Below are 72089 nucleotides of genomic sequence, written 5' to 3'. Positions count from 1 at the left end.
GCCATGTTTTCCCGCATTAGAACAGTGACAAAATTTGAAATTGTGGGTTGTTCTTGGGTGATTGAAATGTTCTTTTAGTTCCTCTGTTTTGGGTAAAGGTAAAGGAAGTCACTTTCTGCTCTCAGTCTGAATGGCTTCACCAAGAGAAGTACTTCCTCCACATCTACCTGAATGGATCCCTATTTATTTAAAAGAGATCGATTAGGTCAAACTTTAACATTTTGAGTTAAGGGGAGTACAATCTAAAATTACGAAGTTGGTCCCGTAATGTAACACTATTACAATACCATGGGCCTCCAGAGATGCAATTTCAACTGCTGAGGACTAGCAAGATATTTTTGTACATATTTCAGATTTTTAGCTGCTTACCTTTAATTTAGTGGTTGCAAGGAGTGAGGAGAGAAATGGACCAGGTCTTACACAAATGGGTCCATGCATCCATCCACTCCACTACCATCCCATCCCACCCCATCCCCCAACTTTGTGCTAGGTCCAAGGCTGCACTAATCTTCAGCAGGTGCATGGTCTCTAAATTCATGCTGGCTCTGTTGTCTTAATCATTTCATGAAGTACAACAGGGCATAAGCAACACCACATCTGATTCCCTGCATGCTCTGTAATTCTGCAACAAAGTGCACAGATGCGGAATTCCAGAGCACACTGAGGCACGGACTGCTATCCAACTCATTAGAGAAAAAAAATGGGCTCGGAGCTGAGAAACTGCAAGCTGGCTATGTGTGGGCTTTTTATACTTGAAGAAAATGTATTATCTACATCTGTCATTACATTTACAGATATAACTCAATTCTTATCTAGGATAATGTGACAAGGTACAAACCAAATTTTATCCAAAAGTACATTTCATTCTCCTATTGCTGAAGGCTACATATTTTGCATAACAAAGATAAAAATAATGTTATTATCATGTTGAGAATTCACTGAAAAAGAGTTGGGAGATAGTGTTGAATAAATATCACAAAAGTTTGTATCTATTCTAAGCACTTTATAATCAAGATGGATTGAAATGAATTAAACAGTATCTTGGTTCATTCCAAATGTCAAAATTCTTCTGTATTTTCAACTATACACCATGAGATAAACTGTCAAGCAGGTTAACTCTCAGCAGACAGATTGATCCAATCACCACTGAATATGTTTTGTCTCTTTAGATTGAGAACAATGCAAAGAAGATTAAAACTTTCCATGCATTGGTGTACAATAGATATAGATTGTGCTATTTTGAGGTAGAGCCTTACTTTTGCAAATTAAGTGAGTTAACTTTAACACTGAATAGACATCAGATTGCAAAGGGAAATGTTTACTAATTCATCCACTTTAACGTTCATAAAGAACATGCATTTTTAATAATGAAAGAACATTATATTCTGGGAAATGCAATAAACATTAAATAAGTTGATTGGATCCACCTCAGTATTCTCCAGAAAGCAATTAATTAAAAGTATTATCTGAAAAATATCCTCAAATCTCAGACTTTTCAATTCATCAGAGACCTTTTAACAGCTATATTTGTTTTCTTTCCATCAAATTACATTATCTGAGCTTTCATTCAGAAAATAATACTTTAAAAATACCTGAAAACAGTCATAAATTAAGTGCAAGCTGTCCTGAATGCAAAATCTGTATTGCACTTTTTAGATCAAATATTATCTTCTATCAATATCAATTTGCACAAAAGAAGACAAGCAGAGAGTCTGGAGAGTCAATTCGTAGGTGGATAAAAAGGGGAAAAAACTCATCAATAATAAACTCTTTCTCAATCTCAGCTCTCCATCTGATGCCCGACCTCAATATAATTAAACTTAGTCTGGGACTCTGCTATTGCATGATAGATAAAGCACTACCTGATTAAATTCAAGAAGTTTACAATCCAATTTTTCTTCTTCCAGTGAAATGAATTCCATTGTCCGAAAGAGTGATGAAAGCGAGTAAACAATGTTTCAAGAGGAATTGGGTATATAATGGAAAAATAACCTATTTGCAGATCTATGGGGAAAGACCAAGTATTGGGACCATTAAAAGATTCAACACTTTCATGATGGACTAAATAATCTCCTCAATGCTGTTAAATTTTGTGATTTTATTTTAATGTTGACTGACAGCAGCAGCTAAGGCACTTATTGAATAGCAAATGCTGGAAGGAAGAATTCTGAGAGACAGCAGCAGGTTCATGCTCAAAAAACAAGGGAAAACTTCCTCCGCAATCTTGGTAATCTACCGGAGTGCTGTAATGCCATGAAAAGCCCCCTGAACATTGGGATCCACAGCCATAAAAGCAGCAGACTGAGCCTACACGGAACCAAGGTAACAAGACAGCAGTCTGATCTTCTACTGCAGCATTTTGGGAGTGGGTGGCTTCTGCTTGTGCTGCAATGGAAGCTGCCACATCAGTCATCAAATACTGCATCATGACTGGGTCCACATAGCAGCCACCAAAGTCGGTCACCGTTTTCATTTTGGAAGGTGTGAACTACAATGCTCTGCAGCAAGATAGCACCAGCATCCTCTTGTGGAGCCTTCCTGGAAGGGTCCATAACCTTTCAACCATTTTGAAAAGTATAGCTGACAGCCCTCTTCTGTAACATACTCTTTGAAGACCTCATCCTAATCCTTGGGATCTCACCCTCTATAAAAATGGCACCTGTTCTATTTTTCTGCCTGGTCCTGGTACGAATGATGTCTCACCATGTGAAGATTCTGCTCTCCATGCGACCCTTTAAGTCATGCAGTATCAGTGTTTGAAAATTGAGAAAACCAAAGACTCTGGAAATGTGAAAGAAAGACAGAGAGTGCTGCATACATTCAACAGGTCAGGCAACATCTATAGAAAGTAAAACAGAGTTAATGTTTCAGATCAAAGACCACTCATATTTCCAGCATTTTTTGTCTTTAGTGTCAGTGTCTGAGTTGGCAGCTGAAATCTAATGCCAATATTTCTTCATCATCGGTGTCTTCTTGTTGGTTCTGCACTGCCTGAAGGAGTTAATGTCAGATTTCACTTCTTCTGTATCCAAAATAAAAGGGTACCAATATGGCTGTCTTGCTAGAACGGGTGGTTAAATGTTGCATGCACTAACTATTTGGAGCTTGTAAAACACAAGGGAGTGTGTGTTGAAGGGAAGATGGGATATTGAGAGAGTATTAGGTCTGAGTTTAGGACTCCGTCTCCACAGTTCCCTGGAGTCAGAAGTTCCAGAAATTCATAAACGCTCGTAAAGTCACCCACAATTATTGCAATGTCTTTCTTACAGATCTCTTTATTTCTTGATTTATACTCTGTCCTATATTTTAGCCATTGTTAGGGGTCCTATAGACTATTCCAACTGGTGACCCCTTCCCCTTGCCACTGCTTATTTCCACCCAAACTGATTCTACATCTTGACTTTCAAGCTGAGATCACTTCTCATTCCTCAAGAGGCTGAAGAAATTTGGCATGTCGCCTTTGATACTCACCAATTTTTATCGATGCACCACAGAAAGTATCCTATCTGGATGCATCATGGCTTGGTCTGGCAAGTGCTCTGCCCATGATTGCAAGAAACTGCAGAGAGTTGTGGACACAGCTCAGCACATCATGGAAACCAACCTTTCTTCCATGGACTCTGTCTACGCTTCTCGCTGCCTCAGTAAAGCAGCCAACATAATCAAGGTCCCAACTTACCCGGGACGTTCTCTCTTCCTCCCCCTCCCATCGGTCAGAAGATACAAAACCCTGAAAGCACGTACCAATAGGCTCAAGGACAACTTCTATCCCGTGATTATAAGACTATTGAATGGTCCTTATTATGATAAGATGGACCCTTGACCTCATAATCTACCTTGCATTATGGCCTTGCATCTTATTGTCTGCCTTCACTGCACTTTCTCCGTAACTGTAACACTTTATTCTGCATTCTGTTATTGTTTCCCCTTGTACTGCCTCAATGCACTGTGTATTGAAACGTTCTGTATGGATGGCATGCAAAACAAAGTTTTTCCATTGTGTCTCGGTACATGTGATAATAATAAACTGATTTAACTTAATTTACTGTACTGACCATATCCTTTGGTAACACAGCTTCTCCACCTCCTCTTCCTTTCTATCTTTCCAAAATGGCTGAGAAAATGTGGTAATAATGCATGCAATTAATCTTTGCAAATAACATCTATTTTATCCGTCAATTGATTTAGAAGCAGAAATAATTGGTTTGTGTTAAGAAACAGACTATGTCTCTTGAGGATGCTACAGGACAACAGCACTAGCTGAAATATCCTAGAAGTTGACAACATTTGGTGAAGCATCCAAGAGGTGACAGTATTTGCTAGCACATTCCTTTGGGTGTCAATGCTGGCTAAGAATCATAGCAGGTGACAGCATTAGCTTAAGGACCTTTGAGGTAACATCACTAATTGATGCATTCCTGAATGTCTCAATGCTAGCTGAAGAATTTTGGAGATTGACACCTTTTACTGAAAGATCCTAGAAGATGATGGCACTAACTGAAGAGTCTAGGATGATGAAATTACTAGCTTAGCTGATAAATAGTGTTATCTTGAAAGGTAGTGTGAAGGTAGTGTTAAATTTATAAGGTTGATGAAGAAGTGCTTGCTAAAGAGTCCTAGAGGGTTATAAGACAAAACAGTGTAGATGCTGGCAATCTAAAATAAAGACATCAAATGCTGGAAATATTCGACAGAGAAACTGTTGGCATTTCATGTTGATGACCCATTTTCAGAGCTGGAGGAGTTAGAGATAAACAGGTTTTAAAATGCCCACATTAAGCAGGGAGGGGAGGAAAGAACTGGGGAATTTAGGTGATAGGATGGATGGCAGAAGAATAAAGAGAGTGATAGTGCAAGACACAAGAGGGTAGTAATGAGATGTAGGGGAATAAAGGATCATTCTGGATAAAATGTGAGAAAGGGAGTAGAATCATTACCTGAAATGACCAGAGCAAAATTTGGTATGAATGCTGCAGTAACAATGCTGGAAATGCTGATTATCCAAAAGTATTGAACTCACTGTTGAGTCCAGAAGGCTGCTGAATGCCCTGCTAGAAGATGAGGTGCTGATTCACAAACTCACATTAAGCTTCATTGGAACAGTGTAGAAGGCCCATTACAGACAGATGAAGGTGGGAATGAGACGGCTGATTAAAGTGACAGACAACTGGAAGCTCAGGGTTATAACGATGGACTAAAAAGTGTGTTCTGCAAAGTTATCACCCATTCTGCCTTTAGCCTCCCAATATTGTGAGCAATGAGTACTATATATCAAACTGAAAGACTATGCAAGTCAAAGCTACACCTAGAAAGAGTATTTGGGGCACTGCATGCTGCAAATGGAAGAGGTAAAAAGGCAAGTATCTGGCTGTGGTTGCATGGGAAGGTGCAGTAGAATGAGGGGTGGATATTGATAGAGATGGAAGAGTGGACCAAAGTATAAAAGAGGGAAAAGTCTCTTTGGAATAATTAAAGGGGAAGACAATAATGTTGTTGCGTTGCTTTGGAGTCATCAGAAACTGCAGAGAATGATTTGTTGAACGTAGAGGCTGATGGGATAAGATGAGGATGAGGAAGCCTACACTGGTTCTGGAAGGGAACAGAAGTGCAGGGACTGGAACAGATAAGGTTGAAGGTGGTCAAGGAGAATCCACAGTTGAGTGAAAAGGAAGATAAATTGGGAACGCACATATGGAAGATGGTATCATCAGAACAGGTGCCACAAGACTGAGAAGCCCAAAGAATAAAATGGAACCCTTGCAGTAAGCAGGATGGAAGGACATGTAATCAAAGTAACTGTGTGTGTCAGTGAGCTTGCAGTGGATACTGATCATCAGCCTAACCTGGTGGGTTACAGCATTAGTTAAATGACTTTACAAGGTCTCAGTATTAGCTGGAGGATCCTAGAGAGTTAAAACATTCGCTGGAGGATCATACAGTGTAACAGGATGAGCTGAATGAATTATATTTATTTTGAGGAAGAAATATTCTCTTCAACATGAGTTGGTATCTTCCATATGATTCCACATGGACTTGCTTAAAGAAAAGCAAGCTAATTAAATATTTCATTATTTAAGTATTTCTATTTGGAATAAAAAGCACCAATAATAGAAAACATCTACGTAGGCCTTATTTCACAATCGAAATGAAACTAACCGAGTTCAGTTTATCAAGGCTTCTTTGCACCTCCCATTCTCACAAAGTTTACCTCTTAGATGGACAATGACTGTAACATCAGAATGCTGAGACGCAAGAAATTCTGCAGATGCTGGAATCTGGAGCAATAGATGAAAAGTGCTGGAGGAACTCAACAGGTCAGGCAGCATCCATGGAGGGAACTAAACAGTCGACGTTTCGGGCTGAGACCCTTCATCAGGACTGGGAAGGAAGGAGAAAAACACCTCCGGTTCACACACAGTCCTGGATTTGAAAATATATCATCCATAATCGGTGGGAAATTCTGGATCTCCTTATCTAATAAAGCTCCCATTAAGTTTATGAAGAAATAAAAATAAATCACAGTGATATTCCATGGAAAAACTATTTTTATTTTGTGTTATCTTATCAGACAACAGGGTACTTGTAATGTTCTGCAGCTCAACACTGGGATTTGATCTGAGGAGCATCGAACTTCCAGAACTCAATCTTAATGTCCATTATTTTTCATGGGCTACAGCTTCCAAAATAGTGTTCTGTATTCATTTATGTAAGAATGCTAAAATAGTATGCCTAACAACCATTTACACTACACGTACTTCTTGCTTCTCATGAGCTATGTCTGTAATTATCAGATATTCGTCCATCCTCCAGAACATCCAACTTCAGACCTTACCTAGATTATTAAATTGCACAATGATTCACTAAACCATCACTTACATGTGTTGCAAGACAGCCCTTGAATGCACCAAGGCACATGAACTGTCTTATTCTTTTAAAACTCCTAAGACATTTAAGTGTGCTTCACTGTAATGGCCTCTCAACCACTGAAGGTTGTATGAAGAGACATCTTAAGAATGGGAGAAGTGGGTTTTCTTGATATTCAGCATCCAAACTGATTCTAGTCTTTGATATTGAAGTAGAATTGAGAAACTTGGCTGACAAAGTATAAAAGCATCATGACAGCTCTTAGCATGTTGTAAATACACTAAAAGAAGTTGTGTCTGTCATTTCAAATAAAAAAATTAAATTGGTTTATTATTCACAGGTAACAAGGTACAGTGGAAAACTTTGTTTTGCATGCCATCCATAGAGATCATTTCATCACATCAGTGCATTGAGATAGTACAAGGTAAAACAAAACAGAATGCAGAATAAAGTGTTACAGTTACCGAGTAAGTGCAGTGCAGGTAGACAATAAGGTGCAAGGCCATACGAGGTAGATTGTGAGGTCAAGAATTCATTTTATTGTACTAGGAGACCATTCAATAGTCTTATAACAGCAGGATAGAAGCTGCCCTTGAGCCTGGTGTTACATGCTTTCAGTCTTTTGTATCTTCTGCCTGATGAGAAGGGGGAGGAGAGAGAATGTCTGGGGTGGGTGGGGTCTTTGATTATGTTTGCTGCTTTAGCAAGGCAGGGAATGGAACCCCTAACAGCTTGAATAAATATGAGAGCATGCACTTGGGAAACACAATCCAGCAAAATCCAGCAATTCTTAAACATGTGATGACTAGCCCTTCCCTCTATTATCTGAATGGGAGCAAAATCAATTGATATAATTTGAAGTTTTCTGGCAAGGAGGCAATTGTTGCCTTGTCTTACAAATGAGCACACAGCTATTTGAATCATTTGGCATAAGTACCTCATGAGTTCCTCAAAGAAATGGGCCTCAGTAGGTGAAGTAAATAATGTAGTTATCAGATTACATTCCATGGTTAGGGAGAAGCACTGAGGGGCGAACATTTCAAGCAAAGAAAGTCCACAGTCATTCAGTGATGAGAAATCTCTCATGATGTTTTGATATCACTTTATTAGAAATCATTTTATACATTGCATCAATATCAGGGTACACAATGGGGTACAACTGATGAACCATCAGCTATAGAAGTATTACGTTTGACTCAGCTCACAACAACTGGAATGAATACTATATTGTCAAGTACCTCTGCAATCATTTTTAACAAATTCTCTCAACTTTTCCAGTCATTTTCAAAACATGCATGGATAAGAACAGTAAAATAATAATTAACTTCATATTGGACGTCAGATGCAATTAGTTCCCAGATAACATTGCAGCTACGGCGTCAGTCAAGTTATTTTAGAATGCTGTGGTCTCTTGCAATGAGGCTATATTCCTCCAATATCTAGCAGTAACCAAGATTTTTTGCTCAATCACAGTGACCTGATATGCATGACATTAACAACCTTTTTAGGTGAGATAGCTGCCACACTAGTGTGATTTACCTCTGCATACTAATAGTTGTTATTCGCCCTAAATGAGGAAGGACTTCAGTAATCCTATTGTCTTGAGGATGATTTCTAATAAAGCAAAATCAATTAATACATTAATTGATATACATAATGTTTATCATAAGGTTTTACACTCTGGTATATTTCCTACTTTGCAGCCTGGTGGCTGGGTTTTCATGTATTGGTATTGGTTTATTATTGTCACTTGTACCAAGGTACAGTGAAAAACCTGTCTTGCATACCGTTCGTGCAGATCAATTCATTACACAGTGCAGATACATTGAGTTAGTACAGAGTGCATTGAGGTAGTACAGGTAAAAACAATAACAGAGTACAGACTGAAGTGTCACAGCTACAGGGAAGTGCATTGCAGGTAGACAATAAGGTGCAAGGTCATAACAAGGTAGATTGTGAGGTCAAGAGTCCATCTCATCGTATAAGGGAACTGTTCGACAGTCTTATCACAGTGGGATAGAAGCTGTCCTTGAGCCTGGTGGTATGTGCCCTCAGGCTCCTGTATCTTCTGCCTGATGGAAGAGGAAAGAAGAGAGAATGACCCGGGTGGGTGGGGTCTTTGATTATGCTGGCTGGTTCAGCAAGGCATTGAGAGGTATAGACAGAGTCCATGGAGGGGAGGCTGGTTTCCGTGAAATGCAGAGCTGTGTCCACAACTCTCTGCAGTTTCTTGCAGTCCTGGGCAGAGCAGTTGCCGTACCAAGCCATGGTACATCCAGATAGGATGCTTTCTATGGTGCATCGGTAAAAGTTGGTGAGTGTCAAAGGGGACATGTCAAATTTCTTTAGCCTCCTGAGGAAGTAGAGACACTGGTGAGCTTTCTTGGCTCTACATGGCATTGTTCTCTGAATGGCTGCAGTCTGGCTGCTACCTTTCACTTGGAGTCCACGTGTCCTTGATAACTCATGAGAAGATCTTTGGGTCAAGGCATTGTACAGCACAGAAATGGATCCATGCCGACCATAATGCCCATCGACATTAATCCCATTTTCCTGCATTAGGTCTGTATCTCTCTAATCTTTTCCAATTCAAGTACCTATCCAGATGTCTTTTCAACGATACGATTGTATCTGCCTCTACCATCTGCTCTGGGAGCTCATTCCAGATAATTAGCATCTCCTGTGTGAAAAGCTGGGTCAGCTTCTGACTGTTGACCAGGTGCATTTGAAGAAGCAGCTGAAATGGCTGAAAAAACAAGTTGCTGGAGGAACTCAGCAGGCCAGGCAGCATCCATGGAGAAAAACAGACAGTCAATGTTTCAGGTCAGGACCCTTCTTCAGGACTGAAGATAGGAAAAGGGGAAGCCCAATATGTAGGGGGGAGAAACAGAGCTGTGATAGGTGGACAAAAGAGGGAAGGTGGGGTGGGCACAGGGTGGTGATAGGTAGTTGCAGGTAAGAGATAGTGATGGGCAGGTGTGGGGGAGGAGGGGAGAGCAGATCCACCAAGGCCTTGCTCTCCAAGATATGCCCGGGACTGTTATTCTTTGTTGTTCTCCGCCAAATCCGTGCTCTCAATGGATGATTCTTCACCTTCCTCACTGCCGTCAAAGACCGCAAGATCACCCGCTTCCAGACCGCCGCTACCACACAGTCTTCCGGCTCCCCCTCCCCCACTCACTCTGAGTCGGAGGTCCCCATTGCCGCACGGTCCTCCAGCCCCCCTCCCCCGCCTGCTACCCCTGGTGGATCTGCTCTCAACTCCTCCCCCTCACCTGCCTATCACTATCTCTTACCTGCATCTACCTATCACCACCATGTGCCCACCCTGCCTCCCCTCTTTTGTCCACCTATCACTGCTCTGTTCCCCCCCCCCCCACTATATATTGGGCTTCCCCTTTTCCTATCTCAGTCCTGAAGAAGGGTCCTGACCCAAAACGCTGACCGTCTACGCTTCTCCACAGATGCTGCCTGGCCTGCTGAGTTCCTCCAGTATCTTGTTGTTTTTTCACCTAGATCTAGCATCTGCAGTCCTTTGTTTCTCCAGCTGGAATGGCTGGCTGTGGGGCATTGGCGAGCATTTTGTTTGAGAGCTTGTGGTGATAGATGAATTGGTGCTCTTATGAAGAGGGATTCAACACCAATATCCTTATCCTACACACCAGCTAACCTCTCAAGGCACTGGATGGACAATGGTACAACAATGTGCTGGTCCTCAGACTGCTAAACTACTTGCCTTTCTTCAGAAAAGGCCAGGATAAGTATTGTAGGAGCAGAACAAGCAGGGATAAGAACTGTGAAATTGCAATGAACCTATGGATGACTCATTTGACAGAATCTAAATGACAAATGACTAAGTGCCATTGTTATCACTCTTTGGAGTCAACTCCCTGCACGAACCAAGCAGGATTCTCTACAATATGAAGAGGTGGGTGTAGACACATGTTGGTGTCCTGCAGAAGAGAGACCAGTTCCTCCACCTCTGTACAAGTAATCACTACCTTACCTCTCAGTTTGTGCAGAACAGTGAGCTGCTCATGTCGAGCAGCCTGTTGCTCCTGTAGAAACATGAGCTGCTCGTGGGTAGCATCCGGGTGTCCACTGAGCGCAGTAGTCCACTCACAGATGGCATCTCGCTATTACCTGATCTGGTAGGTCTTGCTCAATGGAATTGTTTTCAATCTGCAACACAGATTTCCCTGTGGCCTCCACAGGGGAGCTTGTGATCTCCTGGCTCTGCGCACACTACTGCAGGATGAACTCCTGCATTCAGTCAGGCAGACCTGGCAAAGCTCAAATGTACATATCCACATCAGCCTATCCATCAAAGCACCCCATTGTAGCCCTCACTTCATTTCTCTAGGGTAGTAGGGACGAGTGCCCGCCACTTCAGCAAGCCTCCACACCAGATTCTTCAAGCCAGGTTGTAACCCACTGGTGGCAGGTGCATTTTAGAGTCATAGTCATCGTGTTGTACAGCACAGAAACAGGCCCTTCAGCCCACCGTATTGATGCTGACCATCATGCCTATCTATGCTAATCCCACTTGCCTGCATTAATTGCATTTGCCTCTGTGCATTGTTCATATAAGTACCAGTCCAGATGCTGTTACTGTTCCTGCCTCCACCACCCCCTCTGACTGCTCATTCCAGATATCAACTACCCTTTGTGTGAAAACTTCACCCCTCAGATCCCCTTTAGACCTCCTCCCTTTCATCTTAAATCTCTATGCTCTAGTTTTAGACAGCCCTACCATAAGAAACAGACTCTGGCTATGTACCCTGTCTATGCCTTTCATAATTTTGTATGCCTCTGTCACGTCACCTTTCAGCCTCCTTTGCTCCAGGGAAAACAAACCCAGCCTATTCAATCTCTCCTTAGAACTCAAATCCTCCAACCCAGGCAACGTCTTGTGAATCTTTTCTGCAGCCTCTCTAAATAGTGTGGTGACCAGAACTACACACATTGATTCCTTTAAGCTATCTGACTCATCGCGCATGGCTCCAGATTCTGAGGTGGGACAATGTGGTGTCAAGGGAAATGATCCACTGTGGCCTTTTTTATCATTATCACCCCCCCTCCCTTTCCTTTTGCTCCTCCGTGGTTAAGGGGGCATGGTGAGGGGTCTTCCCTTCACAATGTGCAGAAGATAGCTGCGCTTGTAAACTGTGTCTAAAACACTTCTATGGTGATGCAGCAGCACAAATGGTAATAAGGATGTCGACTATAGATCAAATTGTGGAGGGATACAGTAATCAAAAGAAGCATTGTTTGTTTGCCTACTTGGTAGAGATAATGCAGCCTCTGCTAATGAGGAGGTTTGGGCCCCTGTGACACTAAGTACATGAGGGTTCCCTTCTCATGTTAGTGGTCTCCATCCATTTTTCACTGGCTGAGAGTAACTGGAGGAGCAAAGTAAACCTTTTCATTATCCCATCTCTCAAAGCTTGACCTCTTGTGTGGGGAGGGAGGAGCTGGAGTGCCAATGGTAGGGTGAGGATGGCAACTTGGTCGGGGAGTTTGGGGTACTTTGAGGTTATGGATGTACTAACAGTTTGTGTGTTGTGAGAGCATGCAATGCGAGAGTTTATGATGAGAGTGTGTGTTTGTGTGTGCCTAGATAAGTGTGTCTGTATATGAAAGTAACGTTTTTTATAGTGTGCAGCTCACCCTGACATATCATGTGAGATCATGACATTTCTTCCAACATTGCTCCGTGGTGAAAAGGTTCTCAGTTTTGGAAAATATAATTCTACCCATATTTGACTTGGTCTTCTCCTTCCCCTTAGCATACAAGACCTCCCACTTGGCATGCTTTTCATGAACCAAAATTTCTACGTCCTTTTCAGTATACGGTGGAGTTGTCTCCCAACTCCATGCAGTGTCTCTCCTCCATGGCAGTGATAACATGTGCTGCTGCTGTCTGGCTGCCCTGGGCAGTGTGCCTTTAAGAGCTGACACCCTTCTGGGATTGCTGCACAGCCATAAAGCTTGGTTGCACCTGGTCATCTCAGGAACCATCTTTCTCTGTGGGCGTAAACCAACACAATGCTGTTTCAAACGCCTTTTTGACCAAACTCAAAATTTTTCGAGGAGAATTTGACACAAGTTCCATTTGCAGCAACATTTTAGCGCACCAAAGACAGGTCAAGCCAGATTTCCGGTCACAATTTTTTAAAAACTTGCTATGAATCCAATGAGATGGACATCACATTACAGGAAGGATGTGGAGGCTTTGGAGAGGCACAGAAGAGGTTCACTAGGATGTTGCCTGGATTAGAGAGTATTAGCTACAAGGAGAGGTTGGACAAATTTGTATTTTTTTCTCTGGAGCATCAGAGGCTGAGGGTGACCTAATAGAAGTATATAAAATTATGAGAGGCATAGATAGGGTAGATAGTCACAGTCATTTTCCCAGGTGAAAGTTTAAAGGTGATCTATGTGGTAATTTTTTTTAAAAACACAGAGAGTGGTAGGTGCCTGGAATGTGCTGCCAGGGGAGGTGGTGGAAGCAGATACAATAGCAACGGTTAAGAGGTATTTAGACAGATACAAGAACAGGCAGGGAATTGAGGGATGTGGACATCCTTCTCAACACCCTTGAGGTGCAAAGGGGCAAGTGCATCTACTCCTTTGAACTAGACCAAGTAAGTTAAAGTCACAATCTCTGTTTCCAAAAAATTGATGGGCAGATGGTATTAATAGACTTCAGAAGCAGATGTCCTAATTTCATTGCTTGCATGCAGCTGCAAGAATCTGACAAATATTATTTGGCAGCAGACAGAATTCTTTCATTACTTTTTCTCCAATGGAACTCCAGTGTAAATTGGCTGTGCCAGAAATTTTTGGCCCTTCAAACAATCTGTTTTTGGATCTGTACCATCCCCAATCAATGAAACTTCAGGAGCAGCATATGCATGGCAGAAGGCTGGAATAGATAGTTCATTTAGCCAGAGAGGTGGAAACAATATTCAGTTGGAATGTTCTCAACTGCAAAATAATTCAATAAAGAATTTACATTATTTTCCTTTTATGCCACAAATACATTTCAGGCAAATCTTCAGTAACAAAAATGTTTAATTAGATCTGCAAATCCAGAAGCAAATGATGAATAAGCTTGATATAGAAATGTTTGATTATTGCAGCTGTCGAGATTGAGCATTACATATTATGGGCAGCTACAGCTTAACAGCAATTGTCCTTTACAGCTGAATGCTTAGATTTTGAGTTGCTCAGCCATCCTTGAGGTCAGAAAGAGTTGTTCCACTGTGCTAAATATTAACAGCAATCCAACATTTTATAAATATCTTGAGAAGAGTAAAGAACTTCATTAGCAAAAGCAAAATGCAACTCACAAGGTGACAAGGTAATCTTTTTCTTTCTGTTTTACAACCGACATAAAATTATCATTTGGTCAGATTCACAATTGTAACAAGGGAGCAGCAAAATTTTGTGAATGGACTTTGGGCTGGTCTCATTCCTTTCAGCTTACATAGTTTTGATTCTGATAAAGGTTCCAGTGCAGTCTGGGGGCACTGGTTACTTATCATTCTCTGGACTTTGGTATCATTGGCAGGACTGCCATTTATTGGCCAGCTGTAATTTCCCTTAACAAGAATATGGTGAATCCATGCAGTCTTTGTGGTGAAGGAGTTCTCAACATTGGTAGTGTAGCAGTTAATGTAACGCTATTACAGCGGAAGTGACCTGGCTTCAATTCCAGCCACGGTCTGTGAGGAGTTTGTACGTTCTCCCCGTGTCTGCATGGGTTTCCTCCGGGTGCTCCAGTTTCCTCCCACATTCCAAAGACGTACAGGTTAGGAAGTTGTGCGACACTTGCGGGCTGCCCCCAGAACATTCTACGCAAGATGCATTTCACTGTGTGTTTCAACGTATATGTGACTAGTAAAGAAATCTTATCTTACCTTATGAAGAAATGGCAAAGTATGTTCAAGTCAGGATGGTGGATGATTCTGAGGGATAATCAAAAGTGATAGCGTTCGTATGCACCTTCTGCCTTCGTCTTTCCCATTAGTGGGAGTTTTGGGTTAAACCTTGTCAATTTGCTGTAGCTTACCCTCATTTCCTCTGGTAAAGAGACTGGATGCTTAAGCTAGTGGATGGGATGCCAGTCTAGTGCCCTGGATAGTGTTGAGCTAGTTGAATGCTTCTTGACTTGCCATCTTTTCAGGCAGATAGAGAATATTCCATTGCATTCCTGATTTCTGTCTTGTAGGCACTGGAGAGGAGGTGGCAAGTTAGGAGCAGAAGCACTTGGGGAGTCAGTAGGTAACCACATAATGTCTAACCTCAACCCTCTCACAGTCACAGTACTTTTGTTGTTTGTTTCTAAGTTCTCAAAGGCCAATGGACTCCACCACGACTCCTTTCATCTGTATCCCATGTAGATTTGGTGCTTATTGAATATTCTTGTTCTTACAATGATACTCAAGGGATTAGAATTTCCTTGGCTAAGAAAAACAGTTTCCACAGCAACAGCAGCAAATGTCACAGCCAAGAAATAGGTAAGGCGTCATCAATACTCCCCTTCACTGATCCCTCCCATCCTGCTTTTCAATCAATAGCAATATCCATATCGGCATTCTTGATCCCTTCAGATGACCATGTGAGGGTGTCCATGGGGTAGGAAAGGTGGGCGATGAAGGCTAGTTTATGTGGGAGGATCAGTGATACTTTGTGAAGGGTGATAATGATTACCTGAGTTCTTATCACTGTTGTAGTCTTTAACAAAAAAACTATGATTCCTTCTTAATCATCACAATTATTTTCCTCTTCACTATCCTCTTGAGGAAGAGGCAGATAATAGGTAAAAATAGATGTGCAAAATGCAGAGATGACAAAATATAGATTGATTTGATTTCAGTAACATCGTGATTCATCAAAGTTTTGTGGCAATTGCAGATACTGCTTTGCATCTATTCTCCTGCACTTGCTGTGAGCCCGCTGAGGTCAGCATCACTGATGCATCGTGTCTCTCCTGCCCCTAGGATACAGTGAGCTCCCTTACCTTACTCCCTAGCATTGGTTCTTTATCTGGCAGTTTTAAACAACTGGCATCCACGATGACATTGGTGAATCCAACTGGCATTGGTGAATCCCTTCAGTGATTCTCCACTCCTGTGAGGCCAGAGTTACAAGCAGGATGTGATGTGTATTTTACCAAGTAGCATTATAGATAGTTAAGGCAGCTTTATGGGCTTGCATTGTCAAAGGAGAAATGTGTTTAGCACCAATGCTTCAAAGAACATTGCAGATGTATTTTCCATTACATTGAAGGAACCATGTGAGCAATGTCCCAGAAGATTCTTCAGGCAGCAGACGAAGCTCTGCATCTGACATGTAAAACTGAAGCACTATTTATTGGAATGTTATAGTCTCTGAATTTCTAGGATACTGGAAATTCTATGCCAAGGACAATATCTGATCAATAACTTTTGTGGTTAGGTTCATATTCTACTGTTTGTGTCTTGTTTAATTTTAAAATAAATATGTTAACATTTCTTAAAATGTCTTCAGAAATTTACCATTACATAACATACCAAAGCTACCATGCAATTAAATTTCAACTATTAATTTTATCAATGACACAGTTGTACATAAGTGCTGGTTTGTAGAGTCAATGGGGACCCCTCTAAGTACAATTAACAAAGTACTAGTAATAGCAGCAAATGCTGGTGAAATACTGCTTCAAACATAGAATTGATGGTCTTCAAAGAAAAGGGAGAAACAGAAATCATTGCTTAACTTTTTAATCTTATGATGAGTGATAAGGACTAAAATTGTCAAGATCAGATGAATATTGCTTTAGGTAAAAAGGAGTAGAGTCTATGTAGTTAGTGTAAGTCTTTTTAAAACTGAGTAAGGTTAGAGTGGCCAGGAGCCAAGGCAGAGGCAAGTCATCTGACTTCTTGCAGCGTAAGACTCAGTAGATTTTAATTTCCAGAGTTCATCCTCATAATCAAGAGTCATCTTAGACACAAAGCTAGTGAGAAGAATTCAGTGATTGGTGGGTGGGAATGGTACTTCAGGTGGTAGGGGGCCAACACCAAAAACTCCAATTAAACATCTCTGTTCCAATTCTAAAGAAACCACGGGGCTTGGTATTGAGAGGGAGGGTAGCCTGAAGGGGAAGTTTATGGTTTTCCCTGCAGGGACCTGCAAAGCATTCCTGTTCCACAACAAAATATTCAAAACAATTAAAGTTATGTTTCTTGCTGGATCTTTTCTAAGCCATAGCTCCCAGTGGCCTGAGTTAAGATTGCAATCAGAACATACAGTAGAATTAAACTACTGACCATGTAGGCATGCTTAACATTGCAGTCCACAGAACTGAGGCACTATTATAATAAGTTAGTTACAGCGTTAATACTTTGGGTTAAAATCTCTTCTTCAACTGAAACAATTTGATGCTTCCCACAGGTAAATGGGAGCTTGAGGGTTGGTCTCAAAAACAAAATGTGAAGAAATAATAGAGTGGCATGGTGGTGCAGCAGTTAGCACTTAGCAGTTTGAACCTGACCTTGAAAGCCATCTATCTGGAGTTTGCATGCTCCCTCCACGACTATATGGGTTGCCACCAGTTTCCCTGGGATCCTCCCAAATCCCAAAAACTTAATTGGCTGCTATAAACTACCTTTTAGTCTAGGTAAATAGCAAGATAAACAAAGGGGAGTTAATAGGCATGCAAGAGAGAATAAATTACAGGTGTGCAGGGAAATAAGGAGAGGGCAAATGGGACTGCTTCCCTGGGAGCTGGTATACACCCAATGGGTCAATCTGCCTCCTGTGTCATGCTAAGTAAGTTCAGAGGCCTACAGATAATCTCATGTGCTATTTTAACCGGTAGCATAGTGGTTAGCATAATGCTTTACAGCGCCAGCGACCCGGGTTCAAATCCAACCACTGTCTATAAGGAGTTTGTACATTCTCCCCATGTCTGTGTGGGTTTCCTCCGGGTGCTCCGGTTTCCTCCCACAATCCAAAGACGTACAGGTTAGGAAGTTATGGGTGTGCTATATTGGCGCCAGAAGCGTGGCGACACTTGCGGGCTGCCCCCCAAATCACTACGCAAAAGATATATTTCACTGTGTGTTTCGATGTACATGTGACTAATAAAGAGATCTTATCTTATCTTAACTGCCCTGTAACCAATTGCTGAGGTGGGATTGACAAACGGAGGGTGAAGGAAGAGGCACGGGGATTATTAGCAGGTGTTAAAATATCCACCCCAGTGAATTTCCCTCTGATTAAATGGAATCCAGCACTGCAGCCTGTTTTTGAAGAGCATGTCTAACACACAGCACCAGATAGCTCAAAAATACAAGTAATCTGACAGCCATGCTTAATACAGATAGAAGCATTCATAAAACACTTGAGCAATGATCATAGAACTACAGAAAATAAGTACAAAATTGGCAAACCTCCACTAAAGAAGATTTGTTTCTCACTTCATGATAAACCCATTTGGATAGGTTCACATAAAAAAATTATTTGCAGTGTGTTGATTAAATGCATCAAAAATGGGTCATGGAACTAGAGAGAATTACAGTACAGAAAGAGGTTTTTTGGCCCAATGTTTCTGTGCCAGCTCCTTGCTAGAATAACCTGAAACTAATGCTATGGTCTTGCTCTCATTCCATGCTCCAAGGCATTCCTATATAAGATTCCCTTAGTGACAATTTTCAATTGAAGTCTTTCACCACCAACTCCCCAAGCAAGGAAAAGATCTCAATTTATTCACATCTCATTTTATTGTATCTCTTCATAATTAAAAATCAATTCTCTTAGCATTCTCTTTTCCAAGAAGAGGAGTAGGTCAGAGAGACATCAATTTGCCCTCCCAAATTCCTGTCAGATGTTTCAAAGCCATCCCCAGAATCAACCCAAATGACAAAAAGGTTACAAAAAATATTTCCTCTAAATCACTATTGATCAAGCCTAGCTTTGATCTGCCTTTATGCAGCTGTATAAAACTTCGGTACAGCAATATGTATATTCATATTCATTCATGGGATGTGAGCTTTGCAGGCTGACCCAACATTTAATGCCTTTGAGAGGGTGGTGCTGAGCTGCCTTCTTGAACTGCTGCAGTCCTTGCAGTGTGGGTGCATCCACAATGTTGTTAGGGAGAGAGTTTCAAGATCTTGATCCAGCGACAGTGTAAGGATGGTGTGTGGCTTGGAGGACAACTTCCAGGTGGTGGTATTCTTATGTTTTTGCTGCCTTGTCCTTCTAGCTGGTAGAAATCATGGGTTTGGAAGGTGCTGACTAAAAAGTCCATATGAAATTTAGTTTAGGCCGCATTTGGAGTATTTTGTGCAGTTCTGGTCACCACATTACAGGAAGGATATGGAAGCACTGGCAAGGGTGCAGAAGAGATTCACCAGGATGTTACCTGGATTAGAGAGCATTAGCTAGAAGGAGAGGTTGGATAAACTTGGATTGTTCTCTCTGGAGTGTCAGAGGCTGAGGGGAGACCAGACAGGAGTTTATAAAGTTATGATAAGCATAGGTCGGGTAGATAGTCAGTCTTTTTCCTAGGGTGGAAATGTCAAATACTAAAGGGCATAGCTTTAAGGTGAGAGTGGAAAAGCTTAAAGGAGGAGTGCAAGGGAAGATTTTCTTCCTCCAACAGAGAGCGGTAGGTACCTGAAACATGCTGTTAGGGGGTAGCAGTGGAAGTAGACATGATAGTGGTGTTTAAGACACATTTAGATTTTCCTTTTTATTTGTGTCTTTCTTTGGTGTAGGACTCCCTTAGCGCTTCAACCACACTGGTCTGAAAAAACAACAGTTCTTACTTTCCCTCAGAACAGTGAGATTTCCCTTGAACCTTAAAAACAGACAGTGCTGGAAATACTCAACAGATCAGGCTGCATCTGTGGGAAGATAAATGGAGCCAATATTTCAAGATATTTTAGAGGCTGAAAGGTGTCTGACCTGAAATATTGACTCTCTCTCTCTCTTCCCACAGATACCGCCTAATCTGTCCAATTTAAAGGCCAATGCCCAAATTGCATCCTGGTGAAAGGTCATCGTTAACTCTGTTTTTCTCTCCCCAGATGCTGCCTGCTGAATACCTCCAGTGATTTTTGTTGTTAATAGAACATAGAACATTACAGCACAGTACAGGCCCTTTGGCCAACAATGTTGTACCGACATTTTATCCTACTCTAAGATTTATCTAACCCTTCCCTCCTATATAGTCCTCCATTTCTCTGGCATTCATGTGTCTATTTCAGATTTCCTGCAGCTGCTGTATTTTGCTGTTAAATCAACTTCATTTTTTGTCCGCAGTGAGATTTTTGATCTCCTGTAGTGTAGCGGTTAGCGTAACACTATTACAGCACCAGCGATTGGGGTTCAATTCCTGACGCTGTCTGTAAGGAGTTTGTACGTTCTCCCCGTGTCTGCATGGGTTTCCTCCCAGTGCTCCGGTTTCCTCCCACATTCCAAAAGACGTACAGGTTAGGAGTTGTGGGCATGCTATGTTGGCGCTGGAAGAGTGGAGACACTTGTGGGCTGTCCACCAGCACATTCTCAGTAACGCAAAAAGATGCATTTCATTGTGTGCTTCAATGTACATGTGAGTAATAAATAAATATCTTATCAAAGCCAACTCGTAGGTGTGCTTTCAGGGCTTTGCCCATGGAGGTCTGGATCACAGCCATCTTCATGTCTCTAGCCTCAGGACCATTCCAGGCTGCTGCTGCTGACATCTGCCACTCCTCACAATTTGCTGCTCACTACTGCACCCAAACCCTATCCTTCCATACACAGGAGCAGAAATTCATAGACACCATTCATGTCCTTACAGACATCTCCCTGCCCATCTCCTGCTGGGAATGCTTGGCTGCAGCCCTGAAAGTTTCCACCACGTCCATTCACAAAGAACATGCCACCACGGGCATTGTTCTTCACCATCCTGTTCAGGCCCTTCAGCTCCCTGAAAGTGCTCTGAAACTTCCATCCATCACTGCAGCATTCCTTTCATTCAACAGCAACATTCCTCTGTTGTTGGAAGAGTGTTACTTGTACTTTTGTTTGAGAGCTGGCTACAAAGATCACTCCAGTGAAGGCTGCTAAAAGCACTTGTATTAGGGTGATGGAAACCACCACAATGAAACCAGCACTGTGGTGTTACACAGAGAAACTTAACATTGTTGTTCTGTGAACAGGATACTCTTTATCTATTGGCATTAGGGTGACCCATACTGCTCATTAACTGTCATTAGTAAAGCAATTTCTTGCTCACAATTTCTTGCTCTGCTCAAAAGGGAGGCACATTTTGTATGGCTGATTTGATAGGGCAAATGTGAAAGCAACTAAAGCACACTAACTTGTCCTGGTGGCAATAGCGACTGACTGGATGTTTCAACTTTTGTCAGGACCACCTTGTTCATTTCAATAGGCTTCCTACAGAAAGAAAATGGGCATAGGGAACTTGCCTTAAATGCAATTGGATGACAACTGATAATTTATCTCGGCAACAGCTTATGAAGAGCTCTTACTCACTATTAAGGTAAAGAGTATTTTTTAGATGGCTAATGTTCTGCTTCCAGTAGAAAAACGCATACTAGAAATGTATAATCTTTCAAGAACCATGTGAAACAAAGTGACTAGGAGCTGAGGAAAAACACTAATCCAATTATTGATAAGTTTTCAGATGTACTGTTTCATAGTCACTCTTGTTTACATGACACATAGTAGGGTATAAATAATTTAGACACCAGAGCTGAGTGTTTGAAAAACAAATGACTAATGATTTCATTGGTATCTTTTTTCTATTATTGTGTTTAAGGCTCAGGCACAGAAACATAGAAAAATAGGAACAGGAGTAGCTCAGTCCATCCTTCAAGTCTGCTTTGCTCTTCAGTATGATCCTGGTTGATCCTCTATCTCAATACCATATTCCCATTCTCTTCCCATAACCCCAGAAGCCTTTTGTGTATAGAAATCTGTTTATCTCCTTCTGAAACATATTCAATGGTTTGGCCTCCACAGCCTTCTGTGGTGGAGGATTCGACAAATTCACCAGCCTCTATCTGGAAAAAAAATTCTCATCATCTCTGACCTAAATGTCTTAGCCCAAATTCCGAGACTGTAAACCCTGGTTTTAGACCCCTAGACAACCAGAAGAAGTATCCTCCTGCATTCACCCTGCCAAACCCTATCAGAGTTGTATATGTTTCAATGAGATCTCCCCTCATTTTTCCAAAGTCTAATGGCTAAGGCCTAGTTGACATAAACTCTCCTCAACAGTCCCACCACCCCAGGAATCAGTATGTTGAACCTGGCATGAATAATTGCTACTGAGTGAAGCACAGAAGAGCAAAACAATAGTGGTGTGCTTATCCATTTGGAACTTAACACCTTCAGATGAGAGGAAAATAGCATGTAATCCACACACATGATAAACTTGTACATTTTCAATCACAGAAGTTTTGTATCTCCCTCTTGTGGTGGGAAATGGTTTTTTATGCACATCTACAGGTTTTCAGGGATCTTATTGTGAATTTAAAATTTCTGTTTGGAGAAAATAGGGCAATAGGAATGTGACATTAATATGGCTACTTACAAGCTGGTGGGATTCTGCAATACAAGAGTCTAACGTCCTTTGGTTACATCTTTATTGTGTAGCACGCATTCATTTACTGTATAAGGCACTAAAGCCTCAGAAAACTAACTAATCTTTACTAGAAGAACATTTGCACAATTGCTCTGGTGGAGATGTTGCACTTAGGATTGAAAGGTTGAACTGTGTGAGATGTGTTCCATGGCATTTTATGCCAAATACCAAGACAAGGACCGTACTGGAGAGAACTTCACAACATCACCCTGGGTTATAATTTGGTCACTTTATTTGTAATTCACTTCTGGCAGCACATTGCAAGGTACATGCCTATGCTATGAACTATTATAGGAAACTGGAATATTTTTCTACTGAAGAAAAATGGAAAATTATAGGAAGATTTCTGTCCTTCGTATGATTGTAAAATGCTGGTTCTTAAATAGACCAGTGCTTTCATCCATAAGAGCTACTTAGCCTAATCCCACAGACTCCCCATGGTTTTAAAAATTCTTTTCAAAGCAGCCAATTATCCTTTAAATTAATTTCTGAATTCCATTTCAACAACAGTATATGGCAATGAATAATGCTTTTTAACTAACTTCTGTGTGAAGTTTTTTTGACCTCTATTAAAACATTAAATTTGTGCCTTCTCGCTGCCTTGCTGCTCCTCAATGAAAGTAATCAATCAGTATTTAACTTCACAGCCTGCACTTCTAAAATTACAAGCCTTTATCCTTAATAATATTCCTAACTCCATGCTGCATCTGTTCTATTGTTTCTACACTCCTCCCAAAAGAGATCCCAAATCTGTACTTCAACTGTGTCTAATTTGGGACATTAACATTCATATCTCTGAATTCCATTCACAAAGATGACCTTTGGCTACCATTAAGAATTTTGGGTTTGCTCAGAAGTTCTCTTGTGTTTATCAGACTAACCTTTCCCATAAACAGATCCATGTATTGCACCACTTTCAATTCACATCCACTGCTTAAGCACCTAGATCTTCAGTAATGTGAGTGGGGCCAGCAGGGCTATGGGAATGCAAGTAGTGCAAATTGGCATTGTGATCCTCAAACATATCCATTTACTTCTTGTCGTTCAATAAGTAGAACTGAGGCAGGCATGGTAGTGGCAGGCACGGTAGTGTAGCGGTTAGCGTAACGCTTTACAGCGCCAGCGGCCCGGGTTCAAATCCGGCCACTGTCTGTAAGGAGTTTGTACGTTCTCCCCGTGTCTGTGTGGGTTTCCTCCGGGTGCTCTGGTTTCCTCCCACATTCCAAAATCATACAGGTTAGGAAGTTGTGGGCATGCTATGTTGGCGCCGGAAGCATGGCGACACTTGCAGACTGCCCCCAGAACACTACGCAAAAAGATGTATTTCACTGTGTTTCGATGTACATGTGACTATTAAAAATATTTTATCTTATAATCTGGGTGAAGCAATGTCACTGTAAATTTAAGGAGCTGGTGAGCTGTTTATTTTGCAGGAAACACACAACAGAGGTTCTATACTTCTTAAACGTTATCTGCATTGATCATCGATTTTACATTTGTGTTCCCAGCACCCACAGAATGTCGGAGGATTTAGGCTTTGACCCCCAATTTTGTGTCATTAACAGCACCTGTGACATAAGAAGAAATACAGAGGCTGTCGAGATATATTTAGATTGCAGCTACCTTTAAAAGTCATGTGTGACCTGCATTGGAACTGGTGGTAGTATTCAGCCTTATGATCTTATTCTTGTTCCCAAATATTTATCAAGCTTCTTCTAAAAGAGTTAATAAACAAGGGATCAAATTGTTTTTCCAGTTGCGTGTGTTCTACACATCACTTTTATATCTGAAATAAAACCTTTTCATGAAATCCACTTTGCACGTTCATTTTGGATCTACATCCTCTAGCCCTGGGCAGAATACCCAAAGGCAAATAATAAGTTTATGCAGATACAGTCTACTTCTCTCAGCATTTCAAGGATCCGATTCATATTTCATATTAGCCTAATGAAAAGAAGTTCAGGAATCTAAACATCATGCTCTCTATCTCCACCCTTAGTTACAGCTACTAGCCTGAGAAAGAAAGCTGCAATCTAAATAAATTCTCTGTATTTCCTCTGTATCACAGTTGCTGTTCATGACACAAAATTGTGGACCAAGTCCCAATTCCTCCAGCATTCTGTGGTACTGGGAACAAGGCTGAAATAGAGTCATAGAGTCATAAGGCACAGAAACAAGCCCTTCTACACAATTCATCCATGCTGACCAAGATGTATACCTGAGCTAGTCCCTTTTGCCTGTGTTTTGCCAATATCCCTCTCAGCCTCTTCATTCCAAGTACCTGTCCAAATTTCTTTTAAACATTGTAATTGTCCCCACCTCTACTGCTTCCGCTGCATAATCAATGCAAATGCATGATCAATACAGATAATATTTAAGAAGTATAGAATCTCTGTTGTGTGTTTCCTGCAAAATAGACAGCTCACCATCAGCTTAAACTTACAGTGACACTACTTCACCTAAATTGTCAGCTCTATTTATTGATTACCCTACAAAAGCAAATGTAACGTTTTTAGTGTTCAGTTCTCAATCAGTCATATGGGTGAGTGCAGTATCAGAACCATACCCAGTTTATGAAATAGAAGGCTATTCTGCCTATCACAGTCAGAAAGAGCTACTAATCCCACCCAATCCCACCATTTTTATGTATTTTTTTTATTTGTAATTTTATATTTACCTACTAGCCTTCTGCTAAAGATGGACACCTGGGAATCTATGACCATTAATGCTGGTCTCGCGTAAGAACTGTAGACAAGGATGTTGAAATACTCAGTGAACTACAAAGTGGTAGGAGGGCATTGTTGCCTGGGAACAGTGAGAAAGAATTGAATATTTTATGCAGAACATTCCTTCAAAGATAAATTGGGAAGGGAGTGGAGGCGTTAGGGTAGGATGTATATGGTTCATTGCAGGATCATTTCAGAAAAAGGCATGGAAGACTTGAAGACACATATTAATAAGTGCTGTTCCAACAGTCTTAGTGAAGTAAAAGGAAGCTTGAGCTACATAATGTTTGCCAGATATCAAGAATTTGCTTATACAGCATTGGGAAAAAATAATTTCAACAATAATTTTCCCTTCACTTTCTTGTTATCTAATTTCCTGTGCTTGATTCCCCCCCACCCCCCACCCCTCCATTCTTCATCTACCTGTTACCTATCTGTAGAATTGTTTACAGAAACTTTTGGTTTGTAAACTGACTACATTTGCCTCTAACTGAACTAACTGACTACTCGTCTGAAATAAAGTTCTAGATGAGTCATAACATGGTTCGGTTTTAGTAGGATTGATGCCACCTTGATCAATTTTATCCTTTTCCTTGACTTTCAGTTTGATTTATCAAGGCTGAATCTATTGATGCATCACTTTAGTATTCTGCTCAGTTTTAAACCAAGATTCATAACATACTTCCAGTCCATCACCAAGTTTACTTTTTTCAGCCCCAGGCTTATGTCCTGCCCTCATTTATAATTCATCTCCTCTGCTGCTGAACTTAAATTTGCTTCAGTCACACTGAGGATAAATTTCATCCATGCTTTCTTTGGCTGTTTTCCCAGATCAGCTTATCCAGAACACTGCACGATAGTCCAGAAATCCATCACCTCTGTCCTTGCCAAGCTTCATTGACTCCCTGTGTTCAAATAGGTTTGAGTTCAAGTCTCTTTGACTTCAAGCCTGTTCATGCCTTGATCCGTCCATTCAATGCATTCTGACCCGGCTCTCTATTCCAGGTTGCACCCTTCGTTCTCCTTACTCTGATGATAGGTTAGATAGTCAATATTTTTCCCAGGGTAGAAATGTCAAATACTAGGGGACATGCATTTAAGGCGAGAGGGTGAAAGTTTAAATATATAAAATTTAAAATAATATATACACAATATTGTATATTATATAACTATATATGTAATATTGTATATAATTCTATACAGTACACACACATATACACAGAATTGTAGTGTCTGGAATGCACTACCGGGGTGGTAGTGGAAACGACAGTGGTGTTTAAGAGATATTTAGACAGGCAGAGGTAATGGAGGGATAAGGATTGTGCAGACAGATGGGAGTAGTTTAATTTGTCACCATGGCCCAAAGGGCCTGTTCCTGTGCTGTACTGTTCTATGTTCTATATTTCTGTTCTGGGGATTATTTCTATTTGCCTAATTCCCAATTCACAAGGACAAATGGATGGTAGGCAGCATTAAAAAAAAGAGAAAATTTCAGCCCATATGCTGCCCAACTTGAAATTGGTAACTAGTGTTACCAGCCAGTCCCTCTCTACAAATCTCCTGCCCACAATCCACCCCCACTAATCCAAGTAGTCAAACATCTTAACTCAGTATTCAAAGTGAAGTTCTACAACCATCATTTCTGAGGAACAGAACATGCAGTACACGTATTTGTCCAGAGATAGGACGAGGAGTGAGCTGAGCAGTGATTGGAAAGGGAATGATCCATTAAAAAAAATCTTCCAGGCCAAAATTGATCCTTCCCTACTGCTACACACTGCCCCAGGAAATGCTTCTTCTTTCTTCATGCATCTATTTCCAGCTCAGCTCTGTAGGGGAGCCACTGGATTTCCACTTTGCTCTAGCATCTACAGTGGCCAATATAGTATGAGCTAAGGAGAAATTTTCCTGTGAAGGTGGTCCTTTACCCATATTCTGCCCTGAAAACTCTTACCCTCAAATAATGTCAGTGTCTTCTCCCATTAATTAGTCAATGATGTTTTTATCCCCTTATAAATACATTGAAGTTTAGAGATCAGGGTTAATCAGTCCAATGTCAATGCCAACTTTTAGCCAGAATTATTCAAAACTAATCCTACAGCCCTGCTGTTTTCCCATCAGTCAAGGTCATCTTTTGCTTCAAGTATTTAGCTAATTAACAGTTAAACCCTGCCTCAAAATTCCACGTGACAAAACACTCCTTGCCACATACAAGGAATTTCTCCTCTGATTTGTAAGAAGCAATTTTAAACTGATGACGTCATGCCAAATTCGCACTTGCACCCAATCCATATATCTAAGACCAAAGGCACGAGCACAGAAATGTTGCCACAACCTCATTATGGTGTCATGGCTTCAACAGGAAGCCCTCAAGATGCCCCACTATGAAAGGTTGTGACTTCAGCCACCTATGCTCCATACACTGGATTCTCTCCCTAAAATCTCCTACCTCTTCACCCTATATTGCTCTTCTGAGATCGCCCCCTAAAATCTTTACATTTGATCAGGCTTTTGGTCACCACAAAATCTCATTCTTTCAGCTGGCAATCATTGTTTATCCCAACAACACCATTAATGGAAATCAAAAAACTGCAGATGCTGGAAATCTGAAATATAAACAGAAAATCCTGGAAATACTCAACAAGTCAGGCAGTATCTGTGGGAAGAGGAAATTAGACCCTTTATTTTCTTTTTCTTTCTCGGAGTTTTAGGTCCGAGACCATTTATCAGGACAGTGATATTGGGCCGCTCTTTAATTACATAAATCACACATCTACAATCAAATCCCACCTTCTCCTTACTTTGGAGTCAGTAGCCATCATCCTCTGTGAACTTTGCTTCCTCGTTATAAGGAGCCATTTTAAAATGTCTTTTAACAACTGTCTGATTTTAAAGAGAATCGCTGAACTGTGCCCCATTTATGTTTCATTCCACCTGACCCTCACAAAATATGTTTCTTTGATGAGATGCCAGTTGCTGGTGGCTGTTGCAGAATTATTTAAGTTATTTCTCCTGGTGATTTCTGACAACTTTGAACTTTATTTATACAGCACAGTAACAGGCCCTTCTGGCCCAACGAGCCCGTGCCACCCAATTACACCCATGTTAACCTACTGACCCGTACGTCTTTGGAACATGGGAGGAAATCAGAGCACCCAGAGGAAACCCATGCAGTCACAGGGAGAACGTACAAGCTCCTAACAGACAATGGTGGGAATTGAACCCCAATTGCTGGTGCTGTATTAATGTTATACTAACCGCTATGCTACCATGCTGCCCCACGTCAGTGTCAGAGCCCTCTGGCTAACAGTTTCTGCCAGGCTACAAGTCTGACAGTGGGTGTGATCACTGAAATTTCAGTGATAGGAAATCTAAATCTGATGATGTGCAATTTGAATCATAAGCACTGAAATTAGTCCTGCACTGATCGCTCAAGTGCTACATGTGCTGCATCGAGTGCAATCTAATGTGTGGAGTTGGAGTCATGTCAGAACAATAGAAATGCATGAGAGTTTGATATGCGCTGGAAGTATGCAGAGTTGTGATGTCAGTTTTGGTGAGTTGGTGGTTCAACATCAGCACCGCCAAACTGATGATGGTCCAGTTAACGTCAGATTGCAGAAGGTGAATCTTTACACTAACCTAAACATGTTGCTGCCAGACACAGGAGTTTTAGCAACAGTTCCTTTGGGTGTTGTATAGGGAAAGGATCTACAGATTTAGGATACCATTAGATGATGTTTTCAATGATCTTGACAACGTATGAAGTCATTGAACTTTATACAGTATTGCAGCCATGTCCTTAGTGTCCGACTTGTCAGGTTGATCTCATTTGCTGATTTCCCCCTTCACTCCCCCACCCCCCCCCCCCCCCACTACCTGTTGATTATGGACCTGGAGGACCTTCTGACCCCAGTGGAGGGAAAAGCTTCTCCCCTCCCCTACCACCCCCACCCCCTCCAGTTCATCTATCAAGGTGCCGAAAGCCATTTCAGAAAATCATGCTGTATGTTCTCACTTGTATTCTGCAATCTCTTCCTAGAAGGGGTTGAGAAGTTTCTACAATGCCTTCAGTCACATGAAGGCTCCACTTTAAGAGGTGCAGCTTTGCTTTAAACAGCACTAGCTGCTCACAAAGTATGGTCCTGTCATTAAATATTAAGGCAAAAAACAGGACAATTAACAATGACAACCATGGTACCAGAGTTGCAGCATAATATTTATGAGCTTGCCACGCCAAAGCAAATGGGTGCAGTTAATTATGCATCACAATCCCAATGCCACTTCGATGTCACTGTTCAGTTTAGCACCCGCAGAAATAAAGAATTTCATAATATAGAAGACTATTAAAACGTTACCGGTTCCATCCAATTAAGTCCAGCATCCCAGCATTGACCTCACCGCCTGCAAATTAATCTTCTTCAAGACACAGTCAATTGCAGTTTCAAACTCCTATGGAATCTGATTGCTTATTTTAATGCCTGCATATCAAGCTTCTTCGTTTATTCATACGGCAGATGGTTACATGTCCTGCATCAAAGGATAACAGTGGGAATGAGCAATAACATACAACAGCAATAAGTAAATTCAGTAACCTGAGAGGAAGGGAGACAGATCTTTCAATAAGCATAATACTCATCTAAAAAGAAGAACCTTACTGAAGGCAAGTTGGCTATACCAAGCATGAGGAAATATAACCAAGTGAAAAATCATGGTACAACAGCAGTAACCTATTTTAATTTCTACAAAAATTTAGCGATTCTTTTCAATTACCTCAGTTGCCATAGGACAGAGTTACACTGATGGATATAAATTACAAATGCTTACTTAGCAGCTTTATCTAAAATCTTTATCCCTGCTATATCAACCAAGGCATTAACCCATTTATACTAAAGGAGGATAATGTCCTCTAAAGTGACAGAGACTGGAATAAGTTAAGCATGTTATTCCAGAAATACATTTCAAGGCCAACTTGGCCAGGTTCTAATGCTGCAAGGCCAATTTTGTAAAATAAGCCTTAGATCTGCTAGCAAGGGATGTTATATTAGTAAATTTCCATTTACAATATCTGAACTAACTATAAAACTAGAAAAGGGTTTGGATGCTAAGCAAATAAATTATGTCAAAAGCAATCAGTTTGCAGTTTCATAGATGTGAGAGCTTTTCAAACGAGTCCTGTGATCGAATGCCAGTTCAATATTTAAACAAAAACAGAAAATGATGGAAACACTCAGCAGGTCAGGTAGTGCCTGTGGAAAGAGAAATTAAGTTAAAGATCCAGGTCCAAAACCCTTTGTCAGAACTGGAGAAGAGAGAAAACGTTAATTTTTAGTTAAAGAGAAGGTGAGTGGGTGTGGGGGGGTGGGGGTAAAACCATAAAATAATCTCTCTGATAGGGTGACACCAAATGAATAAATGTTGTAGTTAGAGTAGCAGTTAGGATCAGATTATTCTTCATCGTCTGTGTAATGTTTTGCTAATAGCAAGCCTGTGGGATGTGTCCAGCAGGTCAAAATACACTAATATTAAAACCAAAACTGAGCAAAAATGATGACAGGCAGAAATGACCAGGTCTGATAAGGACAGAGAGAAAGAGGCTTAATGTTGGGGAATTCAATATTGAGTTTACAAGGCTGCAACATGCCCAAACTATGATACAGTAAGCTGTTCTTCCTCAAACTTGTGTTGTGCTTCATTGTAACAGTGCAGGAGGACACAGTCAGAAAGGTTAGAGTGGGAGTAGGATAGTGAATTAAAGTGGCAGGCATCAGGAAGTTCAGGATCACTCCTGTGGACGGAATACAAATGTTCAGCAAAACAAATCACCCAATCTACATTTGGCGTCTTCAGTGTTGAGGAGAGCATGTTGTGAACACTAACTGCACTCCACTAGATTGAAAGAAGTGGAACTGAATCGCTGCTTCACCTGGAAAGATTGTTTGGGTCCTTAGATAGTGGTTTGCACCTGAAATATGGTTCTGATATAAAACTCCCCAAAATAATGTCGACAACAGGGCAATGCCCAATATTTATCTCCAGCCTTATTAGTCTGAAATATAACAGTTCATGTTTAGTCCCATGAATTACGCAGAACAACCAAGAGAACTTGGCCTACTCCTGCTCCTTTTTCCTTTTGTTCCTGTGTATTATAACGCACTATATAATGGGAATTCATATTGTTTGATTCAATGTGGCATTCATGAAAAGACAGCATGTAGCAGAGTTGCAACATTATTCATCAAGACAGACCTGCCAAGTGCATTTTGAAAAATTCTAAACTCTTTCTTCAGTCAGGTGAATATGACACAGTTGAGAACTTAGTACATGGAACAGCTTTGTAATAAGTATTAATTAGAAATACAAGCCATGAATATGATCATCCATTAGAGATGATATGACAGTATTAGATTGATTCTATGAAAAGACTGTAGAGAACATAATCAGACCAGTGTACTTAAAGTTGGTAGCACTTGTCCAACAAGAACAAGAGCAAAACAAATTGGAAGAAAAATTCATTTTTGACTATTAGCACTAAGTTTGTGTGAGATTCCTTTCAATTGATATATTAACCTGGTGCAATTATAAATGTGAGCATTTTGAAAATGGAAGCATTTAAGATATTGTAGTATCAGGAGTAGGCAATATAGCCCTTCATGATTATTCCAACATTTTTTTTATCATTACTTTTCTTTGGCTTGCAGAGACAGTGATAGTTGGAACAAAATGAGGGGGAGGGGGAATGATAGGCAGATGGGGTGAGGTGGCGGAGGGGGTATGTTGAAGCAAAGGCTGGTAGGTGATAACATAAAAGAAAAAAAATTGGTGGATGGAGCCAGCAAAGACACCTACATTAGACTATTGTTTATTGACTACAGCTCCGCCTTCAATACTATAATTCCGAGTAAATTTATCAACAAACTCCAAGACTTGGGACTCAACACCTCCCTTTGCAACCGGATCCTTGAATTCCTGACCAATAGACCGCAATCAGTGAGGATATACAGCAACACCTCTGCCACGGTTATTCTCAACATTGGTGCCCCACAAGGCTGCGTCCTCAGCCCTCTACTCTATACTCCCTATATACTCATGACTGCGTCGCCAGATTCTGCACTAACTCCATCTACAAACTTGCAGATGATACCACTGTAGTGGACCGTATCTCAAATAATAATGAGTCGGAGTACTGGAAGGAGATAGAGAGCTTAGGAACATGGTCGCATGACAACAACCTTTCCCTCTATGTCATCAAGACAAAAGAGCTGTTCATTGACTTCAGGAAGGGGGGCAGTGCACACGCTCCTGTCTACATCAACAGTGCTGAGGTCATGAGGGTTGAGAGCTTCAAGTTCCTAGGAGTGAACATCATCAATAGCCTGTCCTGGTCAAATCATGTAGATGCCATGGTCAAGAAAGCTCACCAGTGCCTCTACTTCCTCAGGAGGCTAAAGAAATTCGGTATGTCCCCTTTGACACTCACCAACTTTTATCGATGCACCATAGAAAGCACCTTATCTGGATGCATCACGGCTTGATATGGCAACTGCTCTGCCCAGGACTGCAAGAAACTACAGAGAGTTGTGGACACAGCCCAGCACGTCATGGACACCAGCCTCCCCTCCTTGGACTCTCCTCTCGCTGCCTTGGTGAAGCAGCCAGCATAATCAAAGACCCCACCTACCCGGGACATTCTCTCTTCTCTCCTCTCCCATCAGGCAGAAGATACATAAGCATGAAAGCATGTACCACCAGGTTCAAGGACAGTTTCTATCCCACTGTTAAAAGACTATTGAACGGTTCCCTAGTACGGTAAGATAGACTCTTGATCTCACAATCTACCTCATTATGACCTTGCACCTGATTGTCTACCTGCACTGCACTTTCTCTGTGGCTGTTACACTTTATTCTGCATTCTGTTATTGTTTTACCTTGTGCTACTTCAATGCACTGTGTAATGAATTGACCTGTATGAACGATATGCAAGACAAGTTTTTCCACTGTACCTCAGTACATGTGACAATAATGAACCAATACCAATTCCAATTCCAGGTTGGACGAGTGGCGGGGGGGGGGGGGGGATGTTGGTGAAGGGGCAGGAGAGAGGCTATGCCTGGTGGTTGATAGGTGGAACCAGATAAGGGAGGATGAAGAGGAGACGGAACCAGCTGGGGGAGAGGATATGAAGATGAACCAAGGAAGAAGAAACCAAATTAGATATGCATGTGGTGATGGGCAGATGGAATCATGTGGTTGAGGGCATAATACCGGGGGAGGGATGGAAAAGGTGAACCAAGGGAGAGAGACCATGTGTGGACATTTAGAAGTGGGAAAGGAACACAGGGCATATGAGTTGATCTCAACATCTAATTTGTTTGTAAACACAGTGACTAATTGCAATACAGATCCTTTCAAGTCACAATCTGCCAACTAGTCACAACCTGTCAATTTGATTACCTGTCCTTTAACCGTACTCTAGCTCCGGACACTTATGTCATGTCCTAAACTGAACATTTTGCCTTCAGTTCCATGAGAATATAATAAATTCAGTCTATTGTACTTGCTCTGCCATTCAATCAGATCATGACTGATCTCTTGCTTCAGCACCATTTCCCTGCACTAACCCCATACCTGTAAGAATTTTGTATGTTTCAGTGAGATCACTTCTTATCCTTCTAAACTTTGGACAGTATAGTCACAGTCCAAAAGATTTCTTCTCCCAGGACAACCCTTATCCCAGGGATTAATCTGGTGAACCTTTGGGCAGCTCAGTGGCTCAGCTAGTAGAGCTATGGCCTCACAACCCCAACAACCTCCGGTGCTGTCTGTGTGGAGTTTGCATGTTCTCCCTGTGACCACATGGGTTTCCTCTGGATGCTCCACCTTCCTCCCACATCCCAAAGAGGTGTGGGTAGGGCAGGCACAGTAGTGTAGCGGTTGGCGTAATGCTTTACAGTGCCAGCGACCCGGGTTCAATTCCAGTCACTGTCTGCTGTCTACGTCCTCCCCATGTCTGCGTGGGTTTCCTCCGGGTGCTCTGGTCTCCTCCTACATTCCAAAGACGCGTGGGTTAGGAAGTTGTGGGCATGCTATGTTGGCGCTGGAAGCGTGGCAGCACTTGCAGGCTGCCCCCAGAACACTCAATGCAAAAGATGCATTTCACTGTATGTTTTGATGTACATGTGACTAATAAAGATATCTTGTCTTATTAATTGGCCGTTGTAAACTAACACTAGTGCATTAGTGAATGGTAGAGTTTGGGGAGATGAAGGGAAATATTGGGAGAATATAATGGGATCAGTGTCAGATTAGTGTAAATGAATGTTTCATGGCTGGCACAGAACTGGTGGGCTGAAGGGCCTGTTTCTGTGCTATATGACCTTACTCTATAACTTAGATTCATATATCCAAAAATCTATCAGTCACTAGTTTGAATATACTCACCCACTAACCTGCATAGCCCTCTTGGTTAGTGAGCTCCACGTTACCAGTGGGTGAAGAAATTTCTTCTAATCTCATTCCAGAATGGCCAACACATCTCTGCATCTGACCTCAGCCTGGGGAATCAGCTCCCCCAATTCCATTCTCTCTAACCCTGTGAAAATTTTGTGCACTTCAATAACCGCCTCTTATTCTTCTAAACTCTAGATAGTATAGTCCGAGTCCATTTAAATGTCTTCAAACAGAACAATCCCTCATCTCAGGAATCAATCTAATAAATGTTTGTTGCATTCCGTCTATTACAAGTATTTCTTCCTCAGGTTGGGAGACCAGACCTATACACCACAATCCAAATTCAGTTTCACCAGAGCACTGTGCCATTGCAGTCTTTAATACTCAAATGGTCTTGCAATGAAGGTCAACAGATTGTTCCTTTCCTATTTGTTTGCTATTCCTGCATGTTACCTTTAAATGATTTGTGAACAAGGACATTCAGGTCTTTCTCTCAAGGACACCTTTCAATGTTTCACCATTAAAAAAAATACTCTGCTTTTCTATTTTTCCCCCAAATGTGAATGGAATGACTTTACATTTTTCAGCAATATATTCCATCTGCCATGTGCTCATCCTCCCCCTTGAAGACTTTCTGTGGAGACCGTCAGGGAGTTTCAGCTTTAGCTAACAGCCCCTTTTGAAGGATTGGTATCAATTGCTTTCGAGCAGTTTGTATAAATAATGAACATATACACTTCCCTACCCACCGCTCAAGTCTTCAAATAATGAAATCAGTCAAGTTTGCCAGGTCTGGCCTGTCCGTTATAAATTTTTACTGGTTCTCTCTGATCAAGTGGAAGTAATGAAGGTATATTCTACAGAGAATTTGAAATCTGAATTTAATTTTAAAGAGGAAATAAATCTCTGTCTTATAATTCCATTGCTTGTTGTGCACATGTAGAGGAGGTGAGTGCCATATATGAAAGTCTCCTACAGGTAAGTCTGACAACAGAATGTTTTCTTCTCAAATGGATTTTAAACAAAACAACTCAATTTTTACAAAGATCCTACAGGATTTTCTTACTTGTACGATTTATGTCCCTGTGCTTGTACATATTTTCAAATTATCTTGAATGTCAAAAACTGCATGGGGTTTAGATTTACTGGATACTAATGTGGACATCCGAAGTATCTCTCCATTGCCTAGAAATTAGATTTATATGTGCATATATTTTTCATGTATGCAGATTATGCATAAAAGCCGTTCTGCACATATTAAATTGTACGAGTAATCAGTCCCAGGTTGACGAGTGATCATTGGAAAATTGGCCAAGGCAATGTTAAGCAAAATTCATCGCAGTGCATCTGGTGCTTTTCAGCATCAGTCATGCAACGAATGGTGTCATGAGGAAACTACACACATTTCCTCTGCTGCTGACAGAAACTGGAACTTTTAGGAGAGAACTAAGACCATTGTTGTTAACTCACAAAGGAACCCATTGCTCAGGAGTGAGCTGGCCATTAAAGGCATCATCTCAAAGCCTCAGTTTTCAATGCCAGTATTGAACTAAGTAATTCACTGGAGCTCCATTTGTTGATCACAGGTTTTTTAAATAATCTGTTGCGACCCTCATGCAGTGACCACTGGTCCACGGATTAGCCCACAGTGATGTGCAAACACTCCTGGATTGAGAGTCAACCAGGTCAGCCCATCTTGGATCACCCAGATACAATGGAGTGTGCCTTGTACTCCATATCACCTCCACCCACACCCCCCCCCCCCTCCATGTTTCACCTTCATAGTAACCTTTACTGCCATTGTACTTTGGCTGCCCTGGAGAGAGTTCTTTAACTTCAATCACATCCCAACAGTCAACACGTCAAAGTCACAGCTGCTGCCAGATCAGCATGGAGGCCCAACAGGAACAACCAAGGTTCCATTTTAGTGCACGAGTTTGTGTGCCAAGTGCCTCTGAGCTACTTTCCACATGTTATTGGCCAATTTCTCATACTTTTTCAGGAGATCAGATTGGGCATTAGTCCACCAAAAGAGGATGGACTCCAATTTCTGGGCACGGTGATATAATCACTGCCAGAAATCTGACCAGAGCACTAAGGCAAGTAAATACAATCAAAAAAATCAGTATTTTTGCAGCCACATACCTTCACAACTATGTACAGTTTACATTAAAGTGTAAATTTTCACTTCTTTAAGTTATGCAGCTAATGCAACCTAGTCAAACTTGGCAAAGAAAGATGCATAGTAAAGAGCTTGTTTATATATATTAAGTCTTCATGTACATTAATTACTTAATTCCTCCAGCAGTTTGTTTTTATTTGCTCCAGATTCCAGCATCTGCAGTCTCTTGTGTCTTAATTATGTAAAAGGCTGGATCATGCTGGTGCAGAGCCAACCCTGAACTTGCACTGTCCTGAACCTATGATATCCCCATTTCTGCGGCTGCTCATTGATTTAACAAAACTTTGTTTACTGCTTAACATGCATACATCCATTTACAATTCAAGTGCCACCAGAGAGCAGCATGTAGCGCCACATTCTTCCAATATAAATGAGATTTGGAGAATGCTTTACCAGCTATCATTATCATGCTTTCTTAGTTAACCAAGGGGTCCTTGTGATGTTTTAGTTCACAGCAAACACTTCTTTCAGAAGCCAGTCTCCAAATGATTTGCCAAGCATGAAAGCCGTGCTTTGTCAGGAGATATAATAACTTGTTCCATGACTTCTGTGTTGATCTTGTCTTTTCTTTAGATGCACATTGAGTACAAGTCAAGAATATATTCCATTTTTTGTGTAGCATGTTGAACACATCTATTACTGCCATAAGGCCATCACCAATAGACTGACTATTATTGGATATGAGTGCTTCAAGTGCATAAAAAGTGATTTGATGGCAAATCCAAGAGGAAAAGTGACTCAAGCAAGATAATTAAGCTTTCTATAAATGCTTTGGGCCTGCTCCAGCTTAAACCCTCCTGAGAGAAATGACTTTGAGCATTTACTGGAGAGATCAATATGATGAAAGCTCTGCCAGATAGTAGGATATGTTAAAAGTATTAGGCAGAGATATGCTAGATCACATGGAATAGTCTTTGACATGAAATAATCCCTCAGCTTTCTCTTGTCTGAATCAAATGGAGCAAGGGAATTTTCCTTTATCAAGCAGATTTTAACTCTTTCAATTTAATTTTTCTACCTATATTCAAATATGTGTCAACCTGGCAAAATGGTTGAACAATGTGCTGCCATTTATCTTTGTGTCTTTTAGTTTATGTGTATGTAAAAAGAAAAACTTTCATCAACAAAAAACATATATTTATATATTACCTCTTATGTAGTGAAACAACCTAAAGCGTATCACTAAAGCATTAGCAAACAGAATTTGACCTCATGTCACATGGAGATATTAGAACAGATAAGCAAAACTTTTGTCAAAGTGGAAAGCTTTAAAGAGTATGTTAAAGGAGAAAAAAAGAAAGGCTGTATAGATGGGGAGGTCTAGGGTGGAAAGTTTATAAAGGATGGGCAACCAAACATATGCCCACTAACAAAGGAGTTGCTAAACTGGGGATGATTAAGAGACCTGGATGAATGGAGTGCAGAGATCTTGGAGGACTATAGAGTTTAGTTAAATTACAGAAATAGGGAGGGGCAAAGTCATGGAATGATATGTGCACTTGAGGACAAACTCAAGGCAGTCAAAGTCAGAAAGCATAAAGGTGGTGGGTGACCAGGACTTAGAATGTCATAATATTGGCAGCAGAAGTTTGGATTACCTCAATTGTATGGAGGATACAATAAGACAGAGGAGGGAGCAAGAAAGGTGGTTGTACTACGGTGTGAGGTGTCTTCAGTGTGCATTTCCTGATCTTTCAAAACATGTATCTACGGGTCCTCACCAGGTTAAGAAAGTCTGACTTATGTGTAGCTCTTGCATACAAATGAACATTTGGAGACCTGCAGGACGGATTTGCTGGCTGCTGTGGGGAACTTCTACTGGGAACTCTGTTTGTGCCAGCATCATTGCAGAGAAATCTGAATGGTTGAGTTAAATGCCCTGGTTTAACTATCCATTGCCCTTGGTTGACCTATGTTTTTATTTAAATATATCGCTAGGTGGCTCCATTTCTGACTCGGGTTACGGAACAGTTCTCTGGAACGGAAATCTGTCATGACCTGGGGAGGACCTGTACTTAACAAAGAAAGGATCCTTACAGGAGAATAAGGGAGCTAAATTCCACCATTGGAACACATGTTCTATGATCTTGATGCATGATCAACCCATGTCCATTCAACCAGGTGAAGTGTGCACGCAAAATTTGTGCTGCTTGTTCATTATCACCCCCAGAACACTCTACACAAAAGATGCATTTCACTGTGTGTTTCGATGTGCACATGAGCAATAAAGATATCTTATCTTATCTTGTTTCAGCAACCAGCCAGCACTACCATGTGAATGATTGCCTTGACACATCGCCATTGACCCCACTTTTGTGTGCAGTGAACACTAGTTCAAGGCTCCTTAGAACTCATTTGCACCTTCTAAGAGAAGTGATTGCCTTGACACATCGCCATTGACCCCACTTTTGTGTGCAGTGAACACTAGTTCAAGGCTCCTTAGAACTCATTTGCACCTTCTAAGAGAAGTACACAGTAGCTGGAGATGATGATGGAAATCATTCTACTGATCTTACTAGCTTGCTGGAATCTGCAGAAACACAAGAGAGAACAGGAATACAGATCTTTGATGTTGTGCTGGTGGACTTGGTGCTTGAAGCAAAGAGGAGGTGAAAGGCAAGGGAGCTCTCATGGCACATGTAGGAAGTGCAGAGGGAGCAGACAGCTGCTGAGGTTAACATGGGGAGTTGACAAGGTTATGGATGCAGGTGTCACACCAAGTTCAAATCACTTCTCAGATACAGCCATGATCAGTGAATGCATCTTCTCATACCGTTCCCTGCCATCTGCAACAACTGCCTCAGGCACAGCTCAATTCACCAGACTCCCATCACTCAACCATTAACAATCTCTCATAGGGCAGGGATGGCAGGGTTTGCCATATGAGGAGAAATTAAGTAGACAAGGCCTGAGTTCCTAGTCTTCGTAGAAGAATGAGAGGTGATCTAATTGAAACTAATGTTTCTAGGGTTCGACAGGGTGGATGCTGAGAGGATGTTTCTCTGGAGGAGGGTCACTGTCTCAATTAAGGATAGACTGCTTCAGACTGAGATGAAGAGAAATTTTTTCAGATGGAAGGTCCTTTGGAATTTTCTATCCAGAGGCTAGAGGGAGGCTCAAATTGCCAAGTTCTTTCAAAACAACGATCTGGTTTTCTGGATAATACAGAAAGCAAGGAGAATGGGGATACTGCAGCAAAATAGAGCTGAGGTAGAAGATGAGACATCTTCCCTGGGCAAGACAGCACTGACCAGTGTTGGAGCCACCATTACACAGACTCTGCTCATCTGTGGTACGAAACCATTGAAGATTAGGGGCAGCACAGTGGAGCGGCTAGTAGAGTCGCAGCCCCATTCAGAAACCTGACCTCCAGTGCTGCATGTGGGGAGCTGAAACATTCTCCCTGTCACCATCTGGGTTTCCTCCGGGTGCTCTGGTTTCCTCTTACATCCCAAAGACTTGTGGGTTGGTATGTCAATTGGTCACTGTCAATTTCCCCTAGTGTGTAGATGAGTGGTAGAATCCGGAGGGGGGTGGTTGATGAAAATTTGGGGAGAATAAAAATGGCATGAATGTAAGATTAGTGTAAATGGATGGTTGATGGTCAGTGCAAAGTTGGTGGGCCAAGGGGCCTGTTTCCATGCTGTATCACTCTATGGTTCTATGACAGAATACTCACTCTTCCATACTACATGCTCCATCCTACACTTCCTCCATCCTCAACAATAGCAGAGCCCATGCGTACATAAATTGGGAGAGAAGCAATCACATCCAGCTTCGGCAAGAATTTCTGAATGAATTATCCACTTGGCCTCTTCCTGGATTTGATACATTCCATACTATATTAAAGAATGTGTATGTGCAGCTAAGACTGTAGACTCTAGCAGCTGTCGTGCTTATGGATTGCACGTCATAACCAGCTGTGCATCTAGTTTGGCTGTTCCAAAACAGTTAGAACAGACATCTACCTGACATTGTGGAAAATTGTTTACTGTCTACATGAAGCAGGACAAATCCTATGCAACCAACCACTGCCCTATCAGCATACCCTCAACAATCAGAAAGTCAATGGAAGGTGAGGGAGACCACTATGAAGTGACACATATTCATTAAGTGGTTTGTGATGTTCAGGTTGGTTTTGTCCATTATCCAGCTTCAGATCTCATTATGGTTTTGATCCAACGGAATTTTAGAAGTGAGATAAAAGCAAATGTCCTTGATATCAAGGCAACATTTGACTGAGCATGGTACTGAGGAGTTCTGGTAAAATGGAAGTCGATGGTCAAGGTGGATCATTCACTGAGGTGAAAAGACTCGATTGGCTACAGTCAATTTTCCACATGGTCAAACATTTCATCCCCTGGACATCCTCAGGACAGTGTCCTAAACCCAACCTTCTTCAGTTGCTTCATCAGTGACTTTCTCTCTAGAAATGTGTTGTTTACTAATGTCTGAACAATGGAACACCTCAGCTAATGAAGAAATCTGCATCTACCTGCAATATGATCTGGACAACCTTCAGGGTTGATAGGTGACAAGTCACATTCACAATATAAGAACGTCAGACAATGACCAGCTCCATCAAAAGAGAACCTAACCAATTCCTCTTGATATTTATCACCATTTTGATTGCCAACTGCCACAAGATGAACATTGTGGGCAGAAAACGATTGACTGGAACCCATCTTCCACCTTCTATTAAATGTACTACAGCCATTTCCTTGGGCTATCCCAAAACTCAATCTCCATCATGGGAATACCACTACTGCAAGCTATCCTCAAAGTCATCAAACATTCTAATTTTGAAATATGTCACATATACTTTTTCACTGTTGTTACAAAATCTTGGAATCCCACTCATGGGATTATGATATTGTAGCAATCACAGAAATGTGGCTGAGGGAAGGGCAGCTCAGTGTTCCTGGGTCTAAAATTTTTAGTGAGGTTCCAAAAGGGGAAGACATGTTACACTGTTGATCAGGAGAGCATTACAGCAGTACTCAGGGTGGATATCCTGGAGGGATTGGCAAATGAAGCAATAAAGGTAGAATTTAGAAGTAAGAAAGGAGTGATGGTATAGGCCTCCAAGTAGTCAGTGAGAATTGGAAGAACAAATATGTAGACAAATAGCAGTAGGATGTAAAAGCAAAAGGTTTGTAGCAGTGGGTGATTTTAACTTTCCCAATATTGACTGGAATTACCTTAGTGTAAGGGGACTAGATGGGGTGGAATTTGTTAAAGGCATCCAGGAAGGGTTTTTTTTAGAGCAGTATGTAGAGAGTCCTGCTAGGGCGGGAGCTGTACTCAACAATATTATTTTAGGAAATGAGGATGGGCAATTGGTGGAAGTATCTCTGGAGGAACCTTCTGCAAAGAGTGAAAACAATTTTGGTAAGCTGTCAAGATAGTCATGGAAAAGCACAAGATTGGACCTAGAGGTAAAGGTCTTAAATTGGGGGAAAAACAGACTTCAATAGTACAAGACAGGACCCGGTGAAAGTAGATTAGGAGTAGCTGCAAGAGGGAAAAGCAACATCCAATAAGTGGGAGGCATTTAAAAGAGAAATTAGTAAGAGTTGAGAGTCAGAGTAAGTGTAAGAAGCAAAGATAGTAACCTAGGTTAACAAAGGAAATTGGAGGTTTGATCAGGAAGAGGAAGGAAGTACATATCAGGTATAGGAAATTGTTATCGAGTGAATCCTTTGAACTTTATAGAGAATATAGGAGAGATCTTGAGAAAGCAGTCAGGAGGCTAAAAGGGGACATGAAATGGACCTGGCCAACAGAATTAAAGTGTACACTGATAGTCTCGCACGCGTGTGTATCGGGAAAGAGGAAGCGTTAGAGATATTGATGTCCAGTAAGGTGGACAAATCCTCACTCTATCCCTGAGTGTTATGGAAAGCAAGGGAGAAGATTGCTGGGCCTCTGATGAAGATTTTTGTATCATTGTTAGCCACGGGTGAGGTACTAGAAAACTGGAAGATGACCAATGTCCTTCCTATACTCAAAAAGAATGGTAAGGATAAGCCAAGAAGTTACAGGTTCGTGAGCCTTGCATAGGTATTTGCAGAACTATTAGAAGAAGATTACATGGTGAATCTTTGAGTTGTTTGAATCAATTGTGATTACTAAAGAAGTATAGTTTTGAGGCAAAGTCATTGTCTGGTGTGTATTTATCATGTGCTGAACTGAACTGGCAACAATAATAAAGTCAGTTCTGGATGATCCTGAAATAGTGAACAACTCGGCAGAGGTTGATTCGGTACCCTAGGGCTCATTTTATTTGACCGCTGGGATGCATATTGGCATACATTCAGCATGATTAATTGACTATCAATTTAAATGTTCAGAAAGTTGTGCACACCCAATTTTATAATAAGGGAACTGATGGCTCAAAATCCCTTTGGAAGTAAGAAGCCAGAAAATGCATACCACCAGATAAACACTGATGAGTAACGTAATTCTGCCATCTTAAATTACTCATTCAGAAAGAATACTCTTGCCCTTATTCCTGCACTACATTGTTTCCAAATAATTCTGACATTTGCTTTCATTACTATTATCAGGATGTTCCTTCCCTGTGTTAATTAGAACAGCTTCTGATATTTGTGGAAGATTAACCTTTCATTAATTTGGACACTAGTTCTTTGTCCTGCTCGCACATATTTAATTTCTATCAAATTTTCCTTTTCAATTCTCTTTATTTAATGTACCTCTATAAAATAATTTCATGAATACCAGCTTCTTTCTCCTAGGTCAATGTCTCCTTCATAACATATGGGGCCTGGAAATGCTCACTTTACTCTAGGTGTGGTTTAACCAGGGGTTGGTAGAGCTGTAATATGAAAATAAAAAAATACTGAAAGTAGTCAGCAGGTCAGGCCACATTAGTGGCCTAAGTCTGTTGCTTCCCCCACCCCACCTCTCCATTTTATATTTTAGATCTTCACATCTGCAGTTTTTTTTTATTTTCAATTAGAGCTATAACATTACTTCTTTCCCTTATTCCCATTGCTCTCAATATCAAGGTTAGTATTCCTTTAGACTTTTTGATTACACTCCATATCGATCTCCTGCCTTATGCACATATATCCCAAGTCTCTTTGGATGTCCACTGATTCACGTTTTTTACCATTTGAAAGTAGACCGTTCTCTCCCTTTTCATTCCAAAGTAGACTGCCTAACATTTACCTACAAAATATTGAAATCCATATTATACAGATTTGTCCATTGGCACTATCTATTAACATTTCTATGTACTTCCAGATATGCTGCATGCAACACCTCCTTTCATTCTATCATTGGCAAGCTTGAATATGTGACTTTCTAGTTTTATTTTATTATTTATGAATTGCAGGAAATGCTGATAAGGCCAAGATATACAGTCTATCCCTAATTTGCCCTTGAGATGATGTTGAGACATCTTCTTGAAAGTTCCAAATTTGCAAGATAACCTCCACCTCCATCCCTGTATTCCATGCTCCACCGTCCTTACCCATCAGATTCCACCATATCCTGCCCTTTGTCACTTCCACCAATCACCTCCCAGCTTCTGATATCATTCCCACTCTCCCCCATCTGCCTATCACCCCCCCTCATCTGGATCCACCCATCACCTGCCAGCTCTTGCTCCACCCCTCCCCTCCACCTTTTTATAGTGGCTATCTCCCCTCTTTCTTTCCAGTCCAGATGAAGGGTCTTGAGGGAGAATCAGCCATTAAGGAGTTTAAGCAACATGTCCAATTTCATTGGACTCTCACATTGAAAGTTTTTGCCTAAGTGGTCACAACTTGAAATTTAGTGAAGTGGGTCACACAGCAGTAGCATTGCTGCTTCACAACACCAGCAACTGACCACCAGTGCTGTCCATGTGGCATTTGTTCTCCCTGTGAAAGCATGGGTTCCTCTGGGTGCTCCAACTGCCTCTCATGTCCCAAAGATTTGCAGGTTGGTGAGTTAACTGGCTATTATAAATTACCCATAAGACAAGATATCTTTATTAGTCACATGTACATTAAAACACACTAAGAAATACATCTTTTGTGTAGAGTGTTCATAGATGGGTGGTAAGAGAACCACAGGGGAGTAAGTAGGCATGTGAGAGAGAAATAAATAGAGGCATGGGAATATGGGATTGCTCTGGCAGATGGCATGGACCTGATGGGCTGAATGGATTCTTTCTGTGTTATTATGCAGTATTTATTGAATTAATGTGATCCCTAGAGGAATGTTTCATGTGAAATTATGTCATCAAAGTCTACCAATCATATAATCAATGCAAGGTGGAATACAATCAGAAATACCTGGTCAAATTTCTGGTACACTGTCAAATGCAACAAAAATATTGCAGCTGTCATTTTGTCACTTACGAGTTTATGTTGGATCCCATTGTACTGAAACATTGAACATGACATGATCCATTATCTAGGGCCACTTTTCTTCATTTAGCGTTAAAACATCTGCAACTACTGCTTACAGCTGGTCTTTGTTAGTGGAGGATGTTAGATCAAGCACAGTTGGTTAAAGTATCCTTCAGCCTCCTTAATAAGCACTGATAGGCAACTTATGTGGCAATCTGCTACTTAATGATCCTCCACAGACAGTCCAGGTGGAATGTCAACCCCTTTACCAAGATATCATTCTGCACAAAACACAGGCTGAACCAATATTTCAACTCAAGACCCCACTGTGCACAGATTCCTACAGCACACAATCCAGCTCATCAGCCCTCTGCATCCACATTGAGCATTAACCACCCACTTACACCCATCCTACATTAATCCCATTTTTTTGCTACACACATTCTTATCAATTTCCCCCAAAGTTTACGACTCACCTGCACACTAAGGGCAATCTACAGTGACCAATTAACCTGCCAACCCACAAGTATTGGGGATGTAGGAGGAAACCCAAGCAGACACTGGGAAAACGTGCAAACTCCACGCAGACGACACCCAAGGTCAGGATTGAACCCCAGTGTCTGGCACCGTGTGGCAGTGGCTCTACTAGCTGCACCGCTATACCACCCAAAAAAAAACCCTAGAGCTTAAGAAACCGACTGAAACTGATACCCCAGTTATAAATGCTAAGGTGATGTACAAAGTTAATGGATGTTAGTGCTTCAACTTCCCTGTCGCATTCTCAATATATGTGCAAGAGGTTATAGTAAAATTCATCCCTTTAGCCATGTGCATTTCAATCAGTTAATTATCATTTTCCTGAAAAGTGAACATTGCTTTACAGAAGAGGCTAGAAATGAGCTAAACTGGTTACACCCATTAACAGTTGTTATACCAGGCGCCTGCAAGGTAGGAAAGTAAACAAGCAGACTCTGTAAATTTATTTTACTTTTTACCCAGGACACCATCAGATGCAAATATTGAATCTCCAATTTCTGTACAATGACATCTTGGGTTAAGAAATAAATGCAAATTTCCAGAGTCTATTCGTGACACTGTGGCAGGTAGAGCTGCTCCCTCACAGTTCCAGCAACCCAGGTTCAATCCTGACCTGCAGTGCTGTCTGTGTGGAGCTTCTGCATACTCCCTGTAATTGTGAATTTCCTCCCATTTCCCAGAGATGTGCTGGTTGGTAGATTAATTGGCTACTGTAAATTATCCCTGGTGTAGGTGGGTGGCAGGAAAATATGGTGGGAGTTAATGGGGGAGGGGGTCAATAGCATCTGGGAGAAACCAGTTACAGAGAAATAATTGGGGGTGAAGGAAATTGACAGGATTGCTCCGGAAGCCAGTTTAAACAATGGGCCAGATTGCTTCCTTTTATGTTGTAAGGAAATATTAAATTTGACTCCTATTGTGCAGTCACTTGGCATAAAATGGATGTTAAACAGCTTTAATAAGTGCAAATTCCTCTGGAGCCTTTACAAAATATAAAACTTGGCTTCATGACTTCAACAGCAGACAGGGAACAACAAGCAGACTGAAGACACTGACAGCTGAGTGAGGGTGCACAATTCCCGTAGGTTTGTCACTTGTATTGCTGAAGTGAAACAGAGTGAAAATCAACTCTTTCTCTCCAAGGACTGAATATTTTGCTTCATAGTTTTGCAAAGATCACATCAGGGCTGGGAAGGTAACAAATTAAACACTTTGGTCGGTACAGATGAAAAGGCAAAAGTGTTACCTTCCTCGCCCTAATGGGATCATTGAACATTCTACTGCATAGCTTCACAATCTTGGAAATGAGAGAACCGACTTTCACTCCCAGCATTAGGCTGTAGAGGTTTTCTCAAAGTTCACAGCAACCCAATAAGGAGCAAGAGCATTAATAAAGCATTAGGTCTCACTTTTGAATGCGCAAAGAGTCTAAAACCTATTTCTTGTGAAAACACCAAGTGCCTTTGATATAGTTTTAGCAGATGGTGCACTTCCAACTTGTAATATGCTTTCAATCCCTCAGAAAAAGAATCTGCTTTCAAGGTACACAAAACACTTCCATTTCTGCTCTAAAATGTTCATAAATTGTGTTCTGTTGACACACTGAAAACAAGAAGAAAATAATTTCAATGCATACAGTTTCCTCCTATCTGCTTTGGTCTACAATTGTAGTTTCAAAATGATTTCAGCAGTTACAGTGATAGAGGGGGCGCATCTCTGAAGAGTTTTTTGTTCATTAAATTGGTTTATTATTGTCACATGTACCGAGGTACAGTGAAAAACTGTTTTTTTGCTTACCATCCATACAGATCATTTCATTATAAGTGTATTGAGGTAGTGCAAGGGAGAACAATAACAGAATGCAGAATAAAGTGTTACAGTTCTAACAAGGTAGATTGTGAGGTAAAGGGTCCATCTTACCATATTAGGGACCATTCAATAGTCTTATAACAGCATGATATAAGCTGTCCTATTTTTATCATTGAGCAAAAATCTCACGACCTTTAATTAAGTATGTAAAAACAATTGATAGTCATGTTTTACTGCACGTTCATTGTTATAAATTTAAAATGGTGGCCTGGATTTCTTTGGTTAGCTGTGTGGTTTACAGCATACAGCAAATCAGAAAACAAATGATGGTAGAGGTGGAGTCATCCCCAAACCTAGCCTGGAAGTGATTTATTCTTCCATCTACTGAAACCACTGAATGAATCTCAGATAGTTATAAACATTCAAAATCTTTCAGCAAAATCCAAAAGTTTGAAATCATATCAATTTTTTTTTAAAAATTAAGAAGCAAAAAATCTTAAAAGAATTACAAAATTTAAAGCAATTTAAAGAACTAAAACACTTCTTAAAATTTTTCAACAGTCCTTAAAAATACACACCATTAAGGAGATATATAAAAAAAGGTTTGGAAAGTTTTAAAAAAGTCTTTCTAAAGTAATGAACTCCAACCTGATTCTCTCACACTGTTGTCTTCCATTGAAATCAACAGAGAAGCACCCTTTGTGCCTCCTTAAACATGGTTCCAGATCCAGATTTTTAAGCAACTTTATTCTGCTAGAGGTGGGCATTTAACCGATGTCTGAAACCCTCAATGAACTCAGTCTGCACCAAATCATTGAAAGCACCTTCTTGATTTCTACATTTAAATGAACAGAATAATAATGCTGAACATGAGTATTCTTGCCATTATTATTCCTGCAAATTCTAGGCAATATTATTCCTACTGGTTTCATGTTAACAACGTAGATTGGAAGGTTAACTAGTTAATCAAAAGTTAATGGCAAAAACTAATTACTTTATCTTTGAAAGCCCTTGTACATGTCCAAAACTTTGTGGTAACTCCTACAGAGCCAGACACATCATTCTGTCCACAGACAAATAATTAAAGCCATGAGAATGCACTGAAAAAACATGAACATCTGCCCTGTAAGTAGAAGTCAAAAACAAAGTTTACAACGTGTAGTTGTGAATTAGGACAGATGACTGTGCAAGGAGATTAATTAGAACTGTAGCTGTGGTATTTTTGCCATTTAATCAGCCAGTTCCACCTCTCACTGGGAAACTGATGTCATGACTACGCCTTGACTTTATGCTGGAAAAGAATATACCAAGGTTATTGTTTCTGAATTCTGTTGCGCAATTTTCCATTCTCAACAGCTACTTAAGTCAGGCAAAACACATGTGTCAAAAAATAATGCATTACAAAAGCTTCCCCACTTTCTTAAGTACACCCAGGAACACAGCGAGTATGCTTCAGAGAAGGTAAACCATAATTGATGGTGTTCAGTCCCAATAGATAGCTGTTTCATACAGAATTCCTACTCATCAACGTACAGTGGAGGTAGGTGGGTAATTAAAGCAACGTTCAAAGGTGTGGGTATTGAAAAGAGCCAGAGATCTATCATTAAAGCTAACATGGTAGCTGGAAGACACTTTCACATGAGTAGCTTTACAAGCAATATATTCTTCCAATATATCCTATAACTCCAATAACTTGCTCCAATAAGAGCCTTAAGAATATCAATGAAGATTAACTTAAAACCATAAGGAAACAATATAAAATGCCAATGAGGAAGACTGATGGGTATTATTATACACATACACAACTAGCACTGTCCTCAGTCAGAAATTCAATTGCTATTAAATGTAAGTTGTAGTGAATAATATATCAGGAAATGCACCCTGCGGCCTGGACTACTCATAGCGTCCATTTTCAGAGCAACGTTGTTGTTCTTACAGAAGGATAATTTCTTTCAGCAAGAAGAAATAGCCTAGAAGTTACTGTCAGTGAGGAGATGACGCTCAGATTCTTCTCACTGGTATTTAAGTGTATCTGTTAACCTATTGGCAAAAAATGTGCTTCTCTGTTAAACTAACAGAGAAAAGAAAACAGGTGTCTATTCATTTCCAAATTTCATCTACATATGAACACACAAGTTAGATGCAGGAAAAGCCACTAAGCCCCTCAGGCATGCTCTGCCAATTAATGAGATCATGGTCGATAAGACTGTAATTGCAGCTCCACATTCCCTAACATCCATAGTAACCTTTCACCCTTTATTTGTCAAGAATCTGTCCAGTTGTGCCTTAAAAATATTCAAAGACTTTGCTTCCATTGTCCTATGAGGAAGAAAGTTCCAAGGACTCACGTCCCTGAGAGAAAAATTTTCACTTCATCTATTTTAATGCATTAATGTCCTTCCTTAGACTGGGAGAGCAATACTATACACAGAATATTGAATGTGGTCTCACCAATGCCCAATATAACTGAAACATACCCTCCCTATCTTTGTATTTGTTTCTCCAGCAATAATCAATGATGTTCTATACACTTTCCAAATTATTCGCAATATGTGCACACTAGCCTTTTGTGAATCATGTACACCTAGATCCCTCTGCATCTCAGAACTCTGCAATCTTTCACTAATGAGGTAATATGTTTCATTTTTACCTTTCCTGTGTCACAAACCAGCAACAAAAGAAACACACTGAGCATGATTCAGTGTTAAAAACTATTTTATTAATCACTACTTATGATAATACGTAAAATAAAAGAAAAAAAAATGTTAGTATGTTAGAATTCAAAAATGTTAAACCTCGAACGTTAACCCCAAAACTAAACTCTTCGTGTGTGTGTGTGACAAAGTCCAAAACTCCCAGTTTCTCGAATGGTTCTTAAAGTTCAGTTCCGCAAGCCATAAGGTGAAACATGAGCAAGGGCTTCTTCAACAACCACCGTTGTCTGAAGATAAGATGTAGATGTAGAAAAACATAGAGAGAGTACATACGAAATCCAAATTGTTCCATGATGGAACCCAAACGACACTTCAGTGTTTACTCAGTAGTGACTTCCTCACCCCGAAAAGCATCCGAAACCGTGGTCGTCCACATACAATACCTGTTTCCTTTCTACAGGTCAGCAACAAAGTGAACTCCACCGGATTACTTCCAACTTCCATACATGGATTTCAGTGGCAAACACAGTTATTGTTTCTCATCCATCGATAGAGAAAACAAGCAGGCTGGTGTCTCTCTCCCTTCTCTCTCTCTCTTTCTTCTTCTTCTTCTGACCTCTTCAACAACGTCATTACGTCCTTTATCTTCTATTGACGTAAGCACGCCCCACACACACATACACACACTCTCTATCTTAAAGGGACTTTCACTGAGTCCATAACACCTGTGAAAATGAGCAATTTTGCATTTTCCCACATTATACTTGATTTGGTAGATTGTTGCCCCCTCACTTAATCTAGTTATACCCCCAGTGTAGCCTTGTTAAGTCCCCTTCACAATTTACTTGTTACTTATCTTTGTGTCATCAGCAAATTTGGCAACCATACTTATGCTGCCTCCATCTAATTCATTTATAGAAATTATTTTATTGAGGCCCCAGCATTGATCCCTGCAGAACACCACTTATTATATCTTGTCAACCAGAAGAAAGACCAATACATGTCTATTCTTGCTTCCTGTTGGTCAGTTAATTTTCTATCCATGCTAATATGTTACCTTCACCATCATGAGTTTTTATTATCCACAATGTCCTGTGATGTGGCACCTCACCGTGTCTTCTGGAAATCTAAGTACAGAACATCCAGTGGTTCCCCTTTATCCACAGTATATGTGACTTCTTCAAAGAACCAAGGTCTTGAAAGAACTAAGTGTCCAATGAGAAGGTGGTTAAATCTACCAAAAGTCCCTGGATTCTGGAAGGGTGCATGTGGAAGAAAATTTAAAGCATTATTAAAAAAGCCCTGAAGGTCAACGGGAAAGAAGATTGGATTCACACCGCTAGATGCAAAAAGCATCACCCATTGAACACTGACTGACATTTTATACGATATCTGCGGAAGATATCGGAAAAGATGCGGTGGTTAGGAGGGTTGGTAATAGGAGGAGGGCTGGTTTCAGTCGCAGGCAGCAGTCATTCCAGCACCTTCTTGTCACTATGTCATACATATGCTAGACAGGGTGTTGCGCATATGGAGCATTGAGGTTATGCTGTAGTCAGTTAATGAAGAAAGTTTCGTCTGGCTCTGAAGTCTCTATGGTACCCCAAATGGTAAGAGGTAAATCTAGCAAGGAACACTGGTGGGTTGAAGAGGTTTACCCAAAGAAAGAAAGACCCTTCCCCTCTGGATACGACCCCCCCCCCCCCCTTACGAGAAAGAGGAGGAAATACCATATGAGGAATGTTGATCTAAAAGATCAACAAGGAGGGAACTGTGGAAGAAAATTTAAAGCATTATTAAAAATGGTCAAGCCATTTCTGCCATGATAGCAGTCTGTCCTTGGTTAACTGCCAACTAACTAACCCTATCTAGCTTGCTTGCTTGCTTGAAGGACATGGGAAGGTATTGTTTCATTATCTACCCTAACGCTGCAGGCAGAGTAACTTTTAAGCTGATAGGTGCTTCAGGTTATTGCCTAGAACATGCTGTGAAACTTTTATATTTGTGTGAATCAATGCTTTTGTCACATATATTTTAACTATAAAAATGAGCGTAATCCTTTGTTGAGTAGAGCCTCGGAACTCCGCTTTTAGGAGTCTGAGCTCTCCATGATATCATGCTATAATAAAGGTTTTCTGAAGCAGCCACCCTCCGGGTCAGAGTAATCCTATTCTGCGATAGTGCAAGATTGGGAAATCACAAATGTAACTGTATAAAGCTTTAGTTAGGCGCATTTGGAGTACTGTGTGCATTTCCGGTCACACTATAGGAATGATGTGGAAGCTTTGGAAATGGTGCAGAAGAGATTCACCAGGATATTGGCTGGATTGGAGTGTACTAGCTCTAAGGAGAGGTTGGACAAACTTGGATTGTTTTCTCTGGAGCATCAGAGGTTGAGGTGTGACCTGATAGAAGTTTATAAAATTATTAAAGGCATGGATATATTAGATAGTCAGAGTCTACTTCCCAGGGTAGAAAGGACAAATACTAGAGGGCATAGATTTAAAGTGACAGGGGGAATGATTGAATGGGGATGTGTAAGGGAAATTTTTTTACACAAAGAGTGGTAGGTGCCAGGAATGTCCTGCCAGGGCAAGTGGGAGAAGCAGATATGATAACAACACATGAGAGGCATTTAGCCAGACACAAGGACAGGGAATGGAGGGTAAGGACTTTGTGCATGCAGATGGGATTAGTTTGGACTGGCATCAGGGTCAGCGCAGACATGGTGAGCCCAAACGCCTTTTCCTACACTGTATTATTCTATGTTCAATGTTCTAACACTAATATTTAAGAAAAAAATGGATCAGAAAACAGGAAACTATAGTTAACCTAACATCTATCATTAGGAACATTTTGGAATCCATTTTTAAGGAGTTTATTGCAGTTCATTCGGGAAATCTATCCTAACTCTTCATCTTGGTTCCTTTGCCTATCTGTTTATCCCAATATTTACAAAGATTAAAATCCCCCATGATTATTACCAAACCTTTCTGACAAGCTCCGAATATTTCCTCCATAATACTCCCTCCTACTGTGTGGTTACTATTAGGGAATCTGCACACCATCCTACTTGTGATTTCTTGCCCTTATTATTTCTGATCTCAACTCAAAATGCTTCTGCATCCTGGTTTCCTGAACTTAGGCCATTCCTCTCCATTGCTCCAAGACCACATTAATGAACAAAGCCGTTCCTCCCCCTTTTCCTAGCTTCCTGTCATTCCTAAATGTCAATATTCAGGCAACATACTATGTGATCTTGCAGCCAAATCTCTGTAGTAGCTATAAGATTATACTTATTTATTTCTATTTGTGCTCTCAGCTCATCTGTTTTTCTTAATGCAATGCACATCCAGATTTAGGACCTTTGTTTTCATCTTTTTATTAGTTTTGTAACCTCTAGCTTCATCCATTAATTTATTCCTAGACTTGTTCTCTAGCTCTGTCAGTCTGTTTATCATTTCCTATATTAATCCGTTCCTTTTTAGCCTTGTCTCTACTTCTTTTACCACATCTTCACAACTTTGATTGCTTGCCCCAGATATTTGGTTTAAAATTCTCTCTAGAGAATAGTTACACATCTTGTTAAAACACTGCTTCGACTATGATTCAGGTATGAACCATCCTAATGTTACAGTTTCCACTTTGCCCAGAGCTGGCGCCAGTGCCTTCAAACTATGACACCAGTCTTTGAGCATATCATTCAATTCTCTGATCTTATTTGTCCAATTAACTTTCTAGTTAATGACTCAGAACAGTAATGCCAGCTTTGAGAAGTTGATAATAGATCTCATAATCAGGAATCCAAATCCATGGTTGAGGACAGAAACACATTCTGTTTCTTTTTGCATTAGATTAATAAATTTAAATGTGCAACACAAATACATAAAGAAGGGAATGAGAAAACATACATGAACGTGTATTTCTTGTAAAATATAAAATAACCTTTATAGAGCTTCTACATAAAAGGGAAGAGTAACAAAAACAAATGTGGGTCCAGTTGATACAAAGACAGAAGATATTATTAGCTGATACATTAAACAAATATTTGGCACCTGTTTTCATTATAGAATGTACAAAAAGGGTAATAGAAATAGAGTGAAATCGGGGGTTTATTGACAGTCAGGAACATAAAGTCATTAAAAGAATTCAAAGCAGATGAAAACATTAAGTCTAATAGCCTGCATGCCAGAGCTCAAAAAGAGGCTGATGCAAAGATAAAGTGAACATAAAATTCTCCAGTGTTTGACAGTGTCCCAGCAGATTGGGAGCAACTATAACACTGTTGTTCAAGAACAGAGAAAATAGTTGACCTATGCTTCAGTTATTTTCACCTCAGTTGTCAGGAGAAAGCTATATTAAGGACATGATAAAGGGTTGCTTTAAAATCCTAACATGATCAGGCATTGTTTTTTTTAAAGCAAAATTTTCTTCTGCAAATTAAAATCAAAATACTGCAGATGCCAAACATCTGAGTCAGAGTACAGGAAGGAGATGGAGAGCCTGGTGACATGGTGTCATGACAACAACCTTCCCTCAATATCAGCAAAACAAAAAAGCTAGTCATTGACTTCAGGAAGGGGGGGAGTGTACTTGCTCCTGTCTGCCTCAACGGTGCTGAGGTCAAGAGGGTTGAGAGATTCAAGTTCCCAGGAGCGAACATTACCTGTAGCCTGTCCTAGTCCAACCACATAGGCACCATGACCAAGGAAGCTCACCACGCCTCTACTTCCTCATGAGGCTAAAGAAATCTGGCATGTCCCCCTTAACACTCACCAATTTTTATTGATGCACCATAGAAAGCATCCAATCTGGATGCATCACGGCTTGGTATGGAAACTGTTCTCTCTGTAACCACAAGAAACTGCAGAGAGTGTGAACACAGCTCAACACATCAAAGAAACCAGTCTCCCCTCCATGGACTCTGTCTACACTTCTCACTGCCTCGGTAAAGCAGCCAACATAATCAAAGATCCCACCCCCCCCCCCACCCCCAACATTCTGGCTTCTACCTTCTCAAATTGGGCAGAAAGTAAAAAAAGCCTGAAAGCACATACCACCAGGCTCAAGAACAACTTCTATCCTTCTGTTACAAGACTACTGAAAAGTTCCCTAGTTTGATAAGATGGACTCTTGACCTCACAATCTACCTCATTATGACCTTGCACGTTGTTGTATACATGCACTGCACTTTCTCTGTACTTTATTCTGCACTTTGTTATTGTTTTACCTTGTACTACCTCAATGCACTGTGCAATGAATTGATCTGTATGAACGGTGCGCAAGACAAGCTTTTCATTGTACTTTACTACATGTGACAATAATAAACCAATTTATCAATTTAGAGTTGGTGTTGGTCTTCGTTTATTATTGTCACTCGTACTGAGGTACAGTGAAAAACTTGTCTTGTGTACAGATCAATTCATTACACAGTGCATTCAGGTAGTATAGGGTAAAAACAATAACAGAATACAGAGTAAAGTGTCCCAGCTACAGGGAAGTGCATTGCAGGTGGACAATAAGGTGCAAGGTCAAACAAGGTAGAATGTTTGATGCTTCAATGAAGTTGATGCTTCAGGCTGGGATCCTTTATCAGAACAGAAGAGTCCCGGACCTGAAACGTGAACTGCTTCTCCTTCCACAGGTGCTGCCTGATTTGCTAAGTGTTTCCTGCATTTTCTGTTTTAATTATGTTCTGCAAGTCTAATTAGTTTCCTTGTGAATATAACCAGCAAGGCTGATAGAGGGAAACCACTGGTTTAAGCAAAGTGTTATTCTTAAAAGTTATTTGAAGTTACATCACATAAAAGGTTGTTACATAAAACAAGGGCTTACAAGGTTGAAGTAACACAACATTGAGAACAAAATATTCGTTAAAAGACAGAAAACAGAGAGTATGAATAAATGAGTTTACAGGTTACCAGACTGTTACCAATGGGATACCACAGGATCCTCAAAATTATGCTATTTATATTGACGATTTGAATGAAAAGATGGACTGTAATGTAATCAAAGTTTGCTAATGATGCAAAGCCATTGGGAAAATAGGCTGTGAGGAAAACTTAAAAAATCTGCATGGGGATATAGATTAAGTGATTGGGCGAAGAAATAGCAGATGGATTATAATGTGGAAAAATGTAAAACTATTGTTTATGTTTTTTAGACCTATGTTGCTGATAATAGGAGATTAAATATGTTGTGTCATTAATTAGGTATTAATTTTAAGTTGAAGACAAATTATGATCAAAACCCATAACCATGTTGATTGTATAAGTAAAAATGATGATGTGCTGCAATGGAAAAGGTATTGTAAAACATTTCCTGTTGTAAGAATGAAAGGAATTTCCTGAATTTCTTGAGTTTAAGCCATAAAATAGTGTTATAAAGTAAGAAGAATATCTGGTAAGGAAAGGACTGGTCACATCTGCTTTCAAAATACAGAGAAAGGAACTTCAGGCATCAAAGCTGTTTTAACAGAACCAGTGTAATTAGCAGAATACCTTCTGTAGGGTGAGAAATGATTAAATGCAGTATTGGCCTTCACTGAGATTAGCTGTTTGAGGAAATAGGTGTTGCTGATGTGAGGTTAAATGTGGCCTGTCCTGGTCAAGTCACGTAGATGCCATGGCCAAGAAAGCTCACCAGTGCTATTTCCTCAGGAGGCTAAAGAAATTCAGTTTGTCCGCTTTGACATTCACCAACTTTTATCGATGCACCATAGAAAACATCCTATCTGGATGTATCACGGCTTGGTACGGCAACTGCTCTGCCTAGAACTGCAAGAAACTGCAGAGAGTTGTGGACGCAGCCCAGCGCATCACAGACACCAGTCTGCCCTCCTTGGACTCTGTCTCTACCTCTTGCTGTCTTGGTGAAGCAGCCAGCATAATCGAAGACCCCACCCACCCGGGTCATTCTCTCTTCTCTCCTCTCCCATCAGGTAGAAGATATAGGAGCCTGAGCACAGCTTCTACCCCACTGTGATAAGACTATTGAATGGTTCCCTAATACAATGAGATTGACTATGACCTCACGATCTACCTTGTTGTGACTTTGCACCTTATTGCACTGCACTTTCTCTGTAGCTGTGACATTTTACTCTGTACTGTTATTGTTTTTACCTGTACTACATCAATGCACTCTGTACTGACTCAATGTAATTGCACTGTGTAATGAATTGACCTGTACGATCAGTATGCAAGATAAGTTTTTCATTGTACCTCAGTACAAGTGACAATAATAAATCAATACCAATACCAATATCAAATCCGAGATGCAGCACTCCACCATTAGCTTTGTGGTAGCAGATCTCATGGTCTGGATTTGCATCGGAAGGCATTGACTGGGGTGTAGCTGCTGCGTATGCATGACTAAACTCAGCACAGAAAGGTAGGCTTTGTCTCTGTATAATTAATTGGCCTAGATTCAAAGGGAGTTTTTTAGCTGTCAGAGATTCTTAGTAGAAACATCTTTAAAACTCAGGATGTCAGATACCTTCACATTTATCTGACATCAACAGCCCTGCAAGTGCTGAAAGAGGCCTATAAGACAGAAAAACATACAAATAAAATGCCTTTTCAATGAGACATCCAACTGCTTATGTATTTCCTATAAAGCATAGGAGGCCAACACAAGGAAGAACCATGAAGAGTCAAGCGCTGTGTCCAGAGGCTGACCAGGAGGAAGTATTACCTGCCCTGGAGAGTTTACAGGGAGAGGCTGTCTTTCCAAATAATGTTGGAGAAATTGTGACTGAGGAGGCTCTGCTCTAGTAAAGAGGTAATCAGTTGCCTTAGTAAAATGTTAAGAGGCGACCTTCAGCCATGTTCTAACTCCCGCAGGGTCTTGTCAGTATCAATGAAGGTCACATTGGCCCTCAAATTTTATGCATGGTAGTCATTTCAGTCAGGGACTAATGACATCCACAACTTCACCCAAGCTCTGTGAGAGTCTACATTCAGCAGGTCACAGCATCCTCCAGAACACTGCAAGAGTTGCATTCAGCAGGTCATGCCTGTCAGTTTAAGCTGGGCTTCTGAATTCATCACCTGTGACATGTCTCCAATGTGCCAAAGGGAGAGGTCTGTTGATTTCAATGAGATCACTAGTCTCCTCCAAGTAGAGGGGCAGTTGGTAGAAACTGTGGAGCACTGAAAGCACCTCAGCATGTTCATGACATGCATATCAAAGGGGTAAGTGCAAGGATCCTACACAATGCCCAGCTGTGACTGTGAATGTCAACACTAATCAGCAGCAGTGCCTTCACAAAGTCTTTGTCCTTTATTATTTAATCTTGTCTAATTCTTTCACTGGACTGTAGCAAAGATCTGCATAGATCCCAGGGAACAAGGAACACTCACTAAACTTGTGAAAGGTAGTGCCCTATACTTGCATGAAACAAGACACAGTGAAGACTGAAATCTCATCTGGGGTACTTCATAATGATCAAAGTAGTGAGTGTTGTGGTGGTCTGATGTGCATTTCACTACATTCCCCTCCAAAAGGGACTGCTCTTTAACTAGGTAGACAAGATGCAGGTGGAAACAGATAACATAAGATTCCAACTGATGTCTACATGCCCATGGTTTGTGGCTTCACTGAAGAAAGCCTCTGCTGCTGTGAGCGGGACAGTTTGAGAGCAGCAAGCATTTGGACTCACAGTGAGTGGATAAACTACCTTCTCACCCTTCTGTCTACAGAAAAGAGTACAAAAGGACAGGCAAAATTGAAAGTTGAATAGTGAGCTTTAATTGCAACAGCAGTGCAAGTAACAATTGTGAATATTTGTGTGAACTTAAAGCAGCTAAAGGTGCTAATGGAAATTTTTAAGATAACACTGAGACTTCAGGATAACACTGACATTAAAATTGAGGTATTTAGCAGCTTTCCATTTAGAAAACAGCTGAAAAATCAATAATTGATACAATTAACATTTTTCAAACCAAGAACAAATGATATCTTCCTAAATGATTTTAGAAAGAACTACTAATTATAATGCAAGCAATGATCAAAGAATTATAAATATCATTAGCTAGCATGATTTGAGGTTATCCACTTTGGTAAAAAGATAGAAAGGCAGTGAGTTTTTTTAAATGGTGGCAGATTGAAAGGTGTTGGTGTTCAGAGGGACCTGGATGTCCTTGTACATGAATCACTGAAACTTAACATGGAAGTACAACAAGCAATTAGGAAGATGAATTGTACTGTCTGAGACCTCTTGCACTGTCCCAATGAAGATTAACACAAGTCTGAGGAACAGCATCTCATCGTCTGTCTGGGCATGCAGCAATCGGGACACAATGCTGAAAATACAGCAATTTCAGATAGTTTGTTTTCTTTGTATCAGAATTGGCACACGGTTATGCATTTGTAATATTAACTCAGTTTATCTCCCTTCACAAACGCTGCCTGATCTGCTCAACATTCCCACTATTCTCCTTTTGACTTCATGTCTCAATAACAACACTGACATGCATTTCACAATTTTATCATGTCCCTTGGTTTGTTTTCTCTAACTTCCTTCTTTAACCTATCAACCAGATGGCTGTGTAGACAGTGGAATAATCCTGCCAACCCTGGCACCATCCTATCAGAGATTTTAAGAGTCATAGAGCTACGCAGCACACAAACAGGCCATTGGTCCAACTCATCCACGCCCAGTATGTTGCCTAACTGAGCTAGTCCCATTGGCCTGCGTTTGGCTTGTATCCCTCTAAACTCCTATCAATGTAACTGTCCATAAGCCTTTTAAATGTTGGAATTGTACCCGCCTCTACCACTTCCTCTGGCGGCTCATTCCATATACAGACTATCCTCAGGGTGAAAAAGTTGCCCTTCAGGTCCCTTTTAAATCTTTCTCCTCTCACTTTAAACCTAATCCCTTCATCTTTTCCATTCCTACCCCATATTCTCTGAATATAAAACTAGATTGTTTTCTCACATTCCCAAATCTGATAAAGGCTCTTGGACCTGAAATGTTAACTCTGTTCCTCTTTCCACAGATACTGTCTGACCTGCTGAATATTTCCAGCATTTGCAATGTAAGGTAAATAAAATGTTGAGCTTTATGCGAGGGGATTTGAGTGCTGGAGCAGAGACATCTTATTCCAGTTATATCGGTACCTCATGGGACCACACCAGGAATATTGTGTACAGACTTATTCTCCTTACCTATAGAAAGATATGTTTGTGATGGGGGGGGGGGGGGGGAACACAGGAACAGTAGAAAACAGAAGTAGGAGTAGGCTGCCTGGCCTCTGCTCCACCTTTCAACATGATCATGGCTGATATATCCCAGGCCTCCACTCCTCTTCTGTACCAGTTCCCCAGAGCCCTCAATTCCCCAATCCTTCAAAAATGTGTCTACCTCCACTTTAAATACTTCTAGTGATCCAGCCTCCACAACCCTAGAGGGCAGTGAGTTCTAGAGACTCACCAGCCTCTGCAAGAAGGGAGTGCAGAGAAGGCTCACCAGATTGATTCTTTGGATGACACTTTTTCTTAAAACTTCCTGCTGCAGGCCACCAGCTCCTGGGCATTTAATGGTTTTCAGTCCCATTAACTTCTCCAACACTATTATTTTACTAATGAAATGCACTAGGGGAAGATGCAAATAAGCATTCAGAACATACAGAGAAAATGGAAGAACAAGAGTGAGAAGACTAATACAACAGTATGACAACAAGAACATTGCTAACCATGGAAGATGACAAAGATTTCAAGTAGACATTAAACGTTAGAGCCACATGCCTGCATGAACTAACTGGATATGGCCATTATCAGAGAAATGAAATCTACACTACCATCCTGAACAGAAGAATAAACCTGCAACCATCATCCAAAAACTAAGATTGGGTTACCTGAATGCAAAGTAACTTCAGAAAACTCTGTTTATACCAAAAGATCTGGCCTGAAAATCTGAAAAAATAGATATCCAGAAGCAAATCCCTTGAAACAAAACAAAGTCAGACAAATGGCATATGGAGGCAAAATTCCAATGACCGGAGTAACACGAAAGAACACACAAAGAGAAAGAAATTAATTGCATGCTTTTTGAATTTGAACCAAAATTATCTGTTATCCTGGGTTTGAGAAGCTGTGACAAACTACAACTATAAATTGCAAAATGCAGGAGACAACAAAAGAAAAATTGAAAGCTTATTGAGAAACATTCGCCAAAGAGAAGCAAAGCAGATCTAATCCATATTTACCCATATTATTTTACTGAAACAGTCACTTTGAATATTTTGAATATCACAGCATTGTTGATCAAATAACTGAGCTGAAGACAAAGCTTGAAAAGGAATTCCAAAAGATGGAACAGAAAAAGATTACAGACAAAAGTCATTAAACCTACAAACAAAAATACAGAATGCTGGAAGAACTCAGCAAGTCAAGCAGCATTCTGTGGAGGCAAAAGGTGTATGTCAACATTTTGGATTGAGACTCTGCATCAGGACTGGGTGTTTCAGGGTCTTGACCCTAAATGTCGACATACAGCTCTTGCCAGTCCAGGTGCTGCTTGATCTACTGAGTTCTTGCAGCATTCCAAATTCCAGCATCTGCAATCTCTTTTGTCTTCTTTGGGCCTATACACTGGGTAAACTCCATTCTAGTGAGGGAGTAACCTAACATATAGTTGAGAATACACCTAAATCAAAAAGACCTAGTTCAAGCAATTAAAAGAGACTACAACCCAACTCCAACTCCACAAGAAGTCAAGCCAGCATTGATAGAGGCTAAAGTTTTCAGCAAACCTGAAGCCAGAAATGGGTATTGGGATGTGAAGCTTCATGAACAAACTTCACTGCTGACAACATCTGGACCACAGAAATCTGATATTACAATCAGGAGAACTCTTTTGGCCAGTATGTAACAAGCCCAACAATTGACCATAGAAAGCATCCTATCTGGATACATCACGGCTTGGTCTGCCCAGGACCGCAAGAAACTGCAGAGAGTTGTGGACACAACCCAGCATGTCACGGAAACCAGCCTCCCCTCCTTGGACTCTGTCTTTATCTCTCGCTGCCTTGGCAAAGCAGCCAGCATAATCAAAGACCCCAGCATAATCAAAGACCCCACCTACCCGGGTCATTCTCTCTTCTCTCCTCTTCCATCAGGTAGAAGGTATATACCACCAGGCTTAAGGATAGCTTCTATCCCACTGTGATAAGACAATTGAACGGTTCTCTTATATGATGAGATGGACTCTGACCTCACGATCTACTTTGTTGTGCACCTTATTGCACTGCACTTTCTCTGTAGCTGTGACACTTTACTCTGTAATGTTATTGTTTTTACCTGTACTACATCAATGCATTCTGTACTAACTCAATGTAACTGCACTGTGTAATGAATTGACCTGTATGATTGGTATGCAAGACAAGTTTTTCACTGTACCTTGGTACAAGTGACAATAATAAACCAATAACGATACCAATACCAAAAGGTGGAACAATCCTAGATATAATTTTATGAAATGAAGCAGGGGTGTGGAAGAAGGATCATTGGAAGAACGTTTTTTGTTGACCAATATTCTGATGAATTATCACAGTTATGTAATAAGGCAATAATAAAATAGGAGGAAAGCTAAATTGGGATGAGGCCAATTTTACTTGTCTAAGAAGTGATTTAGCAAAAAATTGATTGGAAACTAAATCAGTCTCAGAGCATTGGGAGGCATTTGAGAAGGAGATTCAAGGGGTTCTGGGTAAACATGTTCTCACAAAGGAAAGGAACGGCACTGCCAAATCTGGAGCCTGTTGAGTGACAGGCTGAACCAGAGTAAGATAAGGCATAAAGGGGAAACATAAGCCAGACATCAAAAGCTTAATGTGGTAAAAAGCCTGGAAGATGATAGAAAGTGTAGGAGTGAAATTAAAAGGGAGATTAGGAAGGCAAAAATAGGTATGAAAAATTTTGACAAGAGAAGTTCCAGTAAATCCAAAGATATTAAAATATAAAGAACAAGAGCATACCTCAGGAAAGAGTATGGCCTATTTGGGACTAAGGGAGAAAACTGGGTGTGGCGGTGGAGGAGGTCTCGTTTTTGTATAGAAGAAGGCCATTCAACCCTTTGGGTCCATGCCAGCTTTCAGGGGTGGATTCCCATCAATCCCATTCCCCCACTCCTTATTTCCTGTACCTTGCATCTTATTCTCTCTCACGTATGCCAATTAACTCCCTTCTGATTCTTATTGCCATTAGCCCACAATAAGGAGTAATTTACAGGAGCTAATTTAATCTGCTAGCACATCTTTGGAACATGGGAGGAAACTTAAGGTAACCCACATGGCCACAGAAAGAAGGTGCACACTCTGCATAAGGTTAGGATCCAACCCACACCCCTGCAGCAGTGAGGCAGCAGCATTAACTGCTATGCTACCATGATACCTGTGAGGTTCATGATGAATACTTTCCAAATGTCTGCACAAAAGAGGGAGATGATGTTAATTTTGAAGGTAAGGGAGGCAAATGTGAAATACTGATGGGATAAACACAGTAAGAGTGGAGATATTAAGGAAACTGGTATATTTGAAAAGGCAATTCCTTCCTGATCACAGGAGTGGTGTCAGAGGATTGGTGGATGGGTAATATTAGGTCATTGTTTAAAAAAAAGGAAGGTATAAACCAAGTAATTTCAGGAGATTTAATTTAACTTCAAGGGTGGGGAAAATTATTGGAGTTCATTCTAAGGGTCAGTATAAACCTTTATCTAGAAAACAACAGATTAATCATGGAGTTGTTAAACTGAAGGTCATATCTGACAAATTACTGAATATTTTGAAGAGGTAACATGCAAAGTCAGAGAGGGCAGTGTGTTTGATATATTTATTTCGATTTTAGCATGGTCTTTGACAAGATCCCACATGGCAGGCTGATCAAAAAAGTAAAAGCCAATGGGATCCAAAGGAGAGTGACAAATTGACTCAAACGATAATGGCTGATGGTGCTTTTGTGATCTGAATTCTGTTACCAGTGGAGCTCCAGAGGGACCTCCCTTGATCAAGCTCCCTTGATTTTTCTTGTAATATATTTTAATAATTTAGACCTAACTTTAGGGGATATAATAAAGAAGTCTGCAAATGATACCGAAAAAATGACTGTACAGTTTTATAATATATAAATGGTCAGTGGGCAAAAAAGTGGCAAATGGAATGTAATCCAGAGAAGGATGAGGTCCTAGATTTGGGGAGGTAAGGGAACATACAATAAATGGGAGGACATTGGAGATATGGATAGACAAAATAACATTGAAGTGTAGGTCAATAGATCCTTAAAGGTAGTAAGGCAGGTCAATAATGTGAAGGAAAATGTATATGGGGTGCTTTCTTCTATTATCTGAGGCACATGATGTAAGAGCAGGGAGGTCATGCTTCAACTGTACACAGCATTACTTAGGCCACAGCTTGGGTTCTGCATACAGTTCTTGTCACCACATTACAGGAAAGAAGTGATTACACTGCAAAGGTTACAAAGGAGCTTTATGAGACTTTGTAACCTTTGTAACCAAAGCTCCTTTGTAACCTTTGCAGTGTAATCACTTCTTTCCTGTAATGTGGTGACAAGAACTGTATGCAGAACTCAAGCTGTGGCCTAAGTAATGCTGTGTACAGTTGAAGCATGACCTCCCTACCAGAAACTGGAAAATTATAGTTTAGTGGAAAGACTGGATTAGCTAAGGATGTTCTCTTCGGGACAGAGAAGGCCAAGTTAATACTTAATTAAAGTGTATAAAATTGCCTGAGGTCTTGATAGAGTAAATAGGAAGTGCCTAATTCCCTTTGCAGGGGAATTAAAAACCAGGGGGCATAGATTTGAAGTAATTGGTAGAAGGATTAGAGGGGATATGAAGGAAAGACTTTGGACCCAAAGGGTTATAGAAGACTGGAACTCATTTCCTGAATAGTAGTAGGGGCAGAATCACTCATCATATTTAAAAAGCATTTGGATGTATACTTGAAGAGCTGTGACCTAATTCAAGATGGCATGTCCTCATTGTTTGCATCTAAGGCACTCACATGAGCAGAAGCAAAATATGCAAAGAGAGTTTTCTGCAGTCACACATGAGAAATTCCACACCCATCTCCCTGGATGAGGGTTTGCAGTAGAAACTGATAACGGACCCTTAAAGCAAATTAAAAGGAAAACAACAATGTAGAGCACCAGCAGAACTGAAAAGGTTACTACTGAGATTCAAGAGTTTGACTGCTTTTCTGTAAAGCAAACCAAGAAAAGAAACTGTAGCAGCAGATGCACTATCTCAATTTCCACCTTAGGAGAAGCAGAAGATGGGAAATCTGGGTTTGAAGTAACACCACCAAGTAAGCACCACCAATATCAGCAGAAACATCTGCAACACCAACAGCACTGAGCATAAATTCTTAAGCATCAGAAATGACCAACTGAAGTAATACACTGACTCATCCCAGAGAGAAATGACTATATCCAAGCCAACAAAATGGAGATGTTGTTGGCTAAGAAGAAGCCAACAAAATTTGCCACCTATGTAAGATCTCAAATAAAACTTTTCATGGAAAGAATAATAACGTTAAAATATATCATCCAAGTAAGAGTTGAAAACAAAAAAATACTTATTATATATAAAAAAACAAATGAAAATAGTATATTAAATGTTCTGAGAATAAGTGAAGAGTTATGTTGTTAGATGGAAGTCTGCTGTTTTCTGCAAGTACCACATCACCTACACTATATTCTACATAAAAACAACACATCATATCAATTAACAGAGCACAAGGCATGATGTGGAAGAAGAACAAGCTGTTGAGCCAAAGATCTTGGTCTAGAAGTCTAATAACAAACCGTTAATTGGAAAATAAATAAGTCAACCATCAATGCTCCTCGGAAAATCCCATTGTACAACATTGTGAGAGCATTCTTAGCAGAGTCTGGTGTGGCTCAAGAAAGAAAGCACCAAACTGGTTTGAAGTGTCAGTGTCTGTAGCAGGTTCATAGAGATAAGATTCTGATGCAATTACTCATAGGGTGCAAATGCTGGGAAACTTGGCAATGCTTTCGTTGAGATGCAATGGAGATGACTGGGTTTTCTCTTGTGCAATACAATCATTATCAGGTACTAATGTAGTATGTCAGCCCAGTTTAGCCTGATCCTGCCCTAGGCTGGCATGAAGTGTTCTATCTATGGAGAAAAATGAAGACTGGTCAGTAAATATTCCCTCACCAAATTTTATGACCGAGACTAGATCATTAATAGTTAAATCAAGGATGCGGCCAAGGAAACAGTCATATCTGGACTCCACGATAATTGTTCTCTGATAGCATGGACCATTTTCATTTTGTGTCAAAGCTAACTCCAATCATTGGAATCTTTTTCCTTTGTACCCCATTAAATTCAGTTATCCTAAGAATCCTTGGCACTAAACTCAGTAAAATGCTACGACTGTCCAACGTTAAAAGAATTCCTTGCTTTATGGGCACACAAGCATCCAAGTGAAAAAAAGATTAAACTCCTACTAAAGAGGATTCAAGAAAAATGAAAATAATAATCATTATCATTTTCCCTTTCAGAGATATGAACCAAGATATTCAGTTAAGCCAAACATTAACTGTGAAGCATCAGAATGAGTATAACCGCTTTATGCACAAAGTGGTGCCATTGCCCGGTGCATCACCACAAGCAGAAGTTGATGAGCATTTAAGGAGATGGTAGATAAGCAATGAGAGAGGCAAGAATAGGGCAATATGCTGTCAAGCTTTGCTGAAAAAGGACAGAAGATGCCTGTGCAGAACAGAATGATTTCTTTCTATGCAGTAGGTTCATGTAACCAGGGGTGTATGCATAAGTTTAAATTTGACTGTATTCTGAGGGGAATGTTATATACATTCCACATATGCCAATACACGCAAGTCTTTAATGTGTTTAATAATTACTGAGGGAGGGGGTGCCTGCATCTGTTAGCTATCTCCCTAGGCATGTACCTGCATCCTACTTGATGTAAAGTTAGGAAACATGAATATTATTGTTATCCTGGCTGCAATTTACATGTAATTATAACAAGATAGCACTATCTCAAACAGACTAAAATGTTTGCCTAGAAATTGGATTGTTTAAAAACTGGTGTTCTATGAGGAAATCATAAAAATGCATTTAATCAATAAAAGCTAAGTTTGGAAAATTAGCACTGGCTTTTTTTATTGTGATGCATGGCGGTGCGTGTCCAACATTGGGAATAAACAAGGAGCAACATTATCCACTGTGTCAGCTGAAGCTGAGTCATGTCACTCTGCTTCAGGAAATTCTGGGCCATTCACTGTGAAGTGTGTTTCCATTGTGCTCCACTTACTGTAGCTGCTTGACTTAAATGACCAAGCACTCAATGGATATTCATTTCTGCCACAGAGTGGCCTGGCGGCTGATTCAGGAGGCTGCTGATTCATTGAGCTGCACTCCCATTTCAGCACTTCCTACCTCACTGCAATGGGTGCTTCTGTGGCGTTCCCAGTGGGTGTACTACAGGACATGGAGCTGTAGGACAGATGTCAGAGGCCTGCTCATGACAAATTTAACTTGCATGTTCAAAATGAACTGCTGGTTGTCAACAGAGAAAAAAGTCTTCAAATTTCTGCTTAACATAGTATAAACAAATATAAAGCCTGTCAAGTCAGGATGTTGTGTGACTTACCAAAGAATCACAGAATAGTTACAGCACAGAAGAAGGCCATTATGTCCATGCTGCCTCTCCACCAGAGCATCTCCAGTTCTACTCATTGACTCTTTCATTTTAACCTTAGAAATTTTTCTCCATGATATACTTAGCCAATTCACTCTTATAGGTTATAATGAGATCTGCCTCCACCACATTTGCAGGCAAAGCATTCCAGATTCCAACCACACTCTGCACAAACAAGCACATTCCAGTTCCAGTTTGTCTTTCTTGTGGATTGCTGTTCTTTCAGATAGCCACCTGCCTACAGGCCAATATCAAGGAGAGCTCTAATTGAAGTAGCTTAAGACTCCATTGAGGCAACAGAATTTTGGATGGCTTCCACCTGTATCTCCATAGAAGCTGGAAACTGCTGTCCCGTGAGAAACTCTCTGCCATTTGGTACTGAGATGTGTGGCACTTGCAGAATGGAAATGATGTGCTCCTGCCTCTGCATGAAACATGCAAGGAGCTGGAGGAAAGGTCCCCCATACTCCTTGACATAGTTTACATTTAGTCACATTAGCTTGATAATGCGGGAAGCATTCCATTTGCATCTGAATCAACCTTTCCACTTCTACCTTCCTATTGTAGTGCTCACATGAGTTTTCGAGGACTGTGTCCTCTTCTTCTGGGAGCTTGCACACCCACTTCTCTACACCCTACCTCAATGCACTGTGCAATGAATTGATCTGTATGAAGGGTACACAAGACAAGTTTTTCACTGTACCTCGTTACATGTGACAATAATAAACCAATTTACCAATTTACCCTGGTCTTCCTGAAGTGTACTAATGCAAGGTATCTCTCCACATGCAATATGCATTCCTGGTCTTGCCTCAATAACCATTGCGCTGCCAGGGTTGATGCTTTGTGCTGTTCAGTGCAATGGTGCAGCATCTCCCTCCATCTTCTCCTGCCTCTCTCCCTCCACCTCTATGAAGGTTTAAATGTGTTGTGTGAGGTACTGCCAAGAAGGGGGAAAGAGAGTAAGAGGGTATCTGGATTTAAATCTGTCATTAAACTCTTATTTTAAAGAAAATTGAAGGCATTTTGCTCAACAAATCAATTTTATAAATTCACCTGCAGTTTCTGTAGGATGAGTATATTTTAACTTAATTTCTTCAGCGTGATGTAAAGATATTGAAATTTATATGTCTTTCAGCCATCATTATCCGCCCATCAAGACTGCACAGTAGCAACCTAAGGGCAAATATTCTGAGAGTGTTGTGCAGCATCTAATGACTTGTTTGGTGAGAGAAGCAGTATTTTGCATTTTGTGTCATCTCATCTCTTCAAAAAGAAATTTTGATGGTCTTCAGCTTTTGAGTTAAAACTCCAAAGAGTCAAAATACATTTGATAAGAGTAACACATATTTGAAGGTTATTTTTTAATTAAGGAGAGAAATTATATTGCTGGAAGCAACTGCTTAATAAATTTGACCACATGCAAATTCTATGAACCAAATTAACATTTCCTCTTATAATTACGAATTTTTGCAAGAGGGATTCTTCTCTTTGGGAACCAAGTAATAAATTAGTCACCAGAAATTATGATCAGTTTTTTCTTCCGTTCATCAGTTTTTGTAACTTTGTGAATATTTTGGTTAAGATGTGTAAACATACATACACACTGGCTCAGAGAATTTACTGAGTATGTCATAGTAGTATGTCGGTAGCATGTCAGTGGCTCAGTAGTATGTATATGTTATGACATCATACATCCTACTGGCTCAGAGAGTTTAAGGAGCTAAGTTAGCATTAGTGGATTTCCAGTGGTCTATTTCCACTGAATCAACACCTCATTATCTGGTATCAATGCAGCAATACCGGACTGAAAAATATAAAGAAATAAGTGAGTTTCCAACCAAGCATCTAATCTGCCACAGGTTTTGAATATATATAATTTGAGCAGACACTTTTCCTGCCAGAAACAGTTGAAAACCAAGTCACTGCATTTGCATGAATGTCCCAGGTAACAACTAGGATGCCTTTATTGTGTCATTTACCTTTGTCATCTAAATTCATCCAGAAAAAAAAGGCACTGCACGTTACCAGTTCCAGGAGTATTTAGTGGAACACTCCAGGATTTAAATCACTTTTATGTGATTTAATCTTGTTCAGAATCATTTTCAGGTGCAGATTCTCTTTTGTGCATGCAATAATGTGACAGTCGTTAGCAACATAAAGAAAATATTAACACTCCTTGTCTCAAAATGGGATTTCTATCACTGGTTCCATCAATGGGGAAAGTGTAAGAGGTGAAACTAGAACAAGAATAACACAAGTTCTTTTTGTTGCTTTCCTGAGTCATAATAATGAGCCGCCAGCACAAAAATCACATCCTCCCCTGTAGCCATTTTTTGGGTGCAACTGATCTTTCAGACTTGATTTTCTGTCCTCGTCAGGCAAACTTGGACCCAAATCTTGGGCTGACTCTTCCCTCTCTACCTCAGAAATTTTACTTGTGCTCTGTGAATTACTCAGTACAGATCCCTCCTACTCACTCCTACATAACCCAAGGTATACTGGGAAAGATTTAATGACTGATGATGGACACCTCTCACTATCTAAGTGGCTAGAATCTTTAGAAGAGTTCATAAAAGGAGTAGAGAGAGAAGGGTTGGTGCATACCAGCAAAATCACATAATAAATCTAAATCACCTAAATGTGAGCACTAGAGATGGTTAAAAGCTGGATATTCTATAGTGAGATCCTTATCTCCTCCCTGTCCAAAGCCAGTCCATCATCTACCAGATAAAGTCAGGCATGATATGGAATGCACACTACCATGACAAAACAATCAATTTGATCCACTCCTTCCAATCCAATCAAACATCTACTGCTACAACCAATAAAATGTGATATAGTGTGTACGTCCTTCAGAATATGATAGTGCAAAGCTTATGTGACACCATCTCCATGACCTGCAAACTGCAACACCTGAAAGGTCAGGGGCAGCGATTGGATGCAGACCACCCTCAGCTCCAAGTTCCTTTCTAAGTCACATAGCATCATGTAGGACACAGATTGTCATCTCTTCATCATCATTGGGTCAAAACCTTTTTGCAACTTCACAATAGAGGATGCAACATTTAGGACTGCTGCAACCTTCTCAAAGCAACAGATTAGTGTGACTCCGGGAGGTTACATCCAAATCCAGAGAATGAAGAGTAGTACAAAATTATTCCTTTAACGACAAGAGTCATGGAATCCTGCAACTCAGAAACAAGCACTTCAGCCCACTATGTCTATGCCAACCATCAAGTATGTATCTATACTAATCCCATCTACCAGTGCTTGGTCCGTAACCTATTATGCCTGAGCAATTCAAGTGGTTGTTCAGTTGCATCTTAAACTACTGAATGGTCCCCTAGTACGAAAAGATGGACTCTTGACCTCACAATCTACCTCGTTAGCTAAGGCCTTGCACCTTATTGTCTGCCTGCACTGCACTTTCTCTGTAACTGTAACCTTTTATTCCACATTCAGTTATAGCTTTCCCTTGCGCTGCCTTAATGCACTGTTGTAATGAATGATCTGTATAGATGACATGCAAAACAAAGTTTTTCCCTGTACCTCGGTACCTGTGACAATAATAAGCTGATTTACCAGTTTACCAACATTGTGAGAGAACCTGCCTCTATCACCTTCTCAGACAGTACGTTCCAGATATTAAACACTCTCTAGGTGAAAATATTCTTCCTCAAATCCCCTCTAAACCTTTTACTCCTCACATTAAAACAATGCCCTCTAGTCTTAGTCACCTTTGCTGTGGGGAAAAATTACTTACTATCTATCCCAGCTATGCCTCTCATAATATTGGATAACTCTATCAGGTTCCTGCTCAGCCTCTGCTCTGTGGAAAACAAACCCAACCTATCCAATCTCTCCTCATAACTGAAGCCTTTCATAGCAGGCAACATCCAGCTGAATGTCCTCTGTACCCTCTCCAGTGCAATCATATCCTTACTACAGTGTGGTGACCAGAACTGCATACAATATTCCAATTTACATTCCATATTCCATATTATTCCTTAAACTCCTTCATCTCTGAGCAATCTTGCCCCTCTAATTATCATATAAAATTTTAGCATGTTAAAACAGCTGTTATTTCTTTTTATGTTATCTTTAAGTCTTTTCTCATTTTTAATCTTAGCCCTTCTTT

This window comes from Pristis pectinata, chromosome 2 (genome assembly GCF_009764475.1).
Source record: "Pristis pectinata isolate sPriPec2 chromosome 2, sPriPec2.1.pri, whole genome shotgun sequence".
NCBI classification, from domain to species: Eukaryota; Metazoa; Chordata; class Chondrichthyes; order Rhinopristiformes; family Pristidae; genus Pristis; species Pristis pectinata.
This window is presented reverse-complemented; position numbering follows the sequence as displayed.